This window comes from Pleurodeles waltl, chromosome 11, assembly GCF_031143425.1.
Source record: "Pleurodeles waltl isolate 20211129_DDA chromosome 11, aPleWal1.hap1.20221129, whole genome shotgun sequence".
Classification (NCBI taxonomy): domain Eukaryota; kingdom Metazoa; phylum Chordata; class Amphibia; order Caudata; family Salamandridae; genus Pleurodeles; species Pleurodeles waltl.
This window is the reverse complement of record NC_090450.1, coordinates 332782048-332852780: the sequence shown is the minus strand read 5'-3', so window position 1 is coordinate 332852780 and position 70733 is coordinate 332782048.

Below are 70733 nucleotides of genomic sequence, written 5' to 3'. Positions count from 1 at the left end.
TACAGGTAGGCACTTTGCAGAAAACACCTCTGTTTTCTTTCAAAAAATTGGATGTGTCCACGTTGCGCTTTGGCGCATTTCCTGTTGTGTGCGCTAGGCCTACCCACACAAGTGAGGTATAATTTTTATCGGGAGACTTGGGGAAACGTTGGGTGGAAGGAAATTTGTGGCTCCTCTCAGATTCCAGAACTATCTGCTACAGAAATGTGAGGAACATGTGTTTTTCTTAGCCAAATTTTGAGGTTTGCAAAGGATTCTGGGTAACAGAACCTGGTCAGAACCCCACAAGTCACCCCATCTTGGATTCCCCTAGGTCTCTAGTTTTCAAAAATGCACAGGTTTGGTAGGTTTCCCTAGGTGCCGGCTGAGCTAGAGACCAAAATCTACAGGTAGGCACTTTGCAAAAAACACCTCTGTTTTCTATCAAAAAATTGGATGTGTCCACGTTGCGCTTTGGGGCATTTCCTGTCGCGGGCGCTAAGCCTACCCACACAAGTGAGGTATCATTTTTATCGGGAGACTTGGGGGAACGCTGGGTGGAAGGAAATTTGTGGCTTCTCTCAGATTCCAGAACTTTCTGGCACAGAAATGTGAGGAACATGTGTTTTTTTAGCCAAATTGAGAGGTTTGCAAAGGATTCCCCTACGTCTCTAGTTTTACAAAATGCACAGTTTTGGTAGGTTTCTCTAGGTGCCGCCTGAGCTAGAGGCCAAAATCTACAGGTAGGCACTTTGCAAAAAACACCTCTGTTTTCTTTAAAAAAATTGGATGTGTCCACGTTGCGCTTTGGGGCATTTCCTGTTGCGGGCGCTAGGCCTACCCACACAAGTGAGGTATCATTTTTATTGGGAGACTTGGGGAAACGTTGGGTGGAAGGAAATTTGTGGCTCCTCTCAGATTCCACAACTTTCTGCTACAGAAATGTGAGGAACATGTGTTTTTTTAGCCAAATTTTGAGGTTTGCAAAGGATTCTGGGTAACAGAACCTGGTCAGAGCCCCACAAGTCACCCGATCTTGGATTCCCCTAGGTCTCTAGTTTTCAAAAATGCACAGGTTTGGTAGGTTTCCCTAGGTGCCGGCTGAGCTAGAGGCCAAAATCTACAGGTAGGCACTTTGCAAAAAACACCTCTGTTTTCTTTCAAAAAATTGGATGTGTCCACGTTGCGCTTTGGGGCATTTCCTGTCGCGGGCGCTAGGCCTACCCACACAAGTGAGGTATCATTTTTATAGGGAGACTTGGGGGAACGCTGGGTGGAAGGAAATTTGTGGCTCCTCTCAGATTCCAGAACTTTCTGCTACAGAAATGTGAGGAACATGTGTTTTTTTAGCCAAATTTTGAGGTTTGCAAAGGAATCTGGGTAACAGAACCTGGTCAGAGCCCCACAAGTCACCCGATCTTGGATTCCCCTACGTCTCTAGTTTTCAAAAATGCACAGTTTTGGTAGGTTTCCCTAGGTGCCGGCTGAGGTAGAGGCCAAAATCTACAGGTAGGCACTTTGCAGAAAACACCTCTGTTTTCTTTCAAAAAATTGGATGTGTCCACGTTGCGCTTTGGCGCATTTCCTGTTGTGTGCGCTAGGCCTACCCACACAAGTGAGGTATAATTTTTATCGGGAGACTTGGGGAAACGTTGGGTGGAAGGAAATTTGTGGCTCCTCTCAGATTCCAGAACTATCTGCTACAGAAATGTGAGGAACATGTGTTTTTCTTAGCCAAATTTTGAGGTTTGCAAAGGATTCTGGGTAACAGAACCTGGTCAGAACCCCACAAGTCACCCCATCTTGGATTCCCCTAGGTCTCTAGTTTTCAAAAATGCACAGGTTTGGTAGGTTTCCCTAGGTGCCGGCTGAGCTAGAGGCCAAAATCTACAGGTAGGCACTTTGCAAAAAACACCTCTGTTTTCTATCAAAAAATTGGATGTGTCCACGTTGCGCTTTGGGGCATTTCCTGTCGCGGGCGCTAAGCCTACCCACACAAGTGAGGTATCATTTTTATCGGGAGACTTGGGGGAACGCTGGGTGGAAGGAAATTTGTGGCTCCTCTCAGATTCCAGAACTTTCTGGCACAGAAATGTGAGGAACATGTGTTTTTTTAGCCAAATTGAGAGGTTTGCAAAGGATTCTGGGTAACAGAACCTGGTCAGAGCCCCACAAGTCACCCCATCTTGGATTCCCCTACGTCTCTAGTTTTACAAAATGCACAGTTTTGGTAGGTTTCTCTAGGTGCCGCCTGAGCTAGAGGCCAAAATCTACAGGTAGGCACTTTGCAAAAAACACCTCTGTTTTCTTTAAAAAAATTGGATGTGTCCACGTTGCGCTTTGGGGCATTTCCTGTTGCGGGCGCTAGGCCTACCCACACAAGTGAGGTATCATTTTTATTGGGAGACTTGGGGAAACGTTGGGTGGAAGGAAATTTGTGGCTCCTCTCAGATTCCACAACTTTCTGCTACAGAAATGTGAGGAACATGTGTTTTTTTAGCCAAATTTTGAGGTTTGCAAAGGATTCTGGGTAACAGAACCTGGTCAGAGCCCCAGAAGTCACCCCATCTTGGATTCCCCTACATCTCTAGTTTTAAAAAATGCACAGTTTTGGTAGGTTTCCCTAGGTGCCGGCTGAGCTAGAGGCCAAAATCTACAGGTAGGCACTTTGCAAAAAACACCTCTGTTTTCTTTCAAAAAATTGGATGTGTCCACGTTGCGCTTTGGGGCATTTCCTGTCGCGGGCGCTAGGCCTACCCACACAAGTGAGGTATCATTTTTATAGGGAGACTTGGGGGAACGCTGGGTGGAAGGAAATTTGTGGCTCCTCTCAGATTCCAGAACTTTCTGCCACAGAAATGTGAGGAACATGTGTTTTTTTAGCCAAATTGTGAGGTTTGCAAAGGATTCTGGGTAACAGAACCTGGTCAGAGCCCCACAAGTCACCCCATCTTGGATTCCCCTAGGTCTCTAGTTTTCAAAAATGCACAGGTTTGGTAGGTTTCCCTAGGTGCCGGCTGAGCTAGAGGCCAAAATCTACAGGTAGGCACTTTGCAAAAAACACCTCTGTTTTCTTTAAAAAAATTGGATGTGTCCACGTTGTGCTTTGGGGCATTTTCTGTTGCGGGCGCTAGTCCTACCCACACAAGTGAGGTATCATTTTTATCGGGAGACTTGGGGGAACCCTGGGTGGAAGGCAATTTGTGGCTCCTCTCAGATTCCAGAGCTTTCTGCCACAGAAATGTGAGGAACATGTGTTTTTTTTAGCCAAATTTTGAGGTTTGCAAAGGATTCTGGGTAACAGAACCTGGTCAGAGCCCCACAAGTCACCCCATCTTGGATTCCCCTAGGTCTCTAGTTTTCAAAAATGCACAGGTTTGGTAGGTTTCCCTAGGTGCCGGCTGAGCTAGAGGCCAAAATCTACAGGTAGGCACTTTGCAAAAAACACCTCTGTTTTCTTTCAAAAAATTGGATGTGTCAACATTGCGCTTTGGGGCATTTCCTGTCGCGGGCGCTAGGCCTACCCACACAAGTGAGGTATCATTTTTTCTCAGGAGACTTGGGGGAACGCTGGGTGGAAGGAAATTCGTGCCTCCTCTCAGATTCCAGAACTTTCTGCTACAGAAATGTGAGGAACATGTGTTTTTTTAGCCAAATTTTGAGGTTTGCAAAGGATTCTGGGTAACAGAACCTGGTCAGAGCCCCACAAGTCACCCCATCTTGGATTCCCCTAGGTCTCTAGTTTTCAAAAATGCACAGGTTTGGTAGGTTTCCCTAGGTGCCGGCTGAGGTAGAGGCCAAAATCTACAGGTAGGCACTTTGCAAAAAACACCTCTGTTTTCTTTAAAAAAAATGGGATGTGTCCACGTTGCGTTTTGTTGCGTTTCCTGTCGCGGGCGCTAGGCCTACGCACACAAGTGAGGTATCATTTTTATCGGGAGACTTGGGGAAACGTTGGGTGGAAGGAAATTTGTGTCTCCTCTCAGATTCCAGAACTTTCTGCTACAGAAATATGAGGAACATGTGTTTTTTTAGCCAAATTTTGAGGTTTGCAAAGGAATCTGGGTAACAGAACCTGGTCAGAGCCCCACAAGTCACCCCATCTTGGATTCCCCTACGTCTCTAGTTTTAAAAAATGCACAGTTTTGGTAGGTTTCCCTAGGTGCCGGCTGAGGTCGAGGCCAAAATCTACAGGTAGGCACTTTGCAGAAAACACCTCTGTTTTCTTTCAAAAAATTGGATGTGTCCACGTTGCGCTTTGGGGCATTTCCTGTTGCGGGCGCTAGGCCTACCCACACAAGTGAGGTATCATTTTTATAGGGAGACTTGGGGGAACGCTGGGTGGAAGGAAATTTGTGGCTCCTCTCAGATTCCAGAACTTTCTGCCACAGAAATGTGAGGAACATGTGTTTTTTTAGCCAAATTTTGAGGTTTGGAAAGGATTCTGGGTAACAGAACCTGGTCAGAGCCCCACAAGTCACCCGATCTTGGATTCCCCTAGGTCTCTAGTTATCAAAAATGCACAGGTTTGGTAGGTTTCCCTAGGTGCCGGCTGAGCTAGAGGCCAAAATCTACAGGTAGGCACTTTGCAAAAAACACCTCTGTTTTCTTTAAAAAAATGGGATGTGTCCACGTTGCGCTTTGGGGCATTTTCTGTCGTGTGCGCTAGGCCTACCCACACAAGTGAGGTATCATTTTTATCGGGATACTTGGGGGAACGCTGGGTGGAAGGAAATGTGTGGCTCCTCTCAGATTCCAGAACTTTCTGCCACAGAAATGTGAGGAACATGTGTTTTTTTAGCCAAATTGTGAGGTTTGCAAAGGATTCTGGGTAACAGAACCTGGTCAGAGCCCCTCAAGTCACCCTATCTTGGATTCCCCTAGGTCTCTAGTTTTCAAAAATGCACAGGTTTGGTAGGTTTCCCTAGGTGCCGGCTGAGCTAGAGGCCAAAATCTACAGGTAGGCACTTTGCAAAAAACACCTCTGTTTTCTTTAAAAAAATTGGATGTGTCCACGTTGTGCTTTGGGGCATTTCCTGTTGCGGGCGCTAGTCCTACCCACACAAGTGAGGTATCATTTTTATCGGGAGACTTGGGGGAACGCTGGGTGGAAGGAAATTTGTGGCTCCTCTCAGATTGCAGAGCTTTCTGCCACAGAAATGTGAGGAACATGTGTTTTTTTTAGCCAAATTTTGAGGTTTGCAAAGGATTCTGGGTAACAGAACCTGGTCAGAGCCCCACAAGTCACCCCATCTTGGATTCCCCTAGGTCTCTAGTTTTCAAAAATGCACAGGTTTGGTGGGTTTCCCTAGGTGCCAGCTGAGCTAGAGGCCAAAATCTACAGGTAGGCACTTTGCAAAAAACACCTCTGTTTTCTTTCAAAAAATTGGATGTGTCAACATTGCGCTTTGGGGCATTTCCTGTCGCGGGCGCTAGGCCTACCCACACAAGTGAGGTATAATTTTTTCTCAGGAGACTTGGGGGAACGCTGGGTGGAAGGAAATTTGTGCCTCCTCTCAGATTCCAGAACTTTCTGCTACAGAAATGTGAGGAACTTGTGTTTTTTTAGCCAAATTTTGAGTTTTGCAAAGTATTCTGGGTAACAGAACCTGGTCAGAGCCCCACAAGTCACCCCATCTTGGATTCCCCTACGTCTCTAGTTTTAAAAAATGCACAGGTTTGGTAGGTTTCCCTAGGTGCCGGCTGAGGTAGAGGCCAAAATCTACAGGTAGGCACTTTGCAGAAAACACCTCTGTTTTATTTCAAAACATTGGATGTGTCCACGTTGCGCTTTGGGGCATTTCCTGTTGCGGGCGCTAGGCCTACCCACACAAGTGAGGTATCATTTTTATAGGGAGACTTGGGGGAACGCTGGGTGGAAGGAAATTTGTGGCTCCTCTCAGATTCCAGAACTTTCTGCCACAGAAATGTGAAGAACATGTGTTTTTTTAGCCAAATTTTGAGGTTTGCAAAGGATTCCGGGTAACAGAACCTGGTCAGAGCCCCACAAGTCACCCGATCTTGGATTCCCCTAGGTCTCTAGTTTTCAAAAATGCACAGGTTTGGTAGGTTTCCCTAGGTGCCGGCTGAGCTAGAGGCCAAAATCTACAGGTAGGCACTTTGCAAAAAACACCTCTGTTTTCTTTCAAAAAATTGGATGTGTCCACGTTGTGCTTTGGGGCATTTCCTGTTGCGGGCGCTAGTCCTACCCACACAAGTGAGGTATCATTTTTATCGGGAGACTTGGGGGAACGCTGGGTGGAAGGAAATTTGTGGCTCCTCTCAGATTCCAGAGCTTTCTGCCACAGAAATGTGAGGAACATGTGTTTTTTTTAGCCAAATTTTGAGGTTTGCAAAGGATTCTGGGTAACAGAACCTGGTCAGAGCCCCACAAGTCACCCCATCTTGGATTCCCCCAGGTCTCTAGTTTTAAAAAATGCACAGGTTTGGTAGGTTTCCCTAGGTGCCGGCTGAGCTAGAGGCCAAAATCTACAGGTAGGCACTTTGCAAAAAACACCTCTGTTTTCTTTAAAAAAATTGGATGTGTCCACGTTGTGCTTTGGGGCATTTCCTGTTGCGGGCGCTAGTCCTACCCACACAAGTGAGGTATCATTTTTATCGGGAGACTTGGGGGAACGCTGGGTGGAAGGAAATTTGTGGCTCCTCTCAGATTCCAGAGCTTTCTGCCACAGAAATGTGAGGAACATGTGTTTTTTTTAGCCAAATTTTGAGGTTTGCAAAGGATTCTGGGTAACAGAACCTGGTCAGAGCCCCACAAGTCACCCCATCTTGGATTCCCCTAGGTCTCTAGTTTTCAAAAATGCAGAGGTTTGGTAGGTTTCCCTAGGTGCCGGCTGAGCTAGAGGCCAAAATCTACAGGTAGGCACTTTGCAAAAAACACCTCTGTTTTCTTTCAAAAAATTGGATGTGTCAACATTGCGCTTTGGGGCATTTCCTGTCGCGGGCGCTAGGCCTACCCACACAAGTGAGGTATCATTTTTTCTCAGGAGACTTGGGGGAACGCTGGGTGGAAGGAAATTCGTGCCTCCTCTCAGATTCCAGAACTTTCTGCTACAGAAATGTGAGGAACATGTGTTTTTTTAGCCAAATTTTGAGGTTTGCAAAGGATTCTGAGTAACAGAACCTGGTCAGAGCCCCACAAGTCACCCCATCTTGGATTCCCCTCGGTCTCTAGTTTAAAAAAATGCACAGGTTTGGTAGGTTTCCCTAGGTGCCGGCTGAGGTAGAGGCCAAAATCTACAGGTAGGCACTTTGCAAAAAACACCTCTGTTTTTTTCAAAAAAATGGGATGTGTCCACGTTGCGTTTTGGGGCGTTTCCTGTCGCGGGCGCTAGGCCTACGCACCCAAGTGAGGTATCATTTTTATCGGGAGACTTGGGGAAACGTTGGGTGGAAGGAAATTTGTGGCTCCTCTCAGATTCCAGAACTTTCTGCTACAGAAATGTGAGGAGCATGTGTTTTTTTAGCCAAATTTTGAGGTTTGCAAAGGAATCTGGGTAACAGAACCTGGTCAGAGCCCCACAAGTCACCCCATCTTGGATTCCCCTACGTCTCTAGTTTTCAAAAATGCACAGTTTTGGTAGATTTCCCTAGTTGCCGGCTGAGCTAGAGGCCAAAATCTACAGGTAGGCACTTTGCAAAAAACACCTCTGTTTTCTTTAAAAAAATGGGATGTGTCCACGTTGCGCTTTGGTGCATTTTCTGTTGTGTGCGCTAGGCCTACCCACACAAGTGAGGTATCATTTTTATCTGGAGACTTGGGGAAACGTTGGGTGGAAGGAAATTTGTGGCTCCTCTCAGATTCCAGAACTTTCTGCTACAGAAATGTGAGGAACATGTGTTTTTTTAGCCAAATTTTGAGGTTTGCAAAGGAATCTGGGTAACAGAACCTGGTCAGAGCCCCACAAGTCACCCCATTTTGGATTCCCCTACGTCTCTAGTTTTAAAAAATGCACAGTTTTGGTAGGTTTCCCTAGGTGCCAGCTGTGGTAGAGGCCAAAACCTACAGGTAGGCACTTTGCAAAAAACACCTCTGTTTTCTTTCAAAAAATTGGATGTGTCCACGTTGCGCTTTGGGGCATTTCCTGTCGCGGGCGCTAGGCCTACCCACACAAGTGAGGTATCATTTTTATAGGGAGACTTGGGGGAACGCTGGGTGGAAGGAAATTTGTGGCTCCTCTCAGATTCCAGAACTTTCTGCCACAGAAATGTGAGGAACATGTGTTTTTTTAGCCAAATTTTGAGGTTTGCAAAGGATTCTGGGTAACAGAACCTGGTCAGAGCCCCACAAGTCACCCCATCTTGTATTCCCCTAGGTCTCTAGTTTTCAAAAATGCACAGGTTTGGTAGGTTTCCCTAGGTGCCGGCTGAGCTAGAGGCCAAAATCTACAGGTAGGCACTTTGGAAAAAACACCTCTGTGTTCTTTAAAAAAATGGGATGTGTCCACGTTGCGCTTTGGGGCATTTTCTGTCGTTTGCGCTAGGCCTACCCACACAAGTGAGGTATCATTTTTATCGGGATACTTGGGGGAACGCTCGGTGGAAGGAAATTTGTGGCTCCTCTCAGATTCTAGAACTTTCTGCCATAGAAATGTGAGGAACATGTGTTTTTTAAGCCAAATTGTGAGGTTTGCAAAGGATTCTGGGTAACAGAACCTGGTCAGAGCCCCACAAGTCACCCCATCTTGGATTCCCCTAAGTCTCTAGTTTTCAAAAAAGCACAGGTTTGGTAGGTTTCCCTAGGTGAAGTAGAGGTAGAGGTAGAGGCCAAAATCTACAGGTAGGCACTTTGCAAAAAACACCTCTGTTTTCTTTAAAAAAAATGGGATGTGTCCACGTTGCGTTTTGGGGCGTTTCCTGTCGCGGGCACTAGGCCTACGCACACAAGTGAGGTATCATTTTTATCGGGAGACTTGGGGAAACGTTGGGTGGAAGGAAATTTGTGGCTCCTCTCAAATTCCAGAACTTTCTGCTACAGAAATGTGAGGAGCATGTGTTTTTTTAGCCAAATTTTGAGGTTTGCAAAGGAATCTGGGTAACAGAACCTGGTCAGAGCCCCACAAGTCACCCCATCTTGGATTCCCCTATGTCTCTAGTTTTCAAAAATGCACGGTTTTGGTAGGTTTCCCTAGTTGCCGGCTGAGCTAGAGGCCAAAATCTACAGGTAGGCACTTTGCAAAAAACACCTCTGTTTTCTTGAAAAAAATGGGATGTGTCCACGTTGCGCTTTGGGGCATTTTCTGTTGTGTGCGCTAGGCCTACCCACACAAGTGAGGTATCATTTTTATCTGGAGACTTGGGGAAACGTTGGGTGGAAGGAAATTTGTGGCTCCTCTCAGATTCCAGAACTTTCTGCTACAGAAATGTGAGGAACATGTGTTTTTTTAGCCAAATTTTGAGGTTTGCAAAGGAATCTGGGTAACAGAACCTGGTCAGAGTCCCACAAGTCACCCGATCTTGGATTCCCCTACGTCTCTAGTTTTCAAAAATGCACAGTTTTGGTAGGTTTCCCTAGGTGCCGGCTGAGGTAGAGGCCAAAATCTACAGGTAGGCACTTTGCGGAAAACACCTCTGTTTTCTTTCAAAAAATTGGATGTGTCCACGTTGCGCTTTGGGGCATTTCCTGTTGTGTGCGCTAGGCCTACCCACACAAGTGAGGTATAATTTTTATCGGGAGACTTGGGGAAACGTTGGGTGGAAGGAAATTTGTGGCTCCTCTCAGATTCCAGAACTATCTGCTACAGAAATGTGAGGAACATGTGTTTTTCTTAGCCAAATTTTGAGGTTTGCAAAGGATTCTGGGTAACAGAACCTGGTCAGAACCCCACAAGTCACCCCATCTTGGATTCCCCTAGGTCTCTAGTTTTCAAAAATGCACAGGTTTGGTAGGTTTCCCTAGGTGCCGGCTGAGCTAGAGGCCAAAATCTACAGGTAGGCACTTTGCAAAAAACACCTCTGTTTTCTATCAAAAAATTGGATGTGTCCACGTTGCGCTTTGGGGCATTTCCTGTCGCGGGCGCTAAGCCTACCCACTCAAGTGAGGTATCATTTTTATCGGGAGACTTGGGGGAACGCTGGGTGGAAGGAAATTTGTGGCTCCTCTCAGATTCTAGAACTTTCTGGCACAGAAATGTGAGGAACATGTGTTTTTTTAGCCAAATTGTGAGGTTTGCAAAGGATTCTGGGTAACAGAACCTGGTCAGAGCCCCACAAGTCACCCCATCTTGGATTCCCCTACGTCTCTAGTTTTAAAAAATGCACAGTTTTGGTAGGTTTCTCTAGGTGCCGCCTGAGCTAGAGGCCAAAATCTACAGGTAGGCACTTTGCAAAAAACACCTCTGTTTTCTTTAAAAAAATTGGATGTGTCCACGTTGCGCTTTGGGGCATTTCCTGTTGCGGGCGCTAGGCCTACCCACACAAGTGAGGTATCATTTTTATTGGGAGACTTGGGGAAACGTTGGGTGGAAGGAAATTTGTGGCTCCTCTCAGATTCCAGAACTTTCTGCCACAGAAATGTGAGGAACATGTGTTTTTTTAGCCAAATTTTGAGGTTTGCAAAGGATTCTGGGTAACAGAACCTGGTCAGAGCCCCACAAGTCACCCGATCTTGGATTCCCCTAGGTCTCTAGTTTTCAAAAATGCACAGGTTTGGTAGGTTTCCCTAGGTGCCGGCTGAGCTAGAGGCCAAAATCTACAGGTAGGCACTTTGCAAAAAACACCTCTGTTTTCTTTAAAAAAATGGGATGTGTCCACGTTGCGCTTTGGGGCATTTTCTGTTGTGTGCGCTAGGCCTACCCACACAAGTGAGGTATAATTTTTATCGGGAGACTTGGGGAAACGTTGGGTGGAAGGAAATTTGTGGCTCCTCTCAGATTCCAGAACTATCTGCTACAGAAATGTGAGGAACATGTGTTTTTTTAGCCAAATGTTGAGGTTTGCAAAGGAATCTGGGTAACAGAACCTGGTCAGAGCCCCACAAGTCACCCCATCTTGGATTCCCCTACGTCTCTAGTTTTCAAAAATGCACAGTTTTGGTAGGTTTCCCTAGGTGCCGGCTGAGGTAGAGGCCAAAATCTACAGGTAGGCACTTTGCAGAAAACACCTCTGTTTTCTTTCAAAAAATTGGATGTGTCCACGTTGCGCTTTGGGGCATTTCCTGTTGCGGGCGCTAGGCCTACCCACACAAGTGAGGTATCATTTTTATAGGGAGACTTGGGGGAACGCTGGGTGGAAGGAAATTTGTGGCTCCTCTCAGATTCCAGAACTTTCTGCCACAGAAATGTGAGGAACATGTGTTTTTTTAGACAAATTTTGCGGTTTGCAAAGGATTCTGGGTAACAGAACCTGGCCAGAGCCCCACAAGTCACCCGATCTTGGATTCCCCTAGGTCTCTAGTTTTCAAAAATGCACAGGTTTGGTAGGATTCCCTAGGTGCCGGCTGAGCTACAGGCCAAAATCTACAGGTAGGCACTTTGCAAAAAACACCTCTGTTTTCTTTAAAAAAATGGGATGTGTCCACGTTGCGCTTTGGGGCATTTTCTGTTGTGTGCGCTAGGCCTACCCACACAAGTGAGGTATCATTTTTATCGGGATACTTGGGGGAACGCTGGGTGGAAGGAAATTTGTGGCTCCACTCAGATTCCAGAACTTTCTGCCACAGAAATGTGAGGAACATGTGTTTTTTTAGCCAAATTGTGAGGTTTGCAAAGGATTCTGGGTAACAGAACCTGGTCAGAGCCCCACAAGTCACCCCATCTTGGATTCCCCTAGGTCTCTAGTTTTCAAAAATGCACAGGTTTGGTAGGTTTTCCTAGGTGCCGGCTGAGCTAGAGGCCAAAATCTACAGGTAGGCACTTTGCAAAAAACACCTCTGTTTTCTTTCAAAAAATTGGATGTGTCAACATTGCGCTTTGGGGCATTTCCTGTCGCGGGCGCTAGGCCTACCCACACAAGTGAGGTATCATTTTTTCTCAGGAGACTTGGGGGAACGCTGGGTGGAAGGAAATTCGTGCCTCCTCTCAGATTCCAGAACTTTCTGCTACAGAAATGTGAGGAACATGTGTTTTTTTAGCCAAATTTTGAGGTTTGCAAAGGATTCTGGGTAACAGAACCTGGTCAGAGCCCCACAAGTCACCCCATCTTGGATTCCCCTAGGTCTCTAGTTTTCAAAAATGCACAGGTTTGGTAGGTTTCCCTAGGTGCCGGCTGAGGTAGAGGCCAAAATCTACAGGTAGGCACTTTGCAAAAAACACCTCTGTTTTCTTTAAAAAAAATGGGATGTGTCCACGTTGCGTTTTGGGGCGTTTCCTGTCGCGGGCGCTAGGCCTACGCACACATGTGAGGTATCATTTTTATCGGGAGACTTGGGGAAACGTTGGGTGGAAGGAAATTTGTGGCTCCTCTCAGATTCCAGAACTTTCTGCTACAGAAATGTGAGGAACATGTGTTTTTTTAGACAAATTGTGAGGTTTGCAAAGGATTCTGGGTAACAGAACCTGGTCAGAGCCCCACAAGTCACCCCATCTTGGATTCCCCTACGTCTCTAGTTTTAAAAAATGCACAGTTTTGGTAGGTTCCCTAGGTGCCGGCTGAGGTCGAGGCCAAAATCTACAGGTAGGCACTTTGCAGAAAACACCTTTGTTTTCTTTCAAAAAATTGGATGTGTCCACGTTGCGCTTTGGGGCATTTCCTGTTGCGGGCGCTAGGCCTACCCACACAAGTGAGGTATGATTTTTATAGGGAGACTTGGGGGAACGCTGGGTGGAAGGAAATTTGTGGCTCCTCTCAGATTCCAGAACTTTCTGCCACAGAAATGTGAGGAACATGTGTTTTTTTAGCCAAATTTTGAGGTTTGGAAAGGATTCTGGGTAACAGAACCTGGCCAGAGCCCCACAAGTCACCCGATCTTGGATTCCCCTACGTCTCTAGTTTTAAAAAATGCACAGGTTTGGTAGGATTCCCTAGGTGCCGGCTGAGCTAGAGGCCAAAATCTACAGGTAGGCACTTTGCAAAAAACACCTCTGTTTTCTTTAAAAAAAATGGGATGTGTCCACGTTGCGCTTTGGGGCATTTTCTGTTGTGTGCGCTAGGCCTACCCACACAAGTGAGGTATCATTTTTATCGGGATACTTGGGGGAACGCTGGGTGGAAGGAAATTTGTGGCTCCTCTCAGATTCCAGAACTTTCTGCCACAGAAATGTGAGGAACATGTGTTTTTTTAGCCAAATTGTGAGGTTTGCAAAGGATTCTGGGTAACAGAACCTGGTCAGAGCCCCACAAGTCACCCCATCTTGGATTCCCCTAGGTCTCTAGTTTTAAAAAATGCACAGGTTTGGTAGGTTTCCCTAGGTGCCGGCTGAGCTAGAGGCCAAAATCTACAGGTAGGCACTTTGCAAAAAACACCTCTGTTTTCTTTAAAAAAATTGGATGTGTCCACGTTGTGCTTTGGGGCATTTCCTGTTGCGGGCGCTAGTCCTACCCACACAAGTGAGGTATCATTTTTATCGGGAGACTTGGGGGAACCCTGGGTGGAAGGAAATTTGTGGCTCCTCTCAGATTCCAGAGATTTCTGCCACAGAAATGTGAGGAACATGTGTTTTTTTTAGCCAAATTTTGAGGTTTGCAAAGGATTCTGGGTAACAGAACCTGGTCAGAGCCCCACAAGTCACCCCATCTTGGATTCCCCTAGGTCTCTAGTTTTCAAAAATGCACAGGTTTGGTAGGTTTCCCTAGGTGCCGGCTGAGCTAGAGGCCAAAATCTACAGGTAGGCACTTTGCAAAAAACACCTCTGTTTTCTTTCAAAAAATTGGATGTGTCAACATTGCGCTTTGGGGCATTTCCTGTCGCGGGCGCTAGTCCTACCCACACAAGTGAGGTATCATTTTTTCTCAGGAGACTTGGGGGAACGCTGGGTGGAAGGAAATTCGTGCCTCCTCTCAGATTCCAGAACTTTCTGCTACAGAAATGTGAGGAACATGTGTTTTTTTAGCCAAATTTTGAGGTTTGCAAAGGATTCTGGGTAACAGAACCTGGTCAGAGCCCCACAAGTCACCCCATCTTGGATTCCTCTAGGTCTCTAGTTTTCAAAAATGCACAGGTTTGGTAGGTTTCCCTAGGTGCCGGCTGAGGTAGAGGTCAAAATCTACAGGTAGGCACTTTGCAAAAAACAGCTCTGTTTTCTTTTAAAAAAATGGGATGTGTCCACGTTGCGTTTTGGGGCGTTTCCTGTCGCGGGCGCTAGGCCTACGCACACAAGTGAGGTATCATTTTTATCGGGAGACTTGGGGAAACGTTGGGTGGAAGGAAATTTGTGGCTCCTCTCAGATTCCAGAACTTTCTGCTACAGAAATGTGAGGAACATGTGTTTTTTTAGCCAAATTTTGAGGTTTGCAAAGGAATCTGGGTAACAGAACCTGGTCAGAGCCCCACAAGTCACCCCATCTTGGATTCCCCTACGTCTCTAGTTTTAAAAAATGCACAGTTTTGGTAGGTTTCCCTAGGTGCCGGCTGAGGTCGAGGCCAAAATCTACAGGTAGGCACTTTGCAGAAAACACCTCTGTTTTCTTTCAAAAAATTGGATGTGTCCACGTTGCGCTTTGGGGCATTTCCTGTTGCGGGCGCTAGTCCTACCCACACAAGTGAGGTATCATTTTTATAGGGAGACTTGGGGGAACGCTGGGTGGAAGGAAATTTGTGGCTCCTCTCAGATTCCAGAACTTTCTGCCACAGAAATGTGAGGAACATGTGTTTTTTTTGCCAAATTTTGAGGTTTGGAAAGGATTCTGGGTAACAGAACCTGGTCAGAGCCCCACAAGTCACCCGATCTTGGATTCCCCTAGGTCTCTAGTTTTCAAAAATGCACAGGTTTGGTAGGTTTCCCTAGGTGCCGGCTGAGCTAGAGGCCAAAATCTACAGGTAGGCACTTTGCAAAAAACACCTCTGTTTTCTTTAAAAAATGGGATGTCTCCACGTTGCGCTTTGGGGCATTTTCTGTTGTGTGCGCTAGGCCTACCCACACAAGTGAGGTATCATTTTTATCGGGATACTTGGGGGAACGCTGGGTGGAAGGAAATGTGTGGCTCCTCTCAGATTCCAGAACTTTCTGCCACAGAAATGTGAGGAACATGTGTTTTTTTAGCCAAATTGTGAGGTTTGCAAAGGATTCTGGGTAACAGAACCTGGTCAGAGCCCCTCAAGTCCCCCCATCTTGGATTCCCCTAGGTCTCTAGTTTTCAAAAATGCACAGGTTTGGTAGGTTTCCCTAGGTGCCGGCTGAGCTAGAGGCCAAAATCTACAGGTAGGCACTTTGCAAAAAACACCTCTGTTTTCTTTTAAAAAATTGGATGTGTCCACGTTGTGCTTTGGGGCATTTCCTGTTGCGAGCGCTAGTCCTACCCACACAAGTGAGGTATCATTTTTATCGGGAGACTTGGGGGAACGCTGGGTGGAAGGAAATTTGTGGCTCCTCTCAGATTCCAGAGCTTTCTGCCACAGAAATGTGAGGAACATGTGCTTTTTAAGCCAAATTTTGAGGTTTGCAAAGGATTCTGGGTAACAGAACCTGGTCAGAGCCCCACAAGTCACCCCATCTTGGATTCCCCTAGGTCTCTAGTTTTCAAAAATGCACAGGTTTGGTAGGTTTCCCTAGGTGCCGGCTGAGCTAGAGGCCAAAATCTACAGGTAGGCACTTTGCAAAAAACACCTCTGTTTTCTTTCAAAAAATTGGATGTGTCAACATTGCGCTTTGGGGCATTTCCTGTCGCGGGCGCTAGGCCTACCCACACAAGTGAGGTATCATTTTTTCTCAGGAGACTTGGGGGAACGCTGGGTGGAAGGAAATTCGTGCCTCCTCTCAGATTCCAGAACTTTCTGCTACAGAAATGTGAGGAACATGTGTTTTTTTAGCCAAATTTTGAGGTTTGCAAAGGATTCTGGGTAACAGAACCTGGTCAGAGCCCCACAAGTCAACCCATCTTGGATTCCCCTCGGTCTCTAGTTTTAAAAAATGCACAGGTTTGGTAGGTTTCCCTAGGTGCCGGCTGAGGTAGAGGCCAAAATCTACAGGTAGGCACTTTGCAAAAAACACCTCTGTTTTTTTCAAAAAAATGGGATGTGTCCACGTTGCGTTTTGGGGCGTTTCCTGTCGCGGGCGCTAGGCCTACGCACCCAAGTGAGGTATCATTTTTATCGGGAGACTTGGGGAAACGTTGGGTGGAAGGAAATTTGTGGCTCCTCTCAGATTCCAGAACTTTCTGCTACAGAAATGTGAGGAGCATGTGTTTTTTTAGCCAAATTTTGAGGTTTGCAAAGGAATCTGGGTAACAGAACCTGGTCAGAGCCCCACAAGTCACCCCATCTTGGATTCCCCTACGTCTCTAGTTTTAAAAAATGCACAGTTTTGGTAGGTTTCCCTAGTTGCCGGCTGAGCTAGAGGCCAAAATCTACAGGTAGGCACTTTGCAAAAAACACCTCTGTTTTCTTTAAAAAAAATGGGATGTGTCCACGTTGCGCTTTGGGGCGTTTTCTGTTGTGTGCGCTAGGCCTACCCACACAAGTGAGGTATCATTTTTATCTGGAGACTTGGGGAAACGTTGGGTGGAAGGAAATTTGTGGCTCCTCTCAGATTCCAGAACTTTCTGCTACAGAAATGTGAGGAACATGTGTTATTTTAGCCAAATTTTGAGGTTTGCAAAGGAATCTGGGTAACAGAACCTGGTCAGAGCCCCACAAGTCACCCCATTTTGGATTCCCCTAGGTCTCTAGTTTTCAAAAATGCACAGGTTTGGTAGGTTTCCCTAGGTGCCGGCTGAGCTAGAGGCCAAAATCTACAGGTAGGCACTTTGCAAAAAACACCTCTGTGTTCTTTAAAAAAATGGGATGTGTCCACGTTGTGCTTTGGGGCATTTTCTGTTGTGTGCGCTAGGCCTACCCACACAAGTGAGGTATCATTTTTATCGGGATACTTGGGGGAACGCTGGGTGGAAGGAAATTTGTGGCACCTCTCAGATTCCAGAACTTTCTGCCACAGAAATGTGAGGAACATGTGTTTTTTAAGCCAAATTGTGAGGTTTGCAAAGGATTCTGGGTAACAGAACCTGGTCAGAGCCCCAGAAGTCACCCCATCTTGGATTCCCCTAGGTCTCTAGTTTTAAAAAATGCACAGGTTTGGTAGGTTTCCCTAGGTGCCGGCTGAGCTAGAGGCCAAAATCTACAGGTAGGCACTTTGCAAAAAACACCTCTGTTTTCTTTAAAAAAATTGGATGTGTCCACGTTGTGCTTTGGGGCATTTCCTGTTGCGGGCGCTAGTCCTACCCACACAAGTGAGGTATCATTTTTATCGGGAGACTTGGGGGAACCCTGGGTGGAAGGAAATTTGTGGCTCCTCTCAGATTCCAGAGATTTCTGCCACAGAAATGTGAGGAACATGTGTTTTTTTTAGCCAAATTTTGAGGTTTGCAAAGGATTCTGGGTAACAGAACCTGGTCAGAGCCCCACAAGTCACCCCATCTTGGATTCCCCTAGGTCTCTAGTTTTCAAAAATGCACAGGTTTGGTAGGTTTCCCTAGGTGCCGGCTGAGCTAGAGGCCAAAATCTACAGGTAGGCACTTTGCAAAAAACACCTCTGTTTTCTTTCAAAAAATTGGATGTGTCAACATTGCGCTTTGGGGCATTTCCTGTCGCGGGCGCTAGTCCTACCCACACAAGTGAGGTATCATTTTTTCTCAGGAGACTTGGGGGAACGCTGGGTGGAAGGAAATTCGTGCCTCCTCTCAGATTCCAGAACTTTCTGCTACAGAAATGTGAGGAACATGTGTTTTTTTAGCCAAATTTTGAGGTTTGCAAAGGATTCTGGGTAACAGAACCTGGTCAGAGCCCCACAAGTCACCCCATCTTGGATTCCTCTAGGTCTCTAGTTTTCAAAAATGCACAGGTTTGGTAGGTTTCCCTAGGTGCCGGCTGAGGTAGAGGTCAAAATCTACAGGTAGGCACTTTGCAAAAAACAGCTCTGTTTTCTTTTAAAAAAATGGGATGTGTCCACGTTGCGTTTTGGGGCGTTTCCTGTCGCGGGCGCTAGGCCTACGCACACAAGTGAGGTATCATTTTTATCGGGAGACTTGGGGAAACGTTGGGTGGAAGGAAATTTGTGGCTCCTCTCAGATTCCAGAACTTTCTGCTACAGAAATGTGAGGAACATGTGTTTTTTTTAGCCAAATTTTGAGGTTTGCAAAGGAATCTGGGTAACAGAACCTGGTCAGAGCCCCACAAGTCACCCCATCTTGGATTCCCCTACGTCTCTAGTTTTAAAAAATGCACAGTTTTGGTAGGTTTCCCTAGGTGCCGGCTGAGGTCGAGGCCAAAATCTACAGGTAGGCACTTTGCAGAAAACACCTCTGTTTTCTTTCAAAAAATTGGATGTGTCCACGTTGCGCTTTGGGGCATTTCCTGTTGCGGGCGCTAGGCCTACCCACACAAGTGAGGTATCATTTTTATAGGGAGACTTGGGGGAACGCTGGGTGGAAGGAAATTTGTGGCTCCTCTCAGATTCCAGAACTTTCTGCCACAGAAATGTGAGGAACATGTGTTTTTTTTGCCAAATTTTGAGGTTTGGAAAGGATTCTGGGTAACAGAACCTGGTCAGAGCCCCACAAGTCACCCGATCTTGGATTCCCCTAGGTCTCTAGTTTTCAAAAATGCACAGGTTTGGTAGGTTTCCCTAGGTGCCGGCTGAGCTAGAGGCCAAAATCTACAGGTAGGCACTTTGCAAAAAACACCTCTGTTTTCTTTAAAAAATGGGATGTCTCCACGTTGCGCTTTGGGGCATTTTCTGTTGTGTGCGCTAGGCCTACCCACACAAGTGAGGTATCATTTTTATCGGGATACTTGGGGGAACGCTGGGTGGAAGGAAATGTGTGGCTCCTCTCAGATTCCAGAACTTTCTGCCACAGAAATGTGAGGAACATGTGTTTTTTTAGCCAAATTGTGAGGTTTGCAAAGGATTCTGGGTAACAGAACCTGGTCAGAGCCCCTCAAGTCACCCCATCTTGGATTCCCCTAGGTCTCTAGTTTTCAAAAATGCACAGGTTTGGTAGGTTTCCCTAGGTGCCGGCTGAGCTAGAGGCCAAAATCTACAGGTAGGCACTTTGCAAAAAACACGTCTGTTTTCTTTTAAAAAATTGGATGTGTCCACGTTGTGCTTTGGGGCATTTCCTGTTGCGAGCGCTAGTCCTACCCACACAAGTGAGGTATCATTTTTATCGGGAGACTTGGGGGAACGCTGGGTGGAAGGAAATTTGTGGCTCCTCTCAGATTCCAGAGCTTTCTGCCACAGAAATGTGAGGAACATGTGTTTTTTTAGCCAAATTTTGAGGTTTGCAAAGGATTCTGGGTAACAGAACCTGGTCAGAGCCCCACAAGTCACCCCATCTTGGATTCCCCTAGGTCTCTAGTTTTCAAAAATGCACAGGTTTGGTAGGTTTCCCTAGGTGCCGGCTGAGCTAGAGGCCAAAATCTACAGGTAGGCACTTTGCAAAAAACACCTCTGTTTTCTTTCAAAAAATTGGATGTGTCAACATTGCGCTTTGGGGCATTTCCTGTCGCGGGCGCTAGGCCTACCCACACAAGTGAGGTATCATTTTTTCTCAGGAGACTTGGGGGAACGCTGGGTGGAAGGAAATTCGTGCCTCCTCTCAGATTCCAGAACTTTCTGCTACAGAAATGTGAGGAACATGTGTTTTTTTAGCCAAATTTTGAGGTTTGCAAAGGATTCTGGGTAACAGAACCTGGTCAGAGCCCCACAAGTCACCCCATCTTGGATTCCCCTAGGTCTCTAGTTTTAAAAAATGCACAGGTTTGGTAGGTTTCCCTAGGTGCCGGCTGAGCTAGAGGCCAAAATCTACAGGTAGGCACTTTGCAAAAAACACCTCTGTTTTCTTTCAAAAAATTGGATGTGTCAACATTGCGCTTTGGGGCATTTCCTGTCGCGGGCGCTAGGCCTACCCACACAAGTGAGGTATCATTTTTTCTCAGGAGACTTGGGGGAACGCTGGGTGGAAGGAAATTCGTGCCTCCTCTCAGATTCCAGAACTTTCTGCTACAGAAATGTGAGGAACATGTGTTTTTTTAGCCAAATTTTGAGGTTTGCAAAGGATTCTGGGTAACAGAACCTGGTCAGAGCCCCACAAGTCAACCCATCTTGGATTCCCCTCGGTCTCTAGTTTTAAAAAATGCACAGGTTTGGTAGGTTTCCCTAGGTGCCGGCTGAGGTAGAGGCCAAAATCTACAGGTAGGCACTTTGCAAAAAACACCTCTGTTTTTTTCAAAAAAATGGGATGTGTCCACGTTGCGTTTTGGGGCGTTTCCTGTCGCGGGCGCTAGGCCTACGCACCCAAGTGAGGTATCATTTTTATCGGGAGACTTGGGGAAACGTTGGGTGGAAGGAAATTTGTGGCTCCTCTCAGATTCCAGAACTTTCTGCTACAGAAATGTGAGGAGCATGTGTTTTTTTAGCCAAATTTTGAGGTTTGCAAAGGAATCTGGGTAACAGAACCTGGTCAGAGCCCCACAAGTCACCCATCTTGGAATCCCCTACGTCTCTAGTTTTCAAAAATGCACAGTTTTGGTAGGTTTCCCTAGTTGCCGGCTGAGCTAGAGGCCAAAATCTACAGGTAGGCACTTTGCAAAAAACACCTCTGTTTTCTTTAAAAAAAATGGGATGTGTCCACATTGCGCTTTGGGGCATTTTCTGTTGTGTGCGCTAGGCCTACCCACACAAGTGAGGTATCATTTTTATCTGGAGACTTGGGGAAACGTTGGGTGGAAGGAAATTTGTGGCTCCTCTCAGATTCCAGAACTTTCTGCTACAGAAATGTGAGGAACATGTGTTTTTTTAGCCAAATTTTGCGGTTTGCAAAGGATTCTGGGTAACAGAACCTGGCCAGAGCCCCACAAGTCACCCGATCTTGGATTCCCCTAGGTCTCTAGTTTTCAAAAATGCACAGGTTTGGTAGGTTTCCCTAGGTGCCGGCTGAGCTACAGGCCAAAATCTACAGGTAGGCACTTTGCAAAAAACACCTCTGTTTTCTTTAAAAAAAATGGGATGTGTCCACGTTGCGCTTTGGGGCATTTTCTGTTGTGTGCGCTAGGCCTACCCACACAAGTGAGGTATCATTTTTATCGGGATACTTGGGGGAACGCTGGGTGGAAGGAAATTTGTGGCTCCTCTCAGATTCCAGAACTTTCTGCCACAGAAATGTGAGGAACATGTGTTTTTTTAGCCAAATTGTGAGGTTTGCAAAGGATTCTGGGTAACAGAACCTGGTCAGAGCCCCACAAGTCACCCCATCTTGGATTCCCCTAGGTCTCTAGTTTTCAAAAATGCACAGGTTTGGTAGGTTTTCCTAGGTGCCGGCTGAGCTAGAGGCCAAAATCTACAGGTAGGCACTTTGCAAAAAACACCTCTGTTTTCTTTCAAAAAATTGGATGTGTCAACATTGCGCTTTGGGGCATTTCCTGTCGCGGGCGCTAGGCCTACCCACACAAGTGAGGTATCATTTTTTCTCAGGAGACTTGGGGGAACGCTGGGTGGAAGGAAATTCGTGCCTCCTCTCAGATTCCAGAACTTTCTGCTACAGAAATGTGAGGACCATGTGTTTTTTTAGCCAAATTTTGAGGTTTGCAAAGGATTCTGGGTAACAGAACCTGGTCAGAGCCCCACAAGTCACCCCATCTTGGATTCCCCTAGGTCTCTAGTTTTCAAAAATGCACAGGTTTGGTAGGTTTCCCTAGGTGCCGGCTGAGGTAGAGGCCAAAATCTACAGGTAGGCACTTTGCAAAAAACACCTCTGTTTTCTTTAAAAAAAATGGGATGTGTCCACGTTGCGTTTTGGGGCGTTTCCTGTCGCGGGCGCTAGGCCTACGCACACATGTGAGGTATCATTTTTATCGGGAGACTTGGGGAAACGTTGGGTGGAAGGAAATTTGTGGCTCCTCTCAGATTCCAGAACTTTCTGCTACAGAAATGTGAGGAACATGTGTTTTTTTAGACAAATTGTGAGGTTTGCAAAGGATTCTGGGTAACAGAACCTGGTCAGAGCCCCACAAGTCACCCCATCTTGGATTCCCCTACGTCTCTAGTTTTAAAAAATGCACAGTTTTGGTAGGTTTCCCTAGGTGCCGGCTGAGGTCGAGGCCAAAATCTACAGGTAGGCACTTTGCAGAAAACACCTTTGTTTTCTTTCAAAAAATTGGATGTGTCCACGTTGCGCTTTGGGGCATTTCCTGTTGCGGGCGCTAGGCCTACCCACACAAGTGAGGTATCATTTTTATAGGGAGACTTGGGGGAACGCTGGGTGGAAGGAAATTTGTGGCTCCTCTCAGATTCCAGAACTTTCTGCCACAGAAATGTGAGGAACATGTGTTTTTTTAGCCAAATTTTGAGGTTTGGAAAGGATTCTGGGTAACAGAACCTGGCCAGAGCCCCACAAGTCACCCGATCTTGGATTCCCCTACGTCTCTAGTTTTAAAAAATGCACAGGTTTGGTAGGATTCCCTAGGTGCCGGCTGAGCTAGAGGCCAAAATCTACAGGTAGGCACTTTGCAAAAAACACCTCTGTTTTCTTTAAAAAAAATGGGATGTGTCCACGTTGCGCTTTGGGGCATTTTCTGTTGTGTGCGCTAGGCCTACCCACACAAGTGAGGTATCATTTTTATCGGGATACTTGGGGGAACGCTGGGTGGAAGGAAATTTGTGGCTCCTCTCAGATTCCAGAACTTTCTGCCACAGAAATGTGAGGAACATGTGTTTTTTTAGCCAAATTGTGAGGTTTGCAAAGGATTCTGGGTAACAGAACCTGGTCAGAGCCCCACAAGTCACCCCATCTTGGATTCCCCTAGGTCTCTAGTTTTCAAAAATGCACAGGTTTGGTAGGTTTCCCTAGGTGCCGGCTGAGCTAGAGGCCAAAATCTACAGGTAGGCACTTTGCAAAAAACACCTCTGTTTTCTTTTAAAAAATTGGATGTGTCCACGTTGTGCTTTGGGGCATTTCCTGTTGCGGGCGCTAGTCCTACCCACACAAGTGAGGTATCATTTTTATCGGGAGACTTGGGGGAACCCTGGGTGGAAGGAAATTTGTGGCTCCTCTCAGATTCCAGAGATTTCTGCAACATGAAATGTGAGGAACATGTGTTTTTTTTAGCCAAATTTTGAGGTTTGCAAAGGATTCTGGGTAACAGAACCTGGTCAGAGCCCCACAAGTCACCCCATCTTGGATTCCCCTAGGTCTCTAGTTTTCAAAAATGCACAGGTTTGGTAGGTTTCCCTAGGTGCCGGCTGAGCTAGAGGCCAAAATCTACAGGTAGGCACTTTGCAAAAAACACCTCTGTTTTCTTTCAAAAAATTGGATGTGTCAACATTGCGCTTTGGGGCATTTCCTGTCGCGGGCGCTAGTCCTACCCACACAAGTGAGGTATCATTTTTTCTCAGGAGACTTGGGGGAACGCTGGGTGGAAGGAAATTCGTGCCTCCTCTCAGATTCCAGAACTTTCTGCTACAGAAATGTGAGGAACATGTGTTTTTTTAGCCAAATTTTGAGGTTTGCAAAGGATTCTGGGTAACAGAACCTGGTCAGAGCCCCACAAGTCACCCCATCTTGGATTCCCCTACGTCTCTAGTTTTAAAAAATGCACAGTTTTGGTAGGTTTCCCTAGGTGCCGGCTGAGGTCGAGGCCAAAATCTACAGGTAGGCACTTTGCAAAAAACACCTCTGTTTTCTTTCAAAAAATTGGATGTGTCAACATTGCGCTTTGGGGCATTTCCTGTCGCGGGCGCTAGTCCTACCCACACAAGTGAGGTATCATTTTTTCTCAGGAGACTTGGGGGAACGCTGGGTGGAAGGAAATTCGTGCCTCCTCTCAGATTCCAGAACTTTCTGCTACAGAAATGTGAGGAACATGTGTTTTTTTAGCCAAATTTTGAGGTTTGCAAAGGATTCTGGGTAACAGAACCTGGTCAGAGCCCCACAAGTCACCCCATCTTGGATTCCTCTAGGTCTCTAGTTTTCAAAAATGCACAGGTTTGGTAGGTTTCCCTAGGTGCCGGCTGAGGTAGAGGTCAAAATCTACAGGTAGGCACTTTGCAAAAAACAGCTCTGTTTTCTTTTAAAAAAATGGGATGTGTCCACGTTGCGTTTTGGGGCGTTTCCTGTCGCGGGCGCTAGGCCTACGCACACAAGTGAGGTATCATTTTTATCGGGAGACTTGGGGAAACGTTGGGTGGAAGGAAATTTGTGGCTCCTCTCAGATTCCAGAACTTTCTGCTACAGAAATGTGAGGAACATGTGTTTTTTTAGCCAAATTTTGAGGTTTGCAAAGGAATCTGGGTAACAGAACCTGGTCAGAGCCCCACAAGTCACCCCATCTTGGATTCCCCTACGTCTCTAGTTTTAAAAAATGCACAGTTTTGGTAGGTTTCCCTAGGTGCCGGCTGAGGTCGAGGCCAAAATCTACAGGTAGGCACTTTGCAGAAAACACCTCTGTTTTCTTTCAAAAAATTGGATGTGTCCACGTTGCGCTTTGGGGCATTTCCTGTTGCGGGCGCTAGTCCTACCCACACAAGTGAGGTATCATTTTTATAGGGAGACTTGGGGGAACGCTGGGTGGAAGGAAATTTGTGGCTCCTCTCAGATTCCAGAACTTTCTGCCACAGAAATGTGAGGAACATGTGTTTTTTTTGCCAAATTTTGAGGTTTGGAAAGGATTCTGGGTAACAGAACCTGGTCAGAGCCCCACAAGTCACCCGATCTTGGATTCCCCTAGGTCTCTAGTTTTCAAAAATGCACAGGTTTGGTAGGTTTCCCTAGGTGCCGGCTGAGCTAGAGGCCAAAATCTACAGGTAGGCACTTTGCAAAAAACACCTCTGTTTTCTTTAAAAAATGGGATGTCTCCACGTTGCGCTTTGGGGCATTTTCTGTTGTGTGCGCTAGGCCTACCCACACAAGTGAGGTATCATTTTTATCGGGATACTTGGGGGAACGCTGGGTGGAAGGAAATGTGTGGCTCCTCTCAGATTCCAGAACTTTCTGCCACAGAAATGTGAGGAACATGTGTTTTTTTAGCCAAATTGTGAGGTTTGCAAAGGATTCTGGGTAACAGAACCTGGTCAGAGCCCCTCAAGTCCCCCCATCTTGGATTCCCCTAGGTCTCTAGTTTTCAAAAATGCACAGGTTTGGTAGGTTTCCCTAGGTGCCGGCTGAGCTAGAGGCCAAAATCTACAGGTAGGCACTTTGCAAAAAACACCTCTGTTTTCTTTTAAAAAATTGGATGTGTCCACGTTGTGCTTTGGGGCATTTCCTGTTGCGAGCGCTAGTCCTACCCACACAAGTGAGGTATCATTTTTATCGGGAGACTTGGGGGAACGCTGGGTGGAAGGAAATTTGTGGCTCCTCTCAGATTCCAGAGCTTTCTGCCACAGAAATGTGAGGAACATGTGCTTTTTTAGCCAAATTTTGAGGTTTGCAAAGGATTCTGGGTAACAGAACCTGGTCAGAGCCCCACAAGTCACCCCATCTTGGATTCCCCTAGGTCTCTAGTTTTCAAAAATGCACAGGTTTGGTAGGTTTCCCTAGGTGCCGGCTGAGCTAGAGGCCAAAATCTACAGGTAGGCACTTTGCAAAAAACACCTCTGTTTTCTTTCAAAAAATTGGATGTGTCAACATTGCGCTTTGGGGCATTTCCTGTCGCGGGCGCTAGGCCTACCCACACAAGTGAGGTATCATTTTTTCTCAGGAGACTTGGGGGAACGCTGGGTGGAAGGAAATTCGTGCCTCCTCTCAGATTCCAGAACTTTCTGCTACAGAAATGTGAGGAACATGTGTTTTTTTAGCCAAATTTTGAGGTTTGCAAAGGATTCTGGGTAACAGAACCTGGTCAGAGCCCCACAAGTCAACCCATCTTGGATTCCCCTCGGTCTCTAGTTTTCAAAAATGCACAGGTTTGGTAGGTTTCCCTAGGTGCCGGCTGAGGTAGAGGCCAAAATCTACAGGTAGGCACTTTGCAAAAAACACCTCTGTTTTTTTCAAAAAAATGGGATGTGTCCACGTTGCGTTTTGGGGCGTTTCCTGTCGCGGGCGCTAGGCCTACGCACCCAAGTGAGGTATCATTTTTATCGGGAGACTTGGGGAAACGTTGGGTGGAAGGAAATTTGTGGCTCCTCTCAGATTCCAGAACTTTCTGCTACAGAAATGTGAGGAGCATGTGTTTTTTTAGCCAAATTTTGAGGTTTGCAAAGGAATCTGGGTAACAGAACCTGGTCAGAGCCCCACAAGTCACCCCATCTTGGATTCCCCTACGTCTCTAGTTTTAAAAAATGCACAGTTTTGGTAGGTTTCCCTAGTTGCCGGCAGAGCTAGAGGCCAAAATCTACAGGTAGGCACTTTGCAAAAAACACCTCTGTTTTCTTTAAAAAAAATGGGATGTGTCCACGTTGCGCTTTGGGGCATTTTCTGTTGTGTGCGCTAGGCCTACCCACACAAGTGAGGTATCATTTTTATCTGGAGACTTGGGGAAACGTTGGGTGGAAGGAAATTTGTGGCTCCTCTCAGATTCCAGAACTTTCTGCTACAGAAATGTGAGGAACATGTGTTATTTTAGCCAAATTTTGAGGTTTGCAAAGGAATCTGGGTAACAGAACCTGGTCAGAGCCCCACAAGTCACCCCATTTTGGATTCCCCTACGTCTCTAGTTTTAAAAAATGCACAGTTTTGGTAGGTTTCCCTAGGTGCCAGCTGTGGTAGAGGCCAAAATCTACAGGTAGGCACTTTGCAAAAAACACCTCTGTTTTCTTTCAAAAAATTGGATGTGTCCACGTTGCGCTTTGGGGCATTTCCTGTCGCGGGCGCTAGGCCTACCCACACAAGTGAGGTATCATTTTTATAGGGAGACTTGGGGGAACGCTGGGTGGAAGGAAATTTGTGGCTCCTCTCAGATTCCAGAACTTTCTGCCACAGAAATGTGAGGAACATGTGTTTTTTTAGCCAAATTTTGAGGTTTGCAAAGGATTCTGGGTAACAGAACCTGGTCAGAGCCCCACAAGTCACCCCATCTTGAATTCCCCTAGGTCTCTAGTTTTCAAAAATGCACAGGTTTGGTAGGTTTCCCTAGGTGCCGGCTGAGCTAGAGGCCAAAATCTACAGGTAGGCACTTTGCAAAAAACACCTCTGTGTTCTTTAAAAAAATGGGATGTGTCCACGTTGTGCTTTGGGGCATTTTCTGTTGTGTGCGCTAGGCCTACCCACACAAGTGAGGTATCATTTTTATCGGGATACTTGGGGGAACGCTGGGTGGAAGGAAATTTGTGGCACCTCTCAGATTCCAGAACTTTCTGCCACAGAAATGTGAGGAACATGTGTTTTTTAAGCCAAATTGTGAGGTTTGCAAAGGATTCTGGGTAACAGAACCTGGTCAGAGCCCCAGAAGTCACCCCATCTTGGATTCCCCTAGGTCTCTAGTTTTAAAAAATGCACAGGTTTGGTAGGTTTCCCTAGGTGCCGGCTGAGCTAGAGGCCAAAATCTACAGGTAGGCACTTTGCAAAAAACACCTCTGTTTTCTTTAAAAAAATTAGATGTGTCCACGTTGTGCTTTGGGGCATTTCCTGTTGCGGGCGCTAGTCCTACCCACACAAGTGAGGTATCATTTTTATCGGGAGACTTGGGGGAACCCTGGGTGGAAGGAAATTTGTGGCTCCTCTCAGATTCCAGAGATTTCTGCCACAGAAATGTGAGGAACATGTGTTTTTTTTAGCCAAATTTTGAGGTTTGCAAAGGATTCTGGGTAACAGAACCTGGTCAGAGCCCCACAAGTCACCCCATCTTGGATTCCCCTAGGTCTCTAGTTTTCAAAAATGCACAGGTTTGGTAGGTTTCCCTAGGTGCCGGCTGAGGTAGAGGTCAAAATCTACAGGTAGGCACTTTGCAAAAAACAGCTCTGTTTTCTTTTAAAAAAATGGGATGTGTCCACGTTGCGTTTTGGGGCGTTTCCTGTCGCGGGCGCTAGGCCTACGCACACAAGTGAGGTATCATTTTTTCTCAGGAGACTTGGGGGAACGCTGGGTGGAAGGAAATTTGTGCCTCCTCTCAGATTCCAGAACTTTCTGCTACAGAAATGTGAGGAACATGTGTTTTTTTAGCCAAATTTTGAGGTTTGCAAAGGATTCTGGGTAACAGAACCTGGTCAGAGCCCCACAAGTCACCCCATCTTGGATTCCTCTAGGTCTCTAGTTTTCAAAAATGCACAGGTTTGGTAGGTTTCCCTAGGTGCCGGCTGAGGTAGAGGTCAAAATCTACAGGTAGGCACTTTGCAAAAAACAGCTCTGTTTTCTTTTAAAAAAATGGGATGTGTCCACGTTGCGTTTTGGGGCGTTTCCTGTCGCGGGCGCTAGGCCTACGCACACAAGTGAGGTATCATTTTTATCGGGAGACTTGGGGAAACGTTGGGTGGAAGGAAATTTGTGGCTCCTCTCAGATTCCAGAACTTTCTGCTACAGAAATGTGAGGAACATGTGTTTTTTTAGCCAAATTTTGAGGTTTGCAAAGGAATCTGGGTAACAGAACCTGGTCAGAGCCCCACGAGTCACCCCATCTTGGATTCCCCTACGTCTCTAGTTTTAAAAAATGCACAGTTTTGGTAGGTTTCCCTAGGTGCCGGCTGAGGTCGAGGCCAAAATCTACAGGTAGGCACTTTGCAGAAAACACCTCTGTTTTCTTTAAAAAAATTGGATGTGTCCACGTTGCGCTTTGGGGCATTTCCTGTTGCGGGCGCTAGGCCTACCCACACAAGTGAGGTATCATTTTTATAGGGAGACTTGGGGGAACGCTGGGTGGAAGGAAATTTGTGGCTCCTCTCAGATTCCAGAACTTTCTGCCACAGAAATGTGAGGAACATGTGTTTTTTTTTGCCAAATTTTGAGGTTTGGAAAGGATTCTGGGTAACAGAACCTGGTCAGAGCCCCACAAGTCACCCGATCTTGGATTCCCCTAGGTCTCTAGTTTTCAAAAATGCACAGGTTTGGTAGGTTTCCCTAGGTGCCGGCTGAGCTAGAGGCCAAAATCTACAGGTAGGCACTTTGCAAAAAACACCTCTGTTTTCTTTAAAAAATGGGATGTCTCCACGTTGCGCTTTGGGGCATTTTCTGTTGTGTGCGCTAGGCCTACCCACACAAGTGAGGTATCATTTTTATCGGGATACTTGGGGGAACGCTGGGTGGAAGGAAATGTGTGGCTCCTCTCAGATTCCAGAACTTTCTGCCACAGAAATGTGAGGAACATGTGTTTTTTTAGCCAAATTGTGAGGTTTGCAAAGGATTCTGGGTAACAGAACCTGGTCAGAGCCCCTCAAGTCACCCCATCTTGGATTCCCCTAGGTCTCTAGTTTTCAAAAATGCACAGGTTTGGTAGGTTTCCCTAGGTGCCGGCTGAGCTAGAGGCCAAAATCTACAGGTAGGCACTTTGCAAAAAACACCTCTGTTTTCTTTTAAAAAATTGGATGTGTCCACGTTGTGCTTTGGGGCATTTCCTGTTGCGAGCGCTAGTCCTACCCACACAAGTGAGGTATCATTTTTATCGGGAGACTTGGGGGAACGCTGGGTGGAAGGAAATTTGTGGCTCCTCTCAGATTCCAGAGCTTTCTGCCACAGAAATGTGAGGAACATGTGTTTTTTTAGCCAAATTTTGAGGTTTGCAAAGGATTCTGGGTAACAGAACCTGGTCAGAGCCCCACAAGTCACCCCATCTTGGATTCCCCTAGGTCTCTAGTTTTCAAAAATGCACAGGTTTGGTAGGTTTCCCTAGGTGCCGGCTGAGCTAGAGGCCAAAATCTACAGGTAGGCACTTTGCAAAAAACACCTCTGTTTTCTTTCAAAAAATTGGATGTGTCAACATTGCGCTTTGGGGCATTTCCTGTCGCGGGCGCTAGGCCTACCCACACAAGTGAGGTATCATTTTTTCTCAGGAGACTTGGGGGAACGCTGGGTGGAAGGAAATTCGTGCCTCCTCTCAGATTCCAGAACTTTCTGCTACAGAAATGTGAGGAACATGTGTTTTTTTAGCCAAATTTTGAGGTTTGCAAAGGATTCTGGGTAACAGAACCTGGTCAGAGCCCCACAAGTCACCCCATCTTGGATTCCCCTAGGTCTCTAGTTTTCAAAAATGCACAGGTTTGGTAGGTTTCCCTAGGTGCCGGCTGAGCTAGAGGCCAAAATCTACAGGTAGGCACTTTGCAAAAAACACCTCTGTTTTCTTTCAAAAAATTGGATGTGTCAACATTGCGCTTTGGGGCATTTCCTGTCGCGGGCGCTAGGCCTACCCACACAAGTGAGGTATCATTTTTTCTCAGGAGACTTGGGGGAACGCTGGGTGGAAGGAAATTCGTGCCTCCTCTCAGATTCCAGAACTTTCTGCTACAGAAATGTGAGGAACATGTGTTTTTTTAGCCAAATTTTGAGGTTTGCAAAGGATTCTGGGTAACAGAACCTGGTCAGAGCCCCACAAGTCAACCCATCTTGGATTCCCCTCGGTCTCTAGTTTTAAAAAATGCACAGGTTTGGTAGGTTTCCCTAGGTGCCGGCTGAGGTAGAGGCCAAAATCTACAGGTAGGCACTTTGCAAAAAACACCTCTGTTTTTTTCAAAAAAATGGGATGTGTCCACGTTGCGTTTTGGGGCGTTTCCTGTCGCGGGCGCTAGGCCTACGCACCCAAGTGAGGTATCATTTTTATCGGGAGACTTGGGGAAACGTTGGGTGGAAGGAAATTTGTGGCTCCTCTCAGATTCCAGAACTTTCTGCTACAGAAATGTGAGGAGCATGTGTTTTTTTAGCCAAATTTTGAGGTTTGCAAAGGAATCTGGGTAACAGAACCTGGTCAGAGCCCCACAAGTCACCCATCTTGGATTCCCCTACGTCTCTAGTTTTCAAAAATGCACAGTTTTGGTAGGTTTCCCTAGTTGCCGGCTGAGCTAGAGGCCAAAATCTACAGGTAGGCACTTTGCAAAAAACACCTCTGTTTTCTTTAAAAAAAATGGGATGTGTCCACGTTGCGCTTTGGGGCATTTTCTGTTGTGTGCGCTAGGCCTACCCACACAAGTGAGGTATCATTTTTATCTGGAGACTTGGGGAAACGTTGGGTGGAAGGAAATTTGTGGCTCCTCTCAGATTCCAGAACTTTCTGCTACAGAAATGTGAGGAACATGTGTTTTTTTAGCCAAATTTTGCGGTTTGCAAAGGATTCTGGGTAACAGAACCTGGCCAGAGCCCCACAAGTCACCCGATCTTGGATTCCCCTAGGTCTCTAGTTTTCAAAAATGCACAGGTTTGGTAGGTTTCCCTAGGTGCCGGCTGAGCTACAGGCCAAAATCTACAGGTAGGCACTTTGCAAAAAACACCTCTGTTTTCTTTAAAAAAATGGGATGTGTCCACGTTGCGCTTTGGGGCATTTTCTGTTGTGTGCGCTAGGCCTACCCACACAAGTGAGGTATCATTTTTATCGGGATACTTGGGGGAACGCTGGGTGGAAGGAAATTTGTGGCTCCTCTCAGATTCCAGAACTTTCTGCCACAGAAATGTGAGGAACATGTGTTTTTTTAGCCAAATTGTGAGGTTTGCAAAGGATTCTGGGTAACAGAACCTGGTCAGAGCCCCACAAGTCACCCCATCTTGGATTCCCCTAGGTCTCTAGTTTTCAAAAATGCACAGGTTTGGTAGGTTTTCCTAGGTGCCGGCTGAGCTAGAGGCCAAAATCTACAGGTAGGCACTTTGCAAAAAACACCTCTGTTTTCTTTCAAAAAATTGGATGTGTCAACATTGCGCTTTGGGGCATTTCCTGTCGCGGGCGCTAGGCCTACCCACACAAGTGAGGTATCATTTTTTCTCAGGAGACTTGGGGGAACGCTGGGTGGAAGGAAATTCGTGCCTCCTCTCAGATTCCAGAACTTTCTGCTACAGAAATGTGAGGAACATGTGTTTTTTTAGCCAAATTTTGAGGTTTGCAAAGGATTCTGGGTAACAGAACCTGGTCAGAGCCCCACAAGTCACCCCATCTTGGATTCCCCTAGGTCTCTAGTTTTCAAAAATGCACAGGTTTGGTAGGTTTCCCTAGGTGCCGGCTGAGGTAGAGGCCAAAATCTACAGGTAGGCACTTTGCAAAAAACACCTCTGTTTTCTTTAAAAAAAATGGGATGTGTCCACGTTGCGTTTTGGGGCGTTTCCTGTCGCGGGCGCTAGGCCTACGCACACATGTGAGGTATCATTTTTAGCGGGAGACTTGGGGAAACGTTGGGTGGAAGGAAATTTGTGGCTCCTCTCAGATTCCAGAACTTTCTGCTACAGAAATGTGAGGAACATGTGTTTTTTTAGACAAATTGTGAGGTTTGCAAAGGATTCTGGGTAACAGAACCTGGTCAGAGCCCCACAAGTCACCCCATCTTGGATTCCCCTACGTCTCTAGTTTTAAAAAATGCACAGTTTTGGTAGGTTTCCCTAGGTGCCGGCTGAGGTCGAGGCCAAAATCTACAGGTAGGCACTTTGCAGAAAACACCTTTGTTTTCTTTCAAAAAATTGGATGTGTCCACGTTGCGCTTTGGGGCATTTCCTGTTGCGGGCGCTAGGCCTACCCACACAAGTGAGGTATCATTTTTATAGGGAGACTTGGGGGAACGCTGGGTGGAAGGAAATTTGTGGCTCCTCTCAGATTCCAGAACTTTCTGCCACAGAAATGTGAGGAACATGTGTTTTTTTAGCCAAATTTTGAGGTTTGGAAAGGATTCTGGGTAACAGAACCTGGCCAGAGCCCCACAAGTCACCCGATCTTGGATTCCCCTACGTCTCTAGTTTTAAAAAATGCACAGGTTTGGTAGGATTCCCTAGGTGCCGGCTGAGCTAGAGGCCAAAATCTACAGGTAGGCACTTTGCAAAAAACACCTCTGTTTTCTTTAAAAAAAATGGGATGTGTCCACGTTGCGCTTTGGGGCATTTTCTGTTGTGTGCGCTAGGCCTACCCACACAAGTGAGGTATCATTTTTATCGGGATACTTGGGGGAACGCTGGGTGGAAGGAAATTTGTGGCTCCTCTCAGATTCCAGAACTTTCTGCCACAGAAATGTGAGGAACATGTGTTTTTTTAGCCAAATTGTGAGGTTTGCAAAGGATTCTGGGTAACAGAACCTGGTCAGAGCCCCACAAGTCACCCCATCTTGGATTCCCCTAGGTCTCTAGTTTTCAAAAATGCACAGGTTTGGTAGGTTTCCCTAGGTGCCGGCTGAGCTAGAGGCCAAAATCTACAGGTAGGCACTTTGCAAAAAACACCTCTGTTTTCTTTAAAAAAATTGGATGTGTCCACGTTGTGCTTTGGGGCATTTCCTGTTGCGGGCGCTAGTCCTACCCACAGAAGTGAGGTATCATTTTTATCGGGAGACTTGGGGGAACCCTGGGTGGAAGGAAATTTGTGGCTCCTCTCAGATTCCAGAGATTTCTGCCACAGAAATGTGAGGAACATGTGTTTTTTTTAGCCAAATTTTGAGGTTTGCAAAGGATTCTGGGTAACAGAACCTGGTCAGAGCCCCACAAGTCACCCCATCTTGGATTCCCCTAGGTCTCTAGTTTTCAAAAATGCACAGGTTTGGTAGGTTTCCCTAGGTGCCGGCTGAGCTAGAGGCCAAAATCTACAGGTAGGCACTTTGCAAAAAACACCTCTGTTTTCTTTCAAAAAATTGGATGTGTCAACATTGCGCTTTGGGGCATTTCCTGTCGCGGGCGCTAGTCTTACCCACACAAGTGAGGTATCATTTTTTCTCAGGAGACTTGGGGGAACGGTGGGTGGAAGGAAATTCGTGCCTCCTCTCAGATTCCAGAACTTTCTGCTACAGAAATGTGAGGAACATGTGTTTTTTTAGCCAAATTTTGAGGTTTGCAAAGGATTCTGGGTAACAGAACCTGGTCAGAGCCCCACAAGTCACCCCATCTTGGATTCCTCTAGGTCTCTAGTTTTCAAAAATGCACAGGTTTGGTAGGTTTCCCTAGGTGCCGGCTGAGGTAGAGGTCAAAATCTACAGGTAGGCACTTTGCAAAAAACAGCTCTGTTTTCTTTTAAAAAAATGGGATGTGTCCACGTTGCGTTTTGGGGCGTTTCCTGTCGCGGGCGCTAGGCCTACGCACACAAGTGAGGTATCATTTTTATCGGGAGACTTGGGGAAACATTGGGTGGAAGGAAATTTGTGGCTCCTCTCAGATTCCAGAACTTTCTGCTACAGAAATGTGAGGAACATGTGTTTTTTTAGCCAAATTTTGAGGTTTGCAAAGGAATCTGGGTAACAGAACCTGGTCAGAGCCCCACAAGTCACCCCATCTTGGATTCCCCTACGTCTCTAGTTTTAAAAAATGCACAGTTTTGGTAGGTTTCCCTAGGTGCCGGCTGAGGTCGAGGCCAAAATCTACAGGTAGGCACTTTGCAGAAAACACCTCTGTTTTCTTTCAAAAAATTGGATGTGTCCACGTTGCGCTTTGGGGCATTTCCTGTTGCGGGCGCTAGGCCTACCCACACAAGTGAGGTATCATTTTTATAGGGAGACTTGGGGGAACGCTGGGTGGAAGGAAATTTGTGGCTCCTCTCAGATTCCAGAACTTTCTGCCACAGAAATGTGAGGAACATGTGTTTTTTTTGCCAAATTTTGAGGTTTGGAAAGGATTCTGGGTAACAGAACCTGGTCAGAGCCCCACAAGTCACCCGATCTTGGATTCCCCTAGGTCTCTAGTTTTCAAAAATGCACAGGTTTGGTAGGTTTCCTTAGGTGCCGGCTGAGCTAGAGGCCAAAATCTACAGGTAGGCACTTTGCAAAAAACACCTCTGTTTTCTTTAAAAAATGGGATGTCTCCACGTTGCGCTTTGGGGCATTTTCTGTTGTGTGCGCTAGGCCTACCCACACAAGTGAGGTATCATTTTTATCGGGATACTTGGGGGAACGCTGGGTGGAAGGAAATGTGTGGCTCCTCTCAGATTCCAGAACTTTCTGCCACAGAAATGTGAGGAACATGTGTTTTTTTAGCCAAATTGTGAGGTTTGCAAAGGATTCTGGGTAACAGAACCTGGTCAGAGCCCCTCAAGTCCCCCCATCTTGGATTCCCCTAGGTCTCTAGTTTTCAAAAATGCACAGGTTTGGTAGGTTTCCCTAGGTGCCGGCTGAGCTAGAGGCCAAAATCTACAGGTAGGCACTTTGCAAAAAACACCTCTGTTTTCTTTTAAAAAATTGGATGTGTCCACGTTGTGCTTTGGGGCATTTCCTGTTGCGAGCGCTAGTCCTACCCACACAAGTGAGGTATCATTTTTATCGGGAGACTTGGGGGAACGCTGGGTGGAAGGAAATTTGTGGCTCCTCTCAGATTCCAGAGCTTTCTGCCACAGAAATGTGAGGAACATGTGCTTTTTTAGCCAAATTTTGAGGTTTGCAAAGGATTCTGGGTAACAGAACCTGGTCAGAGCCCCACAAGTCACCCCATCTTGGATTCCCCTAGGTCTCTAGTTTTCAAAAATGCACAGGTTTGGTAGGTTTCCCTAGGTGCCGGCTGAGCTAGAGGCCAAAATCTACAGGTAGGCACTTTGCAAAAAACACCTCTGTTTTCTTTCAAAAAATTGGATGTGTCAACATTGCGCTTTGGGGCATTTCCTGTCGCGGGCGCTAGGCCTACCCACACAAGTGAGGTATCATTTTTTCTCAGGAGACTTGGGGGAACGCTGGGTGGAAGGAAATTCGTGCCTCCTCTCAGATTCCAGAACTTTCTGCTACAGAAATGTGAGGAACATGTGTTTTTTTAGCCAAATTTTGAGGTTTGCAAAGGATTCTGGGTAACAGAACCTGGTCAGAGCCCCACAAGTCAACCCATCTTGGATTCCCCTCGGTCTCTAGTTTTCAAAAATGCACAGGTTTGGTAGGTTTCCCTAGGTGCCGGCTGAGGTAGAGGCCAAAATCTACAGGTAGGCACTTTGCAAAAAACACCTCTGTTTTTTTCAAAAAATGGGATGTGTCCACGTTGCGTTTTGGGGCGTTTCCTGTCGCGGGCGCTAGGCCTACGCACCCAAGTGAGGTATCATTTTTATCGGGAGACTTGGGGAAACGTTGGGCGGAAGGAAATTTGTGGCTCCTCTCAGATTCCAGAACTTTCTGCTACAGAAATGTGAGGAGCATGTGTTTTTTTAGCCAAATTTTGAGGTTTGCAAAGGAATCTGGGTAACAGAACCTGGTCAGAGCCCCACAAGTCACCCCATCTTGGATTCCCCTACGTCTCTAGTTTTCAAAAATGCACAGTTTTGGTAGGTTTCCCTAGTTGCCGGCTGAGCTAGAGGCCAAAATCTACAGGTAGGCACTTTGCAAAAAACACCTCTGTTTTCTTTAAAAAAAATGGGATGTGTCCACGTTGCGCTTTGGGGCATTTTCTGTTGTGTGCGCTAGGCCTACCCACACAAGTGAGGTATCATTTTTATCTGGAGACTTGGGGAAACGTTGGGTGGAAGGAAATTTGTGGCTCCTCTCAGATTCCAGAACTTTCTGCTACAGAAATGTGAGGAACATGTGTTATTTTAGCCAAATTTTGAGGTTTGCAAAGGAATCTGGGTAACAGAACCTGGTCAGAGCCCCACAAGTCACCCCATTTTGGATTCCCCTACGTCTCTAGTTTTAAAAAATGCACAGTTTTGGTAGGTTTCCCTAGGTGCCAGCTGTGGTAGAGGCCAAAATCTACAGGTAGGCACTTTGCAAAAAACACCTCTGTTTTCTTTCAAAAAATTGGATGTGTCCACGTTGCGCTTTGGGGCATTTCCTGTCGCGGGCGCTAGGCCTACCCACACAAGTGAGGTATCATTTTTATAGGGAGACTTGGGGGAACGCTGGGTGGAAGGAAATTTGTGGCTCCTCTCAGATTCCAGAACTTTCTGCCACAGAAATGTGAGGAACATGTGTTTTTTTAGCCAAATTTTGAGGTTTGCAAAGGATTCTGGGTAACAGAACCTGGTCAGAGCCCCACAAGTCACCCCATCTTGAATTCCCCTAGGTCTCTAGTTTTCAAAAATGCACAGGTTTGGTAGGTTTCCCTAGGTGCCGGCTGAGCTAGAGGCCAAAATCTACAGGTAGGCACTTTGCAAAAAACACCTCTGTTTTCTTTAAAAAAATTGGATGTGTCCACGTTGTGCTTTGGGGCATTTCCTGTTGCGGGCGCTAGTCCTACCCACAGAAGTGAGGTATCATTTTTATCGGGAGACTTGGGGGAACCCTGGGTGGAAGGAAATTTGTGGCTCCTCTCAGATTCCAGAGATTTCTGCCACAGAAATGTGAGGAACATGTGTTTTTTAAGCCAAATTGTGAGGTTTGCAAAGGATTCTGGGTAACAGAACCTGGTCAGAGCCCCACAAGTCACCCCATCTTGGATTCCCCTAGGTCTCTAGTTTTCAAAAAGGCACAGGTTTGGTAGGTTTCCCTAGGTGCCGGCTGAGCTAGAGGCCAAAATCTACAGGTAGGCACTTTGCAAAAAACACCTCTGTTTTCTTTAAAAAAAATGGGATGTGTCCACGTTGCGCTTTGGGGCATTTTCTGTTGTGTGCGCTAGGCCTACCCACACAAGTGAGGTATCATTTTTATCGGGATACTTGGGGGAACGCTGGGTGGAAGGAAATTTGTGGCACCTCTCAGATTCCAGAACTTTCTGCCACAGAAATGTGAGGAACATGTGTTTTTTAAGCCAAATTGTGAGGTTTGCAAAGGATTCTGGGTAACAGAACCTGGTCAGAGCCCCAGAAGTCACCCCATCTTGGATTCCCCTAGGTCTCTAGTTTTCAAAAATGCACAGGTTTGGTAGGTTTCCCTAGGTGCCGGCTGAGCTAGAGGCCAAAATCTACAGGTAGGCACTTTGCAAAAAACACCTCTGTTTTCTTTAAAAAAATTGGATGTGTCCACGTTGTGCTTTGGGGCATTTCCTGTTGCGGGCGCTAGTCCTACCCACACAAGTGAGGTATCATTTTTTCTCAGGAGACTTGGGGGAACGCTGGGTGGAAGGAAATTCGTGCCTCCTCTCAGATTCCAGAACTTTCTGCTACAGAAATGTGAGGAACATGTGTTTTTTTAGCCAAATTTTGAGGTTTGCAAAGGATTCTGGGTAACAGAACCTGGTCAGAGCCCCACAAGTCACCCCATCTTGGATTCCTCTAGGTCTCTAGTTTTCAAAAATGCACAGGTTTGGTAGGTTTCCCTAGGTGCCGGCTGAGGTAGAGGTCAAAATCTACAGGTAGGCACTTTGCAAAAAACAGCTCTGTTTTCTTTTTAAAAAATGGGATGTGTCCACGTTGCGTTTTGGGGCGTTTCCTGTCGCGGGCGCTAGGCCTACGCACACAAGTGAGGTATCATTTTTATCGGGAGACTTGGGGAAACGTTGGGTGGAAGGAAATTTGTGGCTCCTCTCAGATTCCAGAACTTTCTGCTACAGAAATGTGAGGAACATGTGTTTTTTTAGCCAAATTTTGAGGTTTGCAAAGGAATCTGGGTAACAGAACCTGGTCAGAGCCCCACAAGTCACCCCATCTTGGATTCCCCTACGTCTCTAGTTTTAAAAAATGCACAGTTTTGGTAGGTTTCCCTAGGTGCCGGCTGAGGTCGAGGCCAAAATCTACAGGTAGGCACTTTGCAAAAAACACCTCTGTTTTCTTTAAAAAAATTGGATGTGTCCACGTTGTGCTTTGGGGCATTTCCTGTTGCGGGCGCTAGTCCTACCCACAGAAGTGAGGTATCATTTTTATCGGGAGACTTGGGGGAACCCTGGGTGGAAGGAAATTTGTGGCTCCTCTCAGATTCCAGAGATTTCTGCCACAGAAATGTGAGGAACATGTGTTTTTTAAGCCAAATTGTGAGGTTTGCAAAGGATTCTGGGTAACAGAACCTGGTCAGAGCCCCACAAGTCACCCCATCTTGGATTCCCCTAGGTCTCTAGTTTTCAAAAAGGCACAGGTTTGGTAGGTTTCCCTAGGTGCCGGCTGAGCTAGAGGCCAAAATCTACAGGTAGGCACTTTGCAAAAAACACCTCTGTTTTCTTTAAAAAAAATGGGATGTGTCCACGTTGCGCTTTGGGGCATTTTCTGTTGTGTGCGCTAGGCCTACCCACACAAGTGAGGTATCATTTTTATCGGGATACTTGGGGGAACGCTGGGTGGAAGGAAATTTGTGGCACCTCTCAGATTCCAGAACTTTCTGCCACAGAAATGTGAGGAACATGTGTTTTTTAAGCCAAATTGTGAGGTTTGCAAAGGATTCTGGGTAACAGAACCTGGTCAGAGCCCCAGAAGTCACCCCATCTTGGATTCCCCTAGGTCTCTAGTTTTCAAAAATGCACAGGTTTGGTAGGTTTCCCTAGGTGCCGGCTGAGCTAGAGGCCAAAATCTACAGGTAGGCACTTTGCAAAAAACACCTCTGTTTTCTTTAAAAAAATTGGATGTGTCCACGTTGTGCTTTGGGGCATTTCCTGTTGCGGGCGCTAGTCCTACCCACACAAGTGAGGTATCATTTTTTCTCAGGAGACTTGGGGGAACGCTGGGTGGAAGGAAATTCGTGCCTCCTCTCAGATTCCAGAACTTTCTGCTACAGAAATGTGAGGAACATGTGTTTTTTTAGCCAAATTTTGAGGTTTGCAAAGGATTCTGGGTAACAGAACCTGGTCAGAGCCCCACAAGTCACCCCATCTTGGATTCCTCTAGGTCTCTAGTTTTCAAAAATGCACAGGTTTGGTAGGTTTCCCTAGGTGCCGGCTGAGGTAGAGGTCAAAATCTACAGGTAGGCACTTTGCAAAAAACAGCTCTGTTTTCTTTTTAAAAAATGGGATGTGTCCACGTTGCGTTTTGGGGCGTTTCCTGTCGCGGGCGCTAGGCCTACGCACACAAGTGAGGTATCATTTTTATCGGGAGACTTGGGGAAACGTTGGGTGGAAGGAAATTTGTGGCTCCTCTCAGATTCCAGAACTTTCTGCTACAGAAATGTGAGGAACATGTGTTTTTTTAGCCAAATTTTGAGGTTTGCAAAGGAATCTGGGTAACAGAACCTGGTCAGAGCCCCACAAGTCACCCCATCTTGGATTCCCCTACGTCTCTAGTTTTAAAAAATGCACAGTTTTGGTAGGTTTCCCTAGGTGCCGGCTGAGGTCGAGGCCAAAATCTACAGGTAGGCACTTTGCAGAAAACACCTCTGTTTTCTTTCAAAAAATTGGATGTGTCCATGTTGCGCTTTGGGGCATTTCCTGTTGCGGGCGCTAGGCCTACCCACACAAGTGAGGTATCATTTTTATAGGGAGACTTGGGGGAACGCTGGGTGGAAGGAAATTTGTGGCTCCTCTCAGATTCCAGAACTTTCTGCCACAGAAATGTGAGGAACATGTGTTTTTTTTGCCAAATTTTGAGGTTTGGAAAGGATTCTGGGTAACAGAACCTGGTCAGAGCCCCACAAGTCACCCGATCTTGGATTCCCCTAGGTCTCTAGTTTTCAAAAATGCACAGGTTTGGTAGGTTTCCCTAGGTGCCGGCTGAGCTAGAGGCCAAAATCTACAGGTAGGCACTTTGCAAAAAACACCTCTGTTTTCTTTAAAAAATGGGATGTCTCCACGTTGCGCTTTGGGGCATTTTCTGTTGTGTGCGCTAGGCCTACCCACACAAGTGAGGTATCATTTTTATCGGGATACTTGGGGGAACGCTGGGTGGAAGGAAATGTGTGGCTCCTCTCAGATTCCAGAACTTTCTGCCACAGAAATGTGAGGAACATGTGTTTTTTTAGCCAAATTGTGAGGTTTGCAAAGGATTCTGGGTAACAGAACCTGGTCAGAGCCCCTCAAGTCACCCCATCTTGGATTCCCCTAGGTCTCTAGTTTTCAAAAATGCACAGGTTTGGTAGGTTTCCCTAGGTGCCGGCTGAGCTAGAGGCCAAAATCTACAGGTAGGCACTTTGCAAAAAACACCTCTGTTTTCTTTTAAAAAATTGGATGTGTCCACGTTGTGCTTTGGGGCATTTCCTGTTGCGAGCGCTAGTCCTACCCACACAAGTGAGGTATCATTTTTATCGGGAGACTTGGGGGAACGCTGGGTGGAAGGAAATTTGTGGCTCCTCTCAGATTCCAGAGCTTTCTGCCACAGAAATGTGAGGAACATGTGTTTTTTTAGCCAAATTTTGAGGTTTGCAAAGGATTCTGGGTAACAGAACCTGGTCAGAGCCCCACAAGTCACCCCATCTTGGATTCCCCTAGGTCTCTAGTTTTCAAAAATGCACAGGTTTGGTAGGTTTCCCTAGGTGCCGGCTGAGCTAGAGGCCAAAATCTACAGGTAGGCACTTTGCAAAAAACACCTCTGTTTTCTTTCAAAAAATTGGATGTGTCAACATTGCGCTTTGGGGCATTTCCTGTCGCGGGCGCTAGGCCTACCCACACAAGTGAGGTATCATTTTTTCTCAGGAGACTTGGGGGAACGCTGGGTGGAAGGAAATTCGTGCCTCCTCTCAGATTCCAGAACTTTCTGCTACAGAAATGTGAGGAACATGTGTTTTTTTAGCCAAATTTTGAGGTTTGCAAAGGATTCTGGGTAACAGAACCTGGTCAGAGCCCCACAAGTCAACCCATCTTGGATTCCCCTCGGTCTCTAGTTTTAAAAAATGCACAGGTTTGGTAGGTTTCCCTAGGTGCCGGCTGAGGTAGAGGCCAAAATCTACAGGTAGGCACTTTGCAAAAAACACCTCTGTTTTTTTCAAAAAAATGGGATGTGTCCACGTTGCGTTTTGGGGCGTTTCCTGTCGCGGGCGCTAGGCCTACGCACCCAAGTGAGGTATCATTTTTATCGGGAGACTTGGGGAAACGTTGGGTGGAAGGAAATTTGTGGCTCCTCTCAGATTCCAGAACTTTCTGCTACAGAAATGTGAGGAGCATGTGTTTTTTTAGCCAAATTTTGAGGTTTGCAAAGGAATCTGGGTAACAGAACCTGGTCAGAGCCCCACAAGTCACCCCATCTTGGATTCCCCTACGTCTCTAGTTTTCAAAAATGCACAGTTTTGGTAGGTTTCCCTAGTTGCCGGCTGAGCTAGAGGCCAAAATCTACAGGTAGGCACTTTGCAAAAAACACCTCTGTTTTCTTTAAAAAAAATGGGATGTGTCCACGTTGCGCTTTGGGGCATTTTCTGTTGTGTGCGCTAGGCCTACCCACACAAGTGAGGTATCATTTTTATCTGGAGACTTGGGGAAACGTTGGGTGGAAGGAAATTTGTGGCTCCTCTCAGATTCCAGAACTTTCTGCTACAGAAATGTGAGGAACATGTGTTTTTTTAGCCAAATTTTGCGGTTTGCAAAGGATTCTGGGTAACAGAACCTGGCCAGAGCCCCACAAGTCACCCGATCTTGGATTCCCCTAGGTCTCTAGTTTTCAAAAATGCACAGGTTTGGTAGGTTTCCCTAGGTGCCGGCTGAGCTACAGGCCAAAATCTACAGGTAGGCACTTTGCAAAAAACACCTCTGTTTTCTTTAAAAAAATGGGATGTGTCCACGTTGCGCTTTGGGGCATTTTCTGTTGTGTGCGCTAGGCCTACCCACACAAGTGAGGTATCATTTTTATCGGGATACTTGGGGGAACGCTGGGTGGAAGGAAATTTGTGGCTCCTCTCAGATTCCAGAACTTTCTGCCACAGAAATGTGAGGAACATGTGTTTTTTTAGCCAAATTTTGAGGTTTGCAAAGGATTCTGGGTAACAGAACCTGGTCAGAGCCCCACAAGTCACCACATCTTGGATTCCCCTTGGTCTCTAGTTTTAAAAAATGCACAGGTTTGGTAGGTTTCCCTAGGTGCCGGCTGAGCTAGAGGCCAAAATCTACAGGTAGGCACTTTGCAAAAAACACCTCTGTTTTCTTTAAAAAAATGGGATGTGTCCACGTTGCGCTTTGGGGCATTTTCTGTTGTGTGCGCTAGGCCTACCCACACAAGTGAGGTATCATTTTTATCGGGAGACTTGGGGAAACGTTGGGTGGAAGGAAATTTGTGGCTCCTCTCAGATTCCAGAACTTTCTGCTACAGAAATGTGAGGAGCATGTGTTTTTTTAGCCAAATTTTGAGGTTTGCAAAGGAATCTGGGTAACAGAACCTGGTCAGAGCCCCACAAGTCACCCCATCTTGGATTCCCCTACGTCTCTAGTTTTCAAAAATGCACAGTTTTGGTAGGTTTCCCTAGTTGCCGGCTGAGCTAGAGGCCAAAATCTACAGGTAGGCACTTTGCAAAAAACACCTCTGTTTTCTTTAAAAAAAATGGGATGTGTCCACGTTGCGCTTTGGGGCATTTTCTGTTGTGTGCGCTAGGCCTACCCACACAAGTGAGGTATCATTTTTATCTGGAGACTTGGGGAAACGTTGGGTGGAAGGAAATTTGTGGCTCCTCTCAGATTCCAGAACTTTCTGCTACAGAAATGTGAGGAACATGTGTTTTTTTAGCCAAATTTTGCGGTTTGCAAAGGATTCTGGGTAACAGAACCTGGCCAGAGCCCCACAAGTCACCCGATCTTGGATTCCCCTAGGTCTCTAGTTTTCAAAAATGCACAGGTTTGGTAGGTTTCCCTAGGTGCCGGCTGAGCTACAGGCCAAAATCTACAGGTAGGCACTTTGCAAAAAACACCTCTGTTTTCTTTAAAAAAATGGGATGTGTCCACGTTGCGCTTTGGGGCATTTTCTGTTGTGTGCGCTAGGCCTACCCACACAAGTGAGGTATCATTTTTATCGGGATACTTGGGGGAACGCTGGGTGGAAGGAAATTTGTGGCTCCTCTCAGATTCCAGAACTTTCTGCCACAGAAATGTGAGGAACATGTGTTTTTTTAGCCAAATTGTGAGGTTTGCAAAGGATTCTGGGTAACAGAACCTGGTCAGAGCCCCACAAGTCACCCCATCTTGGATTCCCCTAGGTCTCTAGTTTTCAAAAATGCACAGGTTTGGTAGGTTTTCCTAGGTGCCGGCTGAGCTAGAGGCCAAAATCTACAGGTAGGCACTTTGCAAAAAACACCTCTGTTTTCTTTCAAAAAATTGGATGTGTCAACATTGCGCTTTGGGGCATTTCCTGTCGCGGGCGCTAGGCCTACCCACACAAGTGAGGTATCATTTTTTCTCAGGAGACTTGGGGGAACGCTGGGTGGAAGGAAATTTGTGGCTCCTCTCAGATTCCAGAACTTTCTGCTACAGAAATGTGAGGAACATGTGTTTTTTTAGACAAATTGTGAGGTTTGCAAAGGATTCTGGGTAACAGAACCTGGTCAGAGCCCCACAAGTCACCCCATCTTGGATTCCCCTACGTCTCTAGTTTTAAAAAATGCACAGTTTTGGTAGGTTTCCCTAGGTGCCGGCTGAGGTCGAGGCCAAAATCTACAGGTAGGCACTTTGCAGAAAACACCTTTGTTTTCTTTCAAAAAATTGGATGTGTCCACGTTGCGCTTTGGGGCATTTCCTGTTGCGGGCGCTAGGCCTACCCACACAAGTGAGGTATCATTTTTATAGGGAGACTTGGGGGAACGCTGGGTGGAAGGAAATTTGTGGCTCCTCTCAGATTCCAGAACTTTCTGCCACAGAAATGTGAGGAACATGTGTTTTTTTAGCCAAATTTTGAGGTTTGGAAAGGATTCTGGGTAACAGAACCTGGCCAGAGCCCCACAAGTCACCCGATCTTGGATTCCCCTACGTCTCTAGTTTTAAAAAATGCACAGGTTTGGTAGGATTCCCTAGGTGCCGGCTGAGCTAGAGGCCAAAATCTACAGGTAGGCACTTTGCAAAAAACACCTCTGTTTTCTTTAAAAAAAATGGGATGTGTCCACGTTGCGCTTTGGGGCATTTTCTGTTGTGTGCGCTAGGCCTACCCACACAAGTGAGGTATCATTTTTATCGGGATACTTGGGGGAACGCTGGGTGGAAGGAAATTTGTGGCTCCTCTCAGATTCCAGAACTTTCTGCCACAGAAATGTGAGGAACATGTGTTTTTTTAGCCAAATTGTGAGGTTTGCAAAGGATTCTGGGTAACAGAACCTGGTCAGAGCCCCACAAGTCACCCCATCTTGGATTCCCCTAGGTCTCTAGTTTTCAAAAATGCACAGGTTTGGTAGGTTTCCCTAGGTGCCGGCTGAGCTAGAGGCCAAAATCTACAGGTAGGCACTTTGCAAAAAACACCTCTGTTTTCTTTTAAAAAATTGGATGTGTCCACGTTGTGCTTTGGGGCATTTCCTGTTGCGGGCGCTAGTCCTACCCACACAAGTGAGGTATCATTTTTATCGGGAGACTTGGGGGAACCCTGGGTGGAAGGAAATTTGTGGCTCCTCTCAGATTCCAGAGATTTCTGCAACATGAAATGTGAGGAACATGTGTTTTTTTTAGCCAAATTTTGAGGTTTGCAAAGGATTCTGGGTAACAGAACCTGGTCAGAGCCCCACAAGTCACCCCATCTTGGATTCCCCTAGGTCTCTAGTTTTCAAAAATGCACAGGTTTGGTAGGTTTCCCTAGGTGCCGGCTGAGCTAGAGGCCAAAATCTACAGGTAGGCACTTTGCAAAAAACACCTCTGTTTTCTTTCAAAAAATTGGATGTGTCAACATTGCGCTTTGGGGCATTTCCTGTCGCGGGCGCTAGTCCTACCCACACAAGTGAGGTATCATTTTTTCTCAGGAGACTTGGGGGAACGCTGGGTGGAAGGAAATTCGTGCCTCCTCTCAGATTCCAGAACTTTCTGCTACAGAAATGTGAGGAACATGTGTTTTTTTAGCCAAATTTTGAGGTTTGCAAAGGATTCTGGGTAACAGAACCTGGTCAGAGCCCCACAAGTCACCCCATCTTGGATTCCTCTAGGTCTCTAGTTTTCAAAAATGCACAGGTTTGGTAGGTTTCCCTAGGTGCCGGCTGAGGTAGAGGTCAAAATCTACAGGTAGGCACTTTGCAAAAAACAGCTCTGTTTTCTTTTAAAAAAATGGGATGTGTCCACGTTGCGTTTTGGGGCGTTTCCTGTCGCGGGCGCTAGGCCTACGCACACAAGTGAGGTATCATTTTTATCGGGAGACTTGGGGAAACGTTGGGTGGAAGGAAATTTGTGGCTCCTCTCAGATTCCAGAACTTTCTGCTACAGAAATGTGAGGAACATGTGTTTTTTTAGCCAAATTTTGAGGTTTGCAAAGGAATCTGGGTAACAGAACCTGGTCAGAGCCCCACAAGTCACCCCATCTTGGATTCCCCTACGTCTCTAGTTTTAAAAAATGCACAGTTTTGGTAGGTTTCCCTAGGTGCCGGCTGAGGTCGAGGCCAAAATCTACAGGTAGGCACTTTGCAGAAAACACCTCTGTTTTCTTTCAAAAAATTGGATGTGTCCACGTTGCGCTTTGGGGCATTTCCTGTTGCGGGCGCTAGTCCTACCCACACAAGTGAGGTATCATTTTTATAGGGAGACTTGGGGGAACGCTGGGTGGAAGGAAATTTGTGGCTCCTCTCAGATTCCAGAACTTTCTGCCACAGAAATGTGAGGAACATGTGTTTTTTTTGCCAAATTTTGAGGTTTGGAAAGGATTCTGGGTAACAGAACCTGGTCAGAGCCCCACAAGTCACCCGATCTTGGATTCCCCTAGGTCTCTAGTTTTCAAAAATGCACAGGTTTGGTAGGTTTCCCTAGGTGCCGGCTGAGCTAGAGGCCAAAATCTACAGGTAGGCACTTTGCAAAAAACACCTCTGTTTTCTTTAAAAAATGGGATGTCTCCACGTTGCGCTTTGGGGCATTTTCTGTTGTGTGCGCTAGGCCTACCCACACAAGTGAGGTATCATTTTTATCGGGATACTTGGGGGAACGCTGGGTGGAAGGAAATGTGTGGCTCCTCTCAGATTCCAGAACTTTCTGCCACAGAAATGTGAGGAACATGTGTTTTTTTAGCCAAATTGTGAGGTTTGCAAAGGATTCTGGGTAACAGAACCTGGTCAGAGCCCCTCAAGTCCCCCCATCTTGGATTCCCCTAGGTCTCTAGTTTTCAAAAATGCACAGGTTTGGTAGGTTTCCCTAGGTGCCGGCTGAGCTAGAGGCCAAAATCTACAGGTAGGCACTTTGCAAAAAACACCTCTGTTTTCTTTTAAAAAATTGGATGTGTCCACGTTGTGCTTTGGGGCATTTCCTGTTGCGAGCGCTAGTCCTACCCACACAAGTGAGGTATCATTTTTATCGGGAGACTTGGGGGAACGCTGGGTGGAAGGAAATTTGTGGCTCCTCTCAGATTCCAGAGCTTTCTGCCACAGAAATGTGAGGAACATGTGCTTTTTTAGCCAAATTTTGAGGTTTGCAAAGGATTCTGGGTAACAGAACCTGGTCAGAGCCCCACAAGTCACCCCATCTTGGATTCCCCTAGGTCTCTAGTTTTCAAAAATGCACAGGTTTGGTAGGTTTCCCTAGGTGCCGGCTGAGCTAGAGGCCAAAATCTACAGGTAGGCACTTTGCAAAAAACACCTCTGTTTTCTTTCAAAAAATTGGATGTGTCAACATTGCGCTTTGGGGCATTTCCTGTCGCGGGCGCTAGGCCTACCCACACAAGTGAGGTATCATTTTTTCTCAGGAGACTTGGGGGAACGCTGGGTGGAAGGAAATTCGTGCCTCCTCTCAGATTCCAGAACTTTCTGCTACAGAAATGTGAGGAACATGTGTTTTTTTAGCCAAATTTTGAGGTTTGCAAAGGATTCTGGGTAACAGAACCTGGTCAGAGCCCCACAAGTCAACCCATCTTGGATTCCCCTCGGTCTCTAGTTTTCAAAAATGCACAGGTTTGGTAGGTTTCCCTAGGTGCCGGCTGAGGTAGAGGCCAAAATCTACAGGTAGGCACTTTGCAAAAAACACCTCTGTTTTTTTCAAAAAAATGGGATGTGTCCACGTTGCGTTTTGGGGCGTTTCCTGTCGCGGGCGCTAGGCCTACGCACCCAAGTGAGGTATCATTTTTATCGGGAGACTTGGGGAAACGTTGGGTGGAAGGAAATTTGTGGCTCCTCTCAGATTCCAGAACTTTCTGCTACAGAAATGTGAGGAGCATGTGTTTTTTTAGCCAAATTTTGAGGTTTGCAAAGGAATCTGGGTAACAGAACCTGGTCAGAGCCCCACAAGTCACCCCATCTTGGATTCCCCTACGTCTCTAGTTTTAAAAAATGCACAGTTTTGGTAGGTTTCCCTAGTTGCCGGCAGAGCTAGAGGCCAAAATCTACAGGTAGGCACTTTGCAAAAAACACCTCTGTTTTCTTTAAAAAAAATGGGATGTGTCCACGTTGCGCTTTGGGGCATTTTCTGTTGTGTGCGCTAGGCCTACCCACACAAGTGAGGTATCATTTTTATCTGGAGACTTGGGGAAACGTTGGGTGGAAGGAAATTTGTGGCTCCTCTCAGATTCCAGAACTTTCTGCTACAGAAATGTGAGGAACATGTGTTATTTTAGCCAAATTTTGAGGTTTGCAAAGGAATCTGGGTAACAGAACCTGGTCAGAGCCCCACAAGTCACCCCATTTTGGATTCCCCTACGTCTCTAGTTTTAAAAAATGCACAGTTTTGGTAGGTTTCCCTAGGTGCCAGCTGTGGTAGAGGCCAAAATCTACAGGTAGGCACTTTGCAAAAAACACCTCTGTTTTCTTTCAAAAAATTGGATGTGTCCACGTTGCGCTTTGGGGCATTTCCTGTCGCGGGCGCTAGGCCTACCCACACAAGTGAGGTATCATTTTTATAGGGAGACTTGGGGGAACGCTGGGTGGAAGGAAATTTGTGGCTCCTCTCAGATTCCAGAACTTTCTGCCACAGAAATGTGAGGAACATGTGTTTTTTTAGCCAAATTTTGAGGTTTGCAAAGGATTCTGGGTAACAGAACCTGGTCAGAGCCCCACAAGTCACCCCATCTTGAATTCCCCTAGGTCTCTAGTTTTCAAAAATGCACAGGTTTGGTAGGTTTCCCTAGGTGCCGGCTGAGCTAGAGGCCAAAATCTACAGGTAGGCACTTTGCAAAAAACACCTCTGTGTTCTTTAAAAAAATGGGATGTGTCCACGTTGTGCTTTGGGGCATTTTCTGTTGTGTGCGCTAGGCCTACCCACACAAGTGAGGTATCATTTTTATCGGGATACTTGGGGGAACGCTGGGTGGAAGGAAATTTGTGGCACCTCTCAGATTCCAGAACTTTCTGCCACAGAAATGTGAGGAACATGTGTTTTTTAAGCCAAATTGTGAGGTTTGCAAAGGATTCTGGGTAACAGAACCTGGTCAGAGCCCCAGAAGTCACCCCATCTTGGATTCCCCTAGGTCTCTAGTTTTAAAAAATGCACAGGTTTGGTAGGTTTCCCTAGGTGCCGGCTGAGCTAGAGGCCAAAATCTACAGGTAGGCACTTTGCAAAAAACACCTCTGTTTTCTTTAAAAAAATTAGATGTGTCCACGTTGTGCTTTGGGGCATTTCCTGTTGCGGGCGCTAGTCCTACCCACACAAGTGAGGTATCATTTTTATCGGGAGACTTGGGGGAACCCTGGGTGGAAGGAAATTTGTGGCTCCTCTCAGATTCCAGAGATTTCTGCCACAGAAATGTGAGGAACATGTGTTTTTTTTAGCCAAATTTTGAGGTTTGCAAAGGATTCTGGGTAACAGAACCTGGTCAGAGCCCCACAAGTCACCCCATCTTGGATTCCCCTAGGTCTCTAGTTTTCAAAAATGCACAGGTTTGGTAGGTTTCCCTAGGTGCCGGCTGAGGTAGAGGTCAAAATCTACAGGTAGGCACTTTGCAAAAAACAGCTCTGTTTTCTTTTAAAAAAATGGGATGTGTCCACGTTGCGTTTTGGGGCGTTTCCTGTCGCGGGCGCTAGGCCTACGCACACAAGTGAGGTATCATTTTTTCTCAGGAGACTTGGGGGAACGCTGGGTGGAAGGAAATTCGTGCCTCCTCTCAGATTCCAGAACTTTCTGCTACAGAAATGTGAGGAACATGTGTTTTTTTAGCCAAATTTTGAGGTTTGCAAAGGATTCTGGGTAACAGAACCTGGTCAGAGCCCCACAAGTCACCCCATCTTGGATTCCTCTAGGTCTCTAGTTTTCAAAAATGCACAGGTTTGGTAGGTTTCCCTAGGTGCCGGCTGAGGTAGAGGTCAAAATCTACAGGTAGGCACTTTGCAAAAAACAGCTCTGTTTTCTTTTAAAAAAATGGGATGTGTCCACGTTGCGTTTTGGGGCGTTTCCTGTCGCGGGCGCTAGGCCTACGCACACAAGTGAGGTATCATTTTTATCGGGAGACTTGGGGAAACGTTGGGTGGAAGGAAATTTGTGGCTCCTCTCAGATTCCAGAACTTTCTGCTACAGAAATGTGAGGAACATGTGTTTTTTTAGCCAAATTTTGAGGTTTGCAAAGGAATCTGGGTAACAGAACCTGGTCAGAGCCCCACAAGTCACCCCATCTTGGATTCCCCTACGTCTCTAGTTTTAAAAAATGCACAGTTTTGGTAGGTTTCCCTAGGTGCCGGCTGAGGTCGAGGCCAAAATCTACAGGTAGGCACTTTGCAGAAAACACCTCTGTTTTCTTTAAAAAAATTGGATGTGTCCACGTTGCGCTTTGGGGCATTTCCTGTTGCGGGCGCTAGGCCTACCCACACAAGTGAGGTATCATTTTTATAGGGAGACTTGGGGGAACGCTGGGTGGAAGGAAATTTGTGGCTCCTCTCAGATTCCAGAACTTTCTGCCACAGAAATGTGAGGAACATGTGTTTTTTTTGCCAAATTTTGAGGTTTGGAAAGGATTCTGGGTAACAGAACCTGGTCAGAGCCCCACAAGTCACCCGATCTTGGATTCCCCTAGGTCTCTAGTTTTCAAAAATGCACAGGTTTGGTAGGTTTCCCTAGGTGCCGGCTGAGCTAGAGGCCAAAATCTACAGGTAGGCACTTTGCAAAAAACACCTCTGTTTTCTTTAAAAAATGGGATGTCTCCACGTTGCGCTTTGGGGCATTTTCTGTTGTGTGCGCTAGGCCTACCCACACAAGTGAGGTATCATTTTTATCGGGATACTTGGGGGAACGCTGGGTGGAAGGAAATGTGTGGCTCCTCTCAGATTCCAGAACTTTCTGCCACAGAAATGTGAGGAACATGTGTTTTTTTAGCCAAATTGTGAGGTTTGCAAAGGATTCTGGGTAACAGAACCTGGTCAGAGCCCCTCAAGTCACCCCATCTTGGATTCCCCTAGGTCTCTAGTTTTCAAAAATGCACAGGTTTGGTAGGTTTCCCTAGGTGCCGGCTGAGCTAGAGGCCAAAATCTACAGGTAGGCACTTTGCAAAAAACACCTCTGTTTTCTTTTAAAAAATTGGATGTGTCCACGTTGTGCTTTGGGGCATTTCCTGTTGCGAGCGCTAGTCCTACCCACACAAGTGAGGTATCATTTTTATCGGGAGACTTGGGGGAACGCTGGGTGGAAGGAAATTTGTGGCTCCTCTCAGATTCCAGAGCTTTCTGCCACAGAAATGTGAGGAACATGTGTTTTTTTAGCCAAATTTTGAGGTTTGCAAAGGATTCTGGGTAACAGAACCTGGTCAGAGCCCCACAAGTCACCCCATCTTGGATTCCCCTAGGTCTCTAGTTTTCAAAAATGCACAGGTTTGGTAGGTTTCCCTAGGTGCCGGCTGAGCTAGAGGCCAAAATCTACAGGTAGGCACTTTGCAAAAAACACCTCTGTTTTCTTTCAAAAAATTGGATGTGTCAACATTGCGCTTTGGGGCATTTCCTGTCGCGGGCGCTAGGCCTACCCACACAAGTGAGGTATCATTTTTTCTCAGGAGACTTGGGGGAACGCTGGGTGGAAGGAAATTCGTGCCTCCTCTCAGATTCCAGAACTTTCTGCTACAGAAATGTGAGGAACATGTGTTTTTTTAGCCAAATTTTGAGGTTTGCAAAGGATTCTGGGTAACAGAACCTGGTCAGAGCCCCACAAGTCACCCCATCTTGGATTCCCCTAGGTCTCTAGTTTTCAAAAATGCACAGGTTTGGTAGGTTTCCCTAGGTGCCGGCTGAGCTAGAGGCCAAAATCTACAGGTAGGCACTTTGCAAAAAACACCTCTGTTTTCTTTCAAAAAATTGGATGTGTCAACATTGCGCTTTGGGGCATTTCCTGTCGCGGGCGCTAGGCCTACCCACACAAGTGAGGTATCATTTTTTCTCAGGAGACTTGGGGGAACGCTGGGTGGAAGGAAATTCGTGCCTCCTCTCAGATTCCAGAACTTTCTGCTACAGAAATGTGAGGAACATGTGTTTTTTTAGCCAAATTTTGAGGTTTGCAAAGGATTCTGGGTAACAGAACCTGGTCAGAGCCCCACAAGTCAACCCATCTTGGATTCCCCTCGGTCTCTAGTTTTAAAAAATGCACAGGTTTGGTAGGTTTCCCTAGGTGCCGGCTGAGGTAGAGGCCAAAATCTACAGGTAGGCACTTTGCAAAAAACACCTCTGTTTTTTTCAAAAAAATGGGATGTGTCCACGTTGCGTTTTGGGGCGTTTCCTGTCGCGGGCGCTAGGCCTACGCACCCAAGTGAGGTATCATTTTTATCGGGAGACTTGGGGAAACGTTGGGTGGAAGGAAATTTGTGGCTCCTCTCAGATTCCAGAACTTTCTGCTACAGAAATGTGAGGAGCATGTGTTTTTTTAGCCAAATTTTGAGGTTTGCAAAGGAATCTGGGTAACAGAACCTGGTCAGAGCCCCACAAGTCACCCATCTTGGATTCCCCTACGTCTCTAGTTTTCAAAAATGCACAGTTTTGGTAGGTTTCCCTAGTTGCCGGCTGAGCTAGAGGCCAAAATCTACAGGTAGGCACTTTGCAAAAAACACCTCTGTTTTCTTTAAAAAAAATGGGATGTGTCCACGTTGCGCTTTGGGGCATTTTCTGTTGTGTGCGCTAGGCCTACCCACACAAGTGAGGTATCATTTTTATCTGGAGACTTGGGGAAACGTTGGGTGGAAGGAAATTTGTGGCTCCTCTCAGATTCCAGAACTTTCTGCTACAGAAATGTGAGGAACATGTGTTTTTTTAGCCAAATTTTGCGGTTTGCAAAGGATTCTGGGTAACAGAACCTGGCCAGAGCCCCACAAGTCACCCGATCTTGGATTCCCCTAGGTCTCTAGTTTTCAAAAATGCACAGGTTTGGTAGGTTTCCCTAGGTGCCGGCTGAGCTACAGGCCAAAATCTACAGGTAGGCACTTTGCAAAAAACACCTCTGTTTTCTTTAAAAAAATGGGATGTGTCCACGTTGCGCTTTGGGGCATTTTCTGTTGTGTGCGCTAGGCCTACCCACACAAGTGAGGTATCATTTTTATCGGGATACTTGGGGGAACGCTGGGTGGAAGGAAATTTGTGGCTCCTCTCAGATTCCAGAACTTTCTGCCACAGAAATGTGAGGAACATGTGTTTTTTTAGCCAAATTGTGAGGTTTGCAAAGGATTCTGGGTAACAGAACCTGGTCAGAGCCCCACAAGTCACCCCATCTTGGATTCCCCTAGGTCTCTAGTTTTCAAAAATGCACAGGTTTGGTAGGTTTTCCTAGGTGCCGGCTGAGCTAGAGGCCAAAATCTACAGGTAGGCACTTTGCAAAAAACACCTCTGTTTTCTTTCAAAAAATTGGATGTGTCAACATTGCGCTTTGGGGCATTTCCTGTCGCGGGCGCTAGGCCTACCCACACAAGTGAGGTATCATTTTTTCTCAGGAGACTTGGGGGAACGCTGGGTGGAGGGAAATTCGTGCCTCCTCTCAGATTCCAGAACTTTCTGCTACAGAAATGTGAGGAACATGTGTTTTTTTAGCCAAATTTTGAGGTTTGCAAAGGATTCTGGGTAACAGAACCTGGTCAGAGCCCCACAAGTCACCCCATCTTGGATTCCCCTAGGTCTCTAGTTTTCAAAAATGCACAGGTTTGGTAGGTTTCCCTAGGTGCCGGCTGAGGTAGAGGCCAAAATCTACAGGTAGGCACTTTGCAAAAAACACCTCTGTTTTCTTTAAAAAAAATGGGATGTGTCCACGTTGCGTTTTGGGGCGTTTCCTGTCGCGGGCGCTAGGCCTACGCACACATGTGAGGTATCATTTTTAGCGGGAGACTTGGGGAAACGTTGGGTGGAAGGAAATTTGTGGCTCCTCTCAGATTCCAGAACTTTCTGCTACAGAAATGTGAGGAACATGTGTTTTTTTAGACAAATTGTGAGGTTTGCAAAGGATTCTGGGTAACAGAACCTGGTCAGAGCCCCACAAGTCACCCCATCTTGGATTCCCCTACGTCTCTAGTTTTAAAAAATGCACAGTTTTGGTAGGTTTCCCTAGGTGCCGGCTGAGGTCGAGGCCAAAATCTACAGGTAGGCACTTTGCAGAAAACACCTTTGTTTTCTTTCAAAAAATTGGATGTGTCCACGTTGCGCTTTGGGGCATTTCCTGTTGCGGGCGCTAGGCCTACCCACACAAGTGAGGTATCATTTTTATAGGGAGACTTGGGGGAACGCTGGGTGGAAGGAAATTTGTGGCTCCTCTCAGATTCCAGAACTTTCTGCCACAGAAATGTGAGGAACATGTGTTTTTTTAGCCAAATTTTGAGGTTTGGAAAGGATTCTGGGTAACAGAACCTGGCCAGAGCCCCACAAGTCACCCGATCTTGGATTCCCCTACGTCTCTAGTTTTAAAAAATGCACAGGTTTGGTAGGATTCCCTAGGTGCCGGCTGAGCTAGAGGCCAAAATCTACAGGTAGGCACTTTGCAAAAAACACCTCTGTTTTCTTTAAAAAAAATGGGATGTGTCCACGTTGCGCTTTGGGGCATTTTCTGTTGTGTGCGCTAGGCCTACCCACACAAGTGAGGTATCATTTTTATCGGGATACTTGGGGGAACGCTGGGTGGAAGGAAATTTGTGGCTCCTCTCAGATTCCAGAACTTTCTGCCACAGAAATGTGAGGAACATGTGTTTTTTTAGCCAAATTGTGAGGTTTGCAAAGGATTCTGGGTAACAGAACCTGGTCAGAGCCCCACAAGTCACCCCATCTTGGATTCCCCTAGGTCTCTAGTTTTCAAAAATGCACAGGTTTGGTAGGTTTCCCTAGGTGCCGGCTGAGCTAGAGGCCAAAATCTACAGGTAGGCACTTTGCAAAAAACACCTCTGTTTTCTTTAAAAAAATTGGATGTGTCCACGTTGTGCTTTGGGGCATTTCCTGTTGCGGGCGCTAGTCCTACCCACAGAAGTGAGGTATCATTTTTATCGGGAGACTTGGGGGAACCCTGGGTGGAAGGAAATTTGTGGCTCCTCTCAGATTCCAGAGATTTCTGCCACAGAAATGTGAGGAACATGTGTTTTTTTTAGCCAAATTTTGAGGTTTGCAAAGGATTCTGGGTAACAGAACCTGGTCAGAGCCCCACAAGTCACCCCATCTTGGATTCCCCTAGGTCTCTAGTTTTCAAAAATGCACAGGTTTGGTAGGTTTCCCTAGGTGCCGGCTGAGCTAGAGGCCAAAATCTACAGGTAGGCACTTTGCAAAAAACACCTCTGTTTTCTTTCAAAAAATTGGATGTGTCAACATTGCGCTTTGGGGCATTTCCTGTCGCGGGCGCTAGTCTTACCCACACAAGTGAGGTATCATTTTTTCACAGGAGACTTGGGGGAACGGTGGGTGGAAGGAAATTCGTGCCTCCTCTCAGATTCCAGAACTTTCTGCTACAGAAATGTGAGGAACATGTGTTTTTTTAGCCAAATTTTGAGGTTTGCAAAGGATTCTGGGTAACAGAACCTGGTCAGAGCCCCACAAGTCACCCCATCTTGGATTCCTCTAGGTCTCTAGTTTTCAAAAATGCACAGGTTTGGTAGGTTTCCCTAGGTGCCGGCTGAGGTAGAGGTCAAAATCTACAGGTAGGCACTTTGCAAAAAACAGCTCTGTTTTCTTTTAAAAAAATGGGATGTGTCCACGTTGCGTTTTGGGGCGTTTCCTGTCGCGGGCGCTAGGCCTACGCACACAAGTGAGGTATCATTTTTATCGGGAGACTTGGGGAAACATTGGGTGGAAGGAAATTTGTGGCTCCTCTCAGATTCCAGAACTTTCTGCTACAGAAATGTGAGGAACATGTGTTTTTTTAGCCAAATTTTGAGGTTTGCAAAGGAATCTGGGTAACAGAACCTGGTCAGAGCCCCACAAGTCACCCCATCTTGGATTCCCCTACGTCTCTAGTTTTAAAAAATGCACAGTTTTGGTAGGTTTCCCTAGGTGCCGGCTGAGGTCGAGGCCAAAATCTACAGGTAGGCACTTTGCAGAAAACACCTCTGTTTTCTTTCAAAAAATTGGATGTGTCCACGTTGCGCTTTGGGGCATTTCCTGTTGCGGGCGCTAGGCCTACCCACACAAGTGAGGTATCATTTTTATAGGGAGACTTGGGGGAACGCTGGGTGGAAGGAAATTTGTGGCTCCTCTCAGATTCCAGAACTTTCTGCCACAGAAATGTGAGGAACATGTGTTTTTTTTGCCAAATTTTGAGGTTTGGAAAGGATTCTGGGTAACAGAACCTGGTCAGAGCCCCACAAGTCACCCGATCTTGGATTCCCCTAGGTCTCTAGTTTTCAAAAATGCACAGGTTTGGTAGGTTTCCTTAGTTGCCGGCTGAGCTAGAGGCCAAAATCTACAGGTAGGCACTTTGCAAAAAACACCTCTGTTTTCTTTAAAAAATGGGATGTCTCCACGTTGCGCTTTGGGGCATTTTCTGTTGTGTGCGCTAGGCCTACCCACACAAGTGAGGTATCATTTTTATCGGGATACTTGGGGGAACGCTGGGTGGAAGGAAATGTGTGGCTCCTCTCAGATTCCAGAACTTTCTGCCACAGAAATGTGAGGAACATGTGTTTTTTTAGCCAAATTGTGAGGTTTGCAAAGGATTCTGGGTAACAGAACCTGGTCAGAGCCCCTCAAGTCCCCCCATCTTGGATTCCCCTAGGTCTCTAGTTTTCAAAAATGCACAGGTTTGGTAGGTTTCCCTAGGTGCCGGCTGAGCTAGAGGCCAAAATCTACAGGTAGGCACTTTGCAAAAAACACCTCTGTTTTCTTTTAAAAAATTGGATGTGTCCACGTTGTGCTTTGGGGCATTTCCTGTTGCGAGCGCTAGTCCTACCCACACAAGTGAGGTATCATTTTTATCGGGAGACTTGGGGGAACGCTGGGTGGAAGGAAATTTGTGGCTCCTCTCAGATTCCAGAGCTTTCTGCCACAGAAATGTGAGGAACATGTGCTTTTTTAGCCAAATTTTGAGGTTTGCAAAGGATTCTGGGTAACAGAACCTGGTCAGAGCCCCACAAGTCACCCCATCTTGGATTCCCCTAGGTCTCTAGTTTTCAAAAATGCACAGGTTTGGTAGGTTTCCCTAGGTGCCGGCTGAGCTAGAGGCCAAAATCTACAGGTAGGCACTTTGCAAAAAACACCTCTGTTTTCTTTCAAAAAATTGGATGTGTCAACATTGCGCTTTGGGGCATTTCCTGTCGCGGGCGCTAGGCCTACCCACACAAGTGAGGTATCATTTTTTCTCAGGAGACTTGGGGGAACGCTGGGTGGAAGGAAATTCGTGCCTCCTCTCAGATTCCAGAACTTTCTGCTACAGAAATGTGAGGAACATGTGTTTTTTTAGCCAAATTTTGAGGTTTGCAAAGGATTCTGGGTAACAGAACCTGGTCAGAGCCCCACAAGTCAACCCATCTTGGATTCCCCTCGGTCTCTAGTTTTCAAAAATGCACAGGTTTGGTAGGTTTCCCTAGGTGCCGGCTGAGGTAGAGGCCAAAATCTACAGGTAGGCACTTTGCAAAAAACACCTCTGTTTTTTTCAAAAAATGGGATGTGTCCACGTTGCGTTTTGGGGCGTTTCCTGTCGCGGGCGCTAGGCCTACGCACCCAAGTGAGGTATCATTTTTATCGGGAGACTTGGGGAAACGTTGGGCGGAAGGAAATTTGTGGCTCCTCTCAGATTCCAGAACTTTCTGCTACAGAAATGTGAGGAGCATGTGTTTTTTTAGCCAAATTTTGAGGTTTGCAAAGGAATCTGGGTAACAGAACCTGGTCAGAGCCCCACAAGTCACCCCATCTTGGATTCCCCTACGTCTCTAGTTTTCAAAAATGCACAGTTTTGGTAGGTTTCCCTAGTTGCCGGCTGAGCTAGAGGCCAAAATCTACAGGTAGGCACTTTGCAAAAAACACCTCTGTTTTCTTTAAAAAAAATGGGATGTGTCCACGTTGCGCTTTGGGGCATTTTCTGTTGTGTGCGCTAGGCCTACCCACACAAGTGAGGTATCATTTTTATCTGGAGACTTGGGGAAACGTTGGGTGGAAGGAAATTTGTGGCTCCTCTCAGATTCCAGAACTTTCTGCTACAGAAATGTGAGGAACATGTGTTATTTTAGCCAAATTTTGAGGTTTGCAAAGGAATCTGGGTAACAGAACCTGGTCAGAGCCCCACAAGTCACCCCATTTTGGATTCCCCTACGTCTCTAGTTTTAAAAAATGCACAGTTTTGGTAGGTTTCCCTAGGTGCCAGCTGTGGTAGAGGCCAAAATCTACAGGTAGGCACTTTGCAAAAAACACCTCTGTTTTCTTTCAAAAAATTGGATGTGTCCACGTTGCGCTTTGGGGCATTTCCTGTCGCGGGCGCTAGGCCTACCCACACAAGTGAGGTATCATTTTTATAGGGAGACTTGGGGGAACGCTGGGTGGAAGGAAATTTGTGGCTCCTCTCAGATTCCAGAACTTTCTGCCACAGAAATGTGAGGAACATGTGTTTTTTTAGCCAAATTTTGAGGTTTGCAAAGGATTCTGGGTAACAGAACCTGGTCAGAGCCCCACAAGTCACCCCATCTTGAATTCCCCTAGGTCTCTAGTTTTCAAAAATGCACAGGTTTGGTAGGTTTCCCTAGGTGCCGGCTGAGCTAGAGGCCAAAATCTACAGGTAGGCACTTTGCAAAAAACACCTCTGTTTTCTTTAAAAAAATTGGATGTGTCCACGTTGTGCTTTGGGGCATTTCCTGTTGCGGGCGCTAGTCCTACCCACAGAAGTGAGGTATCATTTTTATCGGGAGACTTGGGGGAACCCTGGGTGGAAGGAAATTTGTGGCTCCTCTCAGATTCCAGAGATTTCTGCCACAGAAATGTGAGGAACATGTGTTTTTTAAGCCAAATTGTGAGGTTTGCAAAGGATTCTGGGTAACAGAACCTGGTCAGAGCCCCACAAGTCACCCCATCTTGGATTCCCCTAGGTCTCTAGTTTTCAAAAAGGCACAGGTTTGGTAGGTTTCCCTAGGTGCCGGCTGAGCTAGAGGCCAAAATCTACAGGTAGGCACTTTGCAAAAAACACCTCTGTTTTCTTTAAAAAAAATGGGATGTGTCCACGTTGCGCTTTGGGGCATTTTCTGTTGTGTGCGCTAGGCCTACCCACACAAGTGAGGTATCATTTTTATCGGGATACTTGGGGGAACGCTGGGTGGAAGGAAATTTGTGGCACCTCTCAGATTCCAGAACTTTCTGCCACAGAAATGTGAGGAACATGTGTTTTTTAAGCCAAATTGTGAGGTTTGCAAAGGATTCTGGGTAACAGAACCTGGTCAGAGCCCCAGAAGTCACCCCATCTTGGATTCCCCTAGGTCTCTAGTTTTCAAAAATGCACAGGTTTGGTAGGTTTCCCTAGGTGCCGGCTGAGCTAGAGGCCAAAATCTACAGGTAGGCACTTTGCAAAAAACACCTCTGTTTTCTTTAAAAAAATTGGATGTGTCCACGTTGTGCTTTGGGGCATTTCCTGTTGCGGGCGCTAGTCCTACCCACACAAGTGAGGTATCATTTTTATCGGGAGACTTGGGGGAACCCTGGGTGGAAGGAAATTTGTGGCTCCTCTCAGATTCCAGAGATTTCTGCCACAGAAATGTGAGGAACATGTGTTTTTTTTAGCCAAATTTTGAGGTTTGCAAAGGATTCTGGGTAACAGAACCTGGTCAGAGCCCCACAAGTCACCCCATCTTGGATTCCCCTAGGTCTCTAGTTTTCAAAAATGCACAGGTTTGGTAGGTTTCCCTAGGTGCCGGCTGAGCTAGAGGCCAAAATCTACAGGTAGGCACTTTGCAAAAAACACCTCTGTTTTCTTTCAAAAAATTGGATGTGTCAACATTGCGCTTTGGGGCATTTCCTGTCGCGGGCGCTAGTCCTACCCACACAAGTGAGGTATCATTTTTTCTCAGGAGACTTGGGGGAACGCTGGGTGGAAGGAAATTCGTGCCTCCTCTCAGATTCCAGAACTTTCTGCTACAGAAATGTGAGGAACATGTGTTTTTTTAGCCAAATTTTGAGGTTTGCAAAGGATTCTGGGTAACAGAACCTGGTCAGAGCCCCACAAGTCACCCCATCTTGGATTCCTCTAGGTCTCTAGTTTTCAAAAATGCACAGGTTTGGTAGGTTTCCCTAGGTGCCGGCTGAGGTAGAGGTCAAAATCTACAGGTAGGCACTTTGCAAAAAACAGCTCTGTTTTCTTTTAAAAAAATGGGATGTGTCCACGTTGCGTTTTGGGGCGTTTCCTGTCGCGGGCGCTAGGCCTACGCACACAAGTGAGGTATCATTTTTATCGGGAGACTTGGGGAAACGTTGGGTGGAAGGAAATTTGTGGCTCCTCTCAGATTCCAGAACTTTCTGCTACAGAAATGTGAGGAACATGTGTTTTTTTAGCCAAATTTTGAGGTTTGCAAAGGAATCTAGGTAACAGAACCTGGTCAGAGCCCCACAAGTCACCCCATCTTGGATTCCCCTACGTCTCTAGTTTTAAAAAATGCACAGTTTTGGTAGGTTTCCCTAGGTGCCGGCTGAGGTCGAGGCCAAAATCTACAGGTAGGCACTTTGCAGAAAACACCTCTGTTTTCTTTCAAAAAATTGGATGTGTCCATGTTGCGCTTTGGGGCATTTCCTGTTGCGGGCGCTAGGCCTACCCACACAAGTGAGGTATCATTTTTATAGGGAGACTTGGGGGAACGCTGGGTGGAAGGAAATTTGTGGCTCCTCTCAGATTCCAGAACTTTCTGCCACAGAAATGTGAGGAACATGTGTTTTTTTTGCCAAATTTTGAGGTTTGGAAAGGATTCTGGGTAACAGAACCTGGTCAGAGCCCCACAAGTCACCCGATCTTGGATTCCCCTAGGTCTCTAGTTTTCAAAAATGCACAGGTTTGGTAGGTTTCCCTAGGTGCTGGCTGAGCTAGAGGCCAAAATCTACAGGTAGGCACTTTGCAAAAAACACCTCTGTTTTCTTTAAAAAATGGGATGTCTCCACGTTGCGCTTTGGGGCATTTTCTGTTGTGTGCGCTAGGCCTACCCACACAAGTGAGGTATCATTTTTATCGGGATACTTGGGGGAACGCTGGGTGGAAGGAAATGTGTGGCTCCTCTCAGATTCCAGAACTTTCTGCCACAGAAATGTGAGGAACATGTGTTTTTTTAGCCAAATTGTGAGGTTTGCAAAGGATTCTGGGTAACAGAACCTGGTCAGAGCCCCTCAAGTCACCCCATCTTGGATTCCCCTAGGTCTCTAGTTTTCAAAAATGCACAGGTTTGGTAGGTTTCCCTAGGTGCCGGCTGAGCTAGAGGCCAAAATCTACAGGTAGGCACTTTGCAAAAAACACCTCTGTTTTCTTTTAAAAAATTGGATGTGTCCACGTTGTGCTTTGGGGCATTTCCTGTTGCGAGCGCTAGTCCTACCCACACAAGTGAGGTATCATTTTTATCGGGAGACTTGGGGGAACGCTGGGTGGAAGGAAATTTGTGGCTCCTCTCAGATTCCAGAGCTTTCTGCCACAGAAATGTGAGGAACATGTGTTTTTTTAGCCAAATTTTGAGGTTTGCAAAGGATTCTGGGTAACAGAACCTGGTCAGAGCCCCACAAGTCACCCCATCTTGGATTCCCCTAGGTCTCTAGTTTTCAAAAATGCACAGGTTTGGTAGGTTTCCCTAGGTGCCGGCTGAGCTAGAGGCCAAAATCTACAGGTAGGCACTTTGCAAAAAACACCTCTGTTTTCTTTCAAAAAATTGGATGTGTCAACATTGCGCTTTGGGGCATTTCCTGTCGCGGGCGCTAGGCCTACCCACACAAGTGAGGTATCATTTTTTCTCAGGAGACTTGGGGGAACGCTGGGTGGAAGGAAATTCGTGCCTCCTCTCAGATTCCAGAACTTTCTGCTACAGAAATGTGAGGAACATGTGTTTTTTTAGCCAAATTTTGAGGTTTGCAAAGGATTCTGGGTAACAGAACCTGGTCAGAGCCCCACAAGTCAACCCATCTTGGATTCCCCTCGGTCTCTAGTTTTAAAAAATGCACAGGTTTGGTAGGTTTCCCTAGGTGCCGGCTGAGGTAGAGGCCAAAATCTACAGGTAGGCACTTTGCAAAAAACACCTCTGTTTTTTTCAAAAAAATGGGATGTGTCCACGTTGCGTTTTGGGGCGTTTCCTGTCGCGGGCGCTAGGCCTACGCACCCAAGTGAGGTATCATTTTTATCGGGAGACTTGGGGAAACGTTGGGTGGAAGGAAATTTGTGGCTCCTCTCAGATTCCAGAACTTTCTGCTACAGAAATGTGAGGAGCATGTGTTTTTTTAGCCAAATTTTGAGGTTTGCAAAGGAATCTGGGTAACAGAACCTGGTCAGAGCCCCACAAGTCACCCCATCTTGGATTCCCCTACGTCTCTAGTTTTCAAAAATGCACAGTTTTGGTAGGTTTCCCTAGTTGCCGGCTGAGCTAGAGGCCAAAATCTACAGGTAGGCACTTTGCAAAAAACACCTCTGTTTTCTTTAAAAAAAATGGGATGTGTCCACGTTGCGCTTTGGGGCATTTTCTGTTGTGTGCGCTAGGCCTACCCACACAAGTGAGGTATCATTTTTATCTGGAGACTTGGGGAAACGTTGGGTGGAAGGAAATTTGTGGCTCCTCTCAGATTCCAGAACTTTCTGCTACAGAAATGTGAGGAACATGTGTTTTTTTAGCCAAATTTTGCGGTTTGCAAAGGATTCTGGGTAACAGAACCTGGCCAGAGCCCCACAAGTCACCCGATCTTGGATTCCCCTAGGTCTCTAGTTTTCAAAAATGCACAGGTTTGGTAGGTTTCCCTAGGTGCCGGCTGAGCTACAGGCCAAAATCTACAGGTAGGCACTTTGCAAAAAACACCTCTGTTTTCTTTAAAAAAATGGGATGTGTCCACGTTGCGCTTTGGGGCATTTTCTGTTGTGTGCGCTAGGCCTACCCACACAAGTGAGGTATCATTTTTATCGGGATACTTGGGGGAACGCTGGGTGGAAGGAAATTTGTGGCTCCTCTCAGATTCCAGAACTTTCTGCCACAGAAATGTGAGGAACATGTGTTTTTTTAGCCAAATTTTGAGGTTTGCAAAGGATTCTGGGTAACAGAACCTGGTCAGAGCCCCACAAGTCACCACATCTTGGATTCCCCTTGGTCTCTAGTTTTAAAAAATGCACAGGTTTGGTAGGTTTCCCTAGGTGCCGGCTGAGCTAGAGGCCAAAATCTACAGGTAGGCACTTTGCAAAAAACACCTCTGTTTTCTTTAAAAAAATGGGATGTGTCCACGTTGCGCTTTGGGGCATTTTCTGTTGTGTGCGCTAGGCCTACCCACACAAGTGAGGTATCATTTTTATCGGGAGACTTGGGGAAACGTTGGGTGGAAGGAAATTTGTGGCTCCTCTCAGATTCCAGAACTTTCTGCTACAGAAATGTGAGGAGCATGTGTTTTTTTAGCCAAATTTTGAGGTTTGCAAAGGAATCTGGGTAACAGAACCTGGTCAGAGCCCCACAAGTCACCCCATCTTGGATTCCCCTACGTCTCTAGTTTTCAAAAATGCACAGTTTTGGTAGGTTTCCGTAGTTGCCGGCTGAGCTAGAGGCCAAAATCTACAGGTAGGCACTTTGCAAAAAACACCTCTGTTTTCTTTAAAAAAAATGGGATGTGTCCACGTTGCGCTTTGGGGCATTTTCTGTTGTGTGCGCTAGGCCTACCCACACAAGTGAGGTATCATTTTTATCTGGAGACTTGGGGAAACGTTGGGTGGAAGGAAATTTGTGGCTCCTCTCAGATTCCAGAACTTTCTGCTACAGAAATGTGAGGAACATGTGTTTTTTTAGCCAAATTTTGCGGTTTGCAAAGGATTCTGGGTAACAGAACCTGGCCAGAGCCCCACAAGTCACCCGATCTTGGATTCCCCTAGGTCTCTAGTTTTCAAAAATGCACAGGTTTGGTAGGTTTCCCTAGGTGCCGGCTGAGCTACAGGCCAAAATCTACAGGTAGGCACTTTGCAAAAAACACCTCTGTTTTCTTTAAAAAAATGGGATGTGTCCACGTTGCGCTTTGGGGCATTTTCTGTTGTGTGCGCTAGGCCTACCCACACAAGTGAGGTATCATTTTTATCGGGATACTTGGGGGAACGCTGGGTGGAAGGAAATTTGTGGCTCCTCTCAGATTCCAGAACTTTCTGCCACAGAAATGTGAGGAACATGTGTTTTTTTAGCCAAATTGTGAGGTTTGCAAAGGATTCTGGGTAACAGAACCTGGTCAGAGCCCCACAAGTCACCCCATCTTGGATTCCCCTAGGTCTCTAGTTTTCAAAAATGCACAGGTTTGGTAGGTTTTCCTAGGTGCCGGCTGAGCTAGAGGCCAAAATCTACAGGTAGGCACTTTGCAAAAAACACCTCTGTTTTCTTTCAAAAAATTGGATGTGTCAACATTGCGCTTTGGGGCATTTCCTGTCGCGGGCGCTAGGCCTACCCACACAAGTGAGGTATCATTTTTTCTCAGGAGACTTGGGGGAACGCTGGGTGGAAGGAAATTCGTGCCTCCTCTCAGATTCCAGAACTTTCTGCTACAGAAATGTGAGGAACATGTGTTTTTTTAGCCAAATTTTGAGGTTTGCAAAGGATTCTGGGTAACAGAACCTGGTCAGAGCCCCACAAGTCACCCCATCTTGGATTCCCCTAGGTCTCTAGTTTTCAAAAATGCACAGGTTTGGTAGGTTTCCCTAGGTGCCGGCTGAGGTAGAGGCCAAAATCTACAGGTAGGCACTTTGCAAAAAACACCTCTGTTTTCTTTAAAAAAAATGGGATGTGTCCACGTTGCGTTTTGGGGCGTTTCCTGTCGCGGGCGCTAGGCCTACGCACACATGTGAGGTATCATTTTTATCGGGAGACTTGGGGAAACGTTGGGTGGAAGGAAATATGTGGCTCCTCTCAGATTCCAGAACTTTCTGCTACAGAAATGTGAGGAACATGTGTTTTTTTAGACAAATTGTGAGGTTTGCAAAGGATTCTGGGTAACAGAACCTGGTCAGAGCCCCACAAGTCACCCCATCTTGGATTCCCCTACGTCTCTAGTTTTAAAAAATGCACAGTTTTGGTAGGTTTCCCTAGGTGCCGGCTGAGGTCGAGGCCAAAATCTACAGGTAGGCACTTTGCAGAAAACACCTTTGTTTTCTATCAAAAAATTGGATGTGTCCACGTTGCGCTTTGGGGCATTTCCTGTTGCGGGCGCTAGGCCTACCCACACAAGTGAGGTATCATTTTTATAGGGAGACTTGGGGGAACGCTGGGTGGAAGGAAATTTGTGGCTCCTCTCAGATTCCAGAACTTTCTGCCACAGAAATGTGAGGAACATGTGTTTTTTTAGCCAAATTTTGAGGTTTGGAAAGGATTCTGGGTAACAGAACCTGGCCAGAGCCCCACAAGTCACCCGATCTTGGATTCCCCTACGTCTCTAGTTTTAAAAAATGCACAGGTTTGGTAGGATTCCCTAGGTGCCGGCTGAGCTAGAGGCCAAAATCTACAGGTAGGCACTTTGCAAAAAACACCTCTGTTTTCTTTAAAAAAAATGGGATGTGTCCACGTTGCGCTTTGGGGCATTTTCTGTTGTGTGCGCTAGGCCTACCCACACAAGTGAGGTATCATTTTTATCGGGATACTTGGGGGAACGCTGGGTGGAAGGAAATTTGTGGCTCCTCTCAGATTCCAGAACTTTCTGCCACAGAAATGTGAGGAACATGTGTTTTTTTAGCCAAATTGTGAGGTTTGCAAAGGATTCTGGGTAACAGAACCTGGTCAGAGCCCCACAAGTCACCCCATCTTGGATTCCCCTAGGTCTCTAGTTTTCAAAAATGCACAGGTTTGGTAGGTTTCCCTAGGTGCCGGCTGAGCTAGAGGCCAAAATCTACAGGTAGGCACTTTGCAAAAAACACCTCTGTTTTCTTTAAAAAAATTGGATGTGTCCACGTTGTGCTTTGGGGCATTTCCTGTTGCGGGCGCTAGTCCTACCCACACAAGTGAGGTATCATTTTTATCGGGAGACTTGGGGGAACCCTGGGTGGAAGGAAATTTGTGGCTCCTCTCAGATTCCAGAGATTTCTGCCACAGAAATGTGAGGAACATGTGTTTTTTTTAGCCAAATTCTGAGGTTTGCAAAGGATTCTGGGTAACAGAACCTGGTCAGAGCCCCACAAGTCACCCCATCTTGGATTCCCCTAGGTCTCTAGTTTTCAAAAATGCACAGGTTTGGTAGGTTTCCCTAGGTGCCGGCTGAGCTAGAGGCCAAAATCTACAGGTAGGCACTTTGCAAAAAACACCTCTGTTTTCTTTCAAAAAATTGGATGTGTCAACATTGCGCTTTGGGGCATTTCCTGTCGCGGGCGCTAGTCCTACCCACACAAGTGAGGTATCATTTTTTCTCAGGAGACTTGGGGGAACGCTGGGTGGAAGGAAATTCGTGCCTCCTCTCAGATTCCAGAACTTTCTGCTACAGAAATGTGAGGAACATGTGTTTTTTTAGCCAAATTTTGAGGTTTGCAAAGGATTCTGGGTAACAGAACCTGGTCAGAGCCCCACAAGTCACCCCATCTTGGATTCCTCTAGGTCTCTAGTTTTCAAAAATGCACAGGTTTGGTAGGTTTCCCTAGGTGCCGGCTGAGGTAGAGGTCAAAATCTACAGGTAGGCACTTTGCAAAAAACAGCTCTGTTTTCTTTTAAAAAAATGGGATGTGTCCACGTTGCGTTTTGGGGCGTTTCCTGTCGCGGGCGCTAGGCCTACGCACACAAGTGAGGTATCATTTTTATCGGGAGACTTGGGGAAACGTTGGGTGGAAGGAAATTTGTGGCTCCTCTCAGATTCCAGAACTTTCTGCTACAGAAATGTGAGGAACATGTGTTTTTTTAGCCAAATTTTGAGGTTTGCAAAGGAATCTGGGTAACAGAACCTGGTCAGAGCCCCACAAGTCACCCCATCTTGGATTCCCCTACGTCTCTAGTTTTCAAAAATGCACAGTTTTGGTAGGTTTCCCTAGGTGCCGGCTGAGGTCGAGGCCAAAATCTACAGGTAGGCACTTTGCAGAAAACACCTCTGTTTTCTTTCAAAAAATTGGATGTGTCCACGTTGCGCTTTGGGGCATTTCCTGTTGCGGGCGCTAGGCCTACCCACACAAGTGAGGTATCATTTTTATAGGGAGACTTGGGGGAACGCTGGGTGGAAGGAAATTTGTGGCTCCTCTCAGATTCCAGAACTTTCTGCCACAGAAATGTGAGGAACATGTGTTTTTTTAGCCAAATTTTGAGGTTTGGAAAGGATTCTGGGTAACAGAACCTGGTCAGAGCCCCACAAGTCACCCGATCTTGGATTCCCCTAGGTCTCTAGTTTTCAAAAATGCATAGGTTTGGTAGGTTTCCCTAGGTGCCGGCTGAGCTAGAGGCCAAAATCTACAGGTAGGCACTTTGCAAAAAACACCTCTGTTTTCTTTAAAAAATGGGATGTCTCCACGTTGCGCTTTGGGGCATTTTCTGTTGTGTGCGCTAGGCCTACCCACACAAGTGAGGTATCATTTTTATCGGGATACTTGGGGGAACGCTGGGTGGAAGGAAATGTGTGGCTCCTCTCAGATTCCAGAACTTTCTGCCACAGAAATGTGAGGAACATGTGTTTTTTTAGCCAAATTGTGAGGTTTGCAAAGGATTCTGGGTAACAGAACCTGGTCAGAGCCCCTCAAGTCACCCCATCTTGGATTCCCCTAGGTCTCTAGTTTTCAAAAATGCACAGGTTTGGTAGGTTTCCCTAGGTGCCGGCTGAGCTAGAGGCCAAAATCTACAGGTAGGCACTTTGCAAAAAACACCTCTGTTTTCTTTTAAAAAATTGGATGTGTCCACGTTGTGCTTTGGGGCATTTCCTGTTGCGAGCGCTAGTCCTACCCACACAAGTGAGGTATCATTTTTATAGGGAGACTTGGGGGAACGCTGGGTGGAAGGAAATTTGTGGCTCCTCTCAGATTCCAGAGCTTTCTGCCACAGAAATGTGAGGAACATGTGTTTTTTTAGCCAAATTTTGAGGTTTGCAAAGGATTCTGGGTAACAGAACCTGGTCAGAGCCCCACAAGTCACCCCATCTTGGATTCCCCTAGGTCTCTAGTTTTCAAAAATGCACAGGTTTGGTAGGTTTCCCTAGGTGCCGGCTGAGCTAGAGGCCAAAATCTACAGGTAGGCACTTTGCAAAAAACACCTCTGTTTTCTTTCAAAAAATTGGATGTGTCAACATTGCGCTTTGGGGCATTTCCTGTCGCGGGCGCTAGGCCTACCCACACAAGTGAGGTATCATTTTTTCTCAGGAGACTTGGGGGAACGCTGGGTGGAAGGAAATTCGTGCCTCCTCTCAGATTCCAGAACTTTCTGCTACAGAAATGTGAGGAACATGTGTTTTTTTAGCCAAATTTTGAGGTTTGCAAAGGATTCTGGGTAACAGAACCTGGTCAGAGCCCCACAAGTCAACCCATCTTGGATTCCCCTCGGTCTCTAGTTTTCAAAAATGCACAGGTTTGGTAGGTTTCCCTAGGTGCCGGCTGAGGTAGAGGCCAAAATCTACAGGTAGGCACTTTGCAAAAAACACCTCTGTTTTTTTCAAAAAAATGGGATGTGTCCACGTTGCGTTTTGGGGCGTCTCCTGTCGCGGGCGCTAGGCCTACGCACCCAAGTGAGGTATCATTTTTATCGGGAGACTTGGGGAAACGTTGGGTGGAAGGAAATTTGTGGCTCCTCTCAGATTCCAGAACTTTCTGCTACAGAAATGTGAGGAGCATGTGTTTTTTTAGCCAAATTTTGAGGTTTGCAAAGGAATCTGGGTAACAGAACCTGGTCAGAGCCCCACAAGTCACCCCATCTTGGATTCCCCTACGTCTCTAGTTTTAAAAAATGCACAGTTTTGGTAGGTTTCCCTAGTTGCCGGCTGAGCTAGAGGCCAAAATCTACAGGTAGGCACTATGCAAAAAACACCTCTGTTTTCTTTCAAAAAATTGGATGTGTCAACATTGCGCTTTGGGGCATTTCCTGTCGCGGGCGCTAGTCCTACCCACACAAGTGAGGTATCATTTTTTCTCAGGAGACTTGGGGGAACGCTGGGTGGAAGGAAATTCGTGCCTCCTCTCAGATTCCAGAACTTTCTGCTACAGAAATGTGAGGAACATGTGTTTTTTTAGCCAAATTTTGAGGTTTGCAAAGGATTCTGGGTAACAGAACCTGGTCAGAGCCCCACAAGTCACCCCATCTTGGATTCCTCTAGGTCTCTAGTTTTCAAAAATGCACAGGTTTGGTAGGTTTCCCTAGGTGCCGGCTGAGGTAGAGGTCAAAATCTACAGGTAGGCACTTTGCAAAAAACAGCTCTGTTTTCTTTTAAAAAAATGGGATGTGTCCACGTTGCGTTTTGGGGCGTTTCCTGTCGCGGGCGCTAGGCCTACGCACACAAGTGAGGTATCATTTTTATCGGGAGACTTGGGGAAACGTTGGGTGGAAGGAAATTTGTGGCTCCTCTCAGATTCCAGAACTTTCTGCTACAGAAATGTGAGGAACATGTGTTTTTTTAGCCAAATTTTGAGGTTTGCAAAGGAATCTGGGTAACAGAACCTGGTCAGAGCCCCACAAGTCACCCCATCTTGGATTCCCCTACGTCTCTAGTTTTCAAAAATGCACAGTTTTGGTAGGTTTCCCTAGGTGCCGGCTGAGGTCGAGGCCAAAATCTACAGGTAGGCACTTTGCAGAAAACACCTCTGTTTTCTTTCAAAAAATTGGATGTGTCCACGTTGCGCTTTGGGGCATTTCCTGTTGCGGGCGCTAGGCCTACCCACACAAGTGAGGTATCATTTTTATAGGGAGACTTGGGGGAACGCTGGGTGGAAGGAAATTTGTGGCTCCTCTCAGATTCCAGAACTTTCTGCCACAGAAATGTGAGGAACATGTGTTTTTTTAGCCAAATTTTGAGGTTTGGAAAGGATTCTGGGTAACAGAACCTGGTCAGAGCCCCACAAGTCACCCGATCTTGGATTCCCCTAGGTCTCTAGTTTTCAAAAATGCATAGGTTTGGTAGGTTTCCCTAGGTGCCGGCTGAGCTAGAGGCCAAAATCTACAGGTAGGCACTTTGCAAAAAACACCTCTGTTTTCTTTAAAAAATGGGATGTCTCCACGTTGCGCTTTGGGGCATTTTCTGTTGTGTGCGCTAGGCCTACCCACACAAGTGAGGTATCATTTTTATCGGGATACTTGGGGGAACGCTGGGTGGAAGGAAATGTGTGGCTCCTCTCAGATTCCAGAACTTTCTGCCACAGAAATGTGAGGAACATGTGTT